The sequence below is a fragment of the Suncus etruscus genome, chromosome 9 (assembly GCF_024139225.1).
Source record: "Suncus etruscus isolate mSunEtr1 chromosome 9, mSunEtr1.pri.cur, whole genome shotgun sequence".
NCBI classification, from domain to species: Eukaryota; Metazoa; Chordata; class Mammalia; order Eulipotyphla; family Soricidae; genus Suncus; species Suncus etruscus.
The window spans coordinates 98,584,619-98,656,707 of NC_064856.1; the positions used below are offsets into that span (position 1 = coordinate 98,584,619).

The 72,089-nt window shown below is 34.6% G+C and overlaps 3 protein-coding genes and 1 pseudogene across 3 annotated transcripts; all 4 read left to right on the top strand.

The window, feature by feature from the left end:
• Positions 1 to 9,220: 9,220 nt before the first annotated feature.
• On the top strand, positions 9,221 to 10,156 carry LOC126017767 (olfactory receptor 4C15-like). Its single transcript, XM_049779820.1, has one exon. The coding sequence runs from the start codon at positions 9,221 to 9,223 to the stop codon at positions 10,154 to 10,156; it is 936 nt and encodes a 311-aa protein (XP_049635777.1).
• Positions 10,157 to 23,064: 12,908 nt separating this feature from the next.
• Positions 23,065 to 23,996, top strand: LOC126018621 (olfactory receptor 4C15-like; annotated as a pseudogene).
• Positions 23,997 to 39,046: 15,050 nt separating this feature from the next.
• On the top strand, positions 39,047 to 39,986 carry LOC126017884 (olfactory receptor 4C15-like). Its single transcript, XM_049779949.1, is given in 2 exon segments — positions 39,047 to 39,280; positions 39,282 to 39,986. Coding segments are annotated over 2 exon segments (936 nt in total). The 5' UTR covers positions 39,047 to 39,049.
• Positions 39,987 to 51,305: 11,319 nt separating this feature from the next.
• Positions 51,306 to 52,244, top strand: LOC126017885 (olfactory receptor 4C15-like). Its single transcript, XM_049779950.1, has one exon. It carries the CDS (start codon positions 51,309 to 51,311, stop codon positions 52,242 to 52,244), a length of 936 nt encoding a protein of 311 aa, XP_049635907.1. The 5' UTR covers positions 51,306 to 51,308.
• The last annotated feature ends 19,845 nt before the right edge of the window (positions 52,245 to 72,089 follow it).

A 72,089-nucleotide genomic window follows, 5' to 3' on the forward strand; every position in this document is an offset into this window, starting at 1 on the left:
CTGTTAAAGATATATAAGCCAATATGATGAAAATAAAAATTATATATAAAAAAGAAAGAGAGAAAGAAAGAAAGAGTGAAAGAAAGAAAGAGTGAAAGAAAGAAAGAAAGAAAGAAAGAAAGAAAGAAAGAAAGAAAGAAAGAAAGAAAGAAAGAAGAAAGAAAGAAAGAAGAAAGAAAGAAGAAAAAAGAAAGAAGAAAAGAAAGAAAGAAAAGAAAAAAAAAGAAAGAAAGAAAAGAAAGAAGAAAGAAAGAAAAAGAAAAAGAAGGAAGGAAGGAAGAAAGAAAGAAAGAAAGGAAAAAAGAAAGGAAGGAAAGAAGAAAGAAAGAAAGAAAGAAAGAAAGAAAGAAAAAGAAAGAGAAAGAAAGAAAGAAAGAAAGAAAGAAAGAAAGAAAGAAAGAAAGAAAGAAAGAAAGAAAGAAAGAAAGAAAGAAAGAAAGAAAGAAAGAAAGAAAGAAAGAAAGAAAGAAAGAAAGAAAGAAAGAAGAGTGTTTCACCTACATGCTGTTCTATATACCTTATAGTCTCAGATCTTATATCAAGGTCTTTAATTCATTTGGATTTTACCTTTGTACATGGTGTTAGCTGGGGGTCTGAGTTCGCTTTTTTGCAAGTGGCTAACCAGATGTGCCAACACCACTTGTTGAATAGGCTTTCCTTGCCCCATTTAGGATTTCTTGCTCCTTTATCAAAAACTAGGTGGTTAAATGTCTGAGGAACATTCTCTGAGTACTCAAGCCTATTCCACTGATCTGAGGGTCTGTCTTTATTCCAATACCATGCTGTTTTTATCACTAAAGCTTTGTAATACAGCTTAAAATTGGGGAAAGTAATGCCTCCCATATTCCTTTTCCCAAGGAGTGCTTTAGCTATTTGAGGTTGTTTATTGTTCCAAATGAAATTCAGAAGTGTTTGATCCACTTCTTTGAAGAATGTCATGGGTATCTTAGAGGAATCATGTTAATCTTTAAGGAGGAGACAGCACTCTCCAAACAAGTGGAAGCAGAGATAAACAGATGGGACTATATTAAGCTGAGAAGCTTCTGCATCTCAAAGGAGATAGTGCCCAGAATACAAAGGCCACCCACTGAGTGGGAGAAATTATTCACCCAATACTCATCAGATAAAGGACTAATAACCAGAATTCACAAGGTACTGACAGAACTATACAAGAAACAAACATCTAACTCCATCAAAAAATGGGGAGAAGAAATAAACACACTTTGAAAAAGAAGAAAGGCAAATGGCCAAAAGGCACATGAAAAGATGCTCAACATCACTAATCATCAGGGAGATGCAAATCAAAACTACTATGAGGTACCACCTCACACCACTGAGATTGGCACACATCACAAAAAAGGAAAACAAGCAGTGCTGGCGGGGATGTGGAGAAAAAGGAACTCTTTTTCACTGCTGGTGGGAATGCTGTCTAGTACAACATTTATGGAAAGCGATATGGAGATTCCTTCACAAACTGGAAATTGAGCTTCCATACAATCCAGCTATACCACTCCTAGGAATATACCCGAGGAACATAAAAATACAATAAAAAATTCCTTCCTTACACCTATATTCATTGCAGTGCTATTTACAATAGCCAGACTCTGGAAACAACCAAGATGCCCTTCAACAGATGAGTGGCTAAAGAGACTGTGGTACATATACACAATGGAATACTATGCAGCCATCAGGAGAGATGAAGTCATGAAATTTTCCTATACATGGTTGTACCTGGAATCTATTATGCTGAGTGAAGTAAGTCAGAAGGAGAGAGAAAGATGCAGAATGGTTTCACTCATCTATGGGCTTTAAAAAAATGAAAGACATTTTTAACAGTATCTCAGAGACAAGAGAGATGAGGGCTGGTAGGTGCAGCTCATGACATGAAGCTCATCACATAAAGTGATGAGTGCAGTTGGAGAGATGACTACACTGAAAACTATCATAACAATGTGAATGAATGAGGGAAGTAGAAAGCCTTTCTTGAGTACAGGTGTGGGGGGATGGGGAGGAGGGAGATCTGGGAAATTGGTGGTGGGAATGTTGCACTGGTGAAGGGGGGTGTTCTTTACATGACTGTAATCATACAACTATAATCTATTTGTAATAATGGTGATTAAATAAGGATAATTATAAAAAGAAAGAAAGAAAGAAAGAGAAAAAGAAAGAGAAAAAGAAAGAAAGAAGAAATAAAAATAAATAAAAATAAAGAAAAGAAAGAACAAATGAAATAAAGAAGAAAGAAAGAAAGAAAGAAAGAAAGAAAGAAAGAAAGAAAGAAAGAAAGAAAAAGAAGGAAAGAAAGAAAGAAAGAGAAAGAAGAAAGAAAGAAGAAAGAGAAAGAGAAAGAAAGAAAGAAAGAGTAAGAAAGAAAGAAAGAGTAAGAAAGAAAGAAAGAAAGAAAAGAAAGAAAAAGAAAGAAAGAAAGAAAGAAGAAAGAAAGAAAGAAAGAGAAGGAAGGAAGGAAGGAAGGAAGGAAGGAAGGAAGGAAGGAAGGAAGGAAGGAAGGAAGGAAGGAAGGAAGGAAGGAAGGAAGGAAGGAAGGAAGGAAGGAAGGAAGGAAGAAAGGCAGGCACAGAGATTGGTTTTGCATTTGTTGACTTAATTATTTTGAGATATTTTCAAAAAGAACTTTATTATCAGACTGGAAGTTTAACTCTTCATCTCATTGAGATTTTGTTTCATCATTGGCATAATAAAAGGGAAATATGATTCACCTAAAACAAAGAATGGTATTGCTCTTGGGGCCAGAAGAATAGTGCAGTAGAAGGACGTTTGCATCGCTTGCAGTCCAGAAAGGGTTGACCGGGGTTCAATTCCTGGCTTCCCATATGGTCCCCCAAGCCCAGAGGGATTACTGAGTGCATAGCCAGGAGTAACCCTTGATTATCACTGGGTATGACCCCAAACAAACAAACAAACAAAAAGAATGCTATTGCTCTTATCCACACGATAAAATGAAAATTTATTTTAAATAATGCAATCAAAATAACTAAAAATAAAAAAATTGATTGGCATATGAATTATAAATCAATTTGTTATCAAAATAGATTTCAATGAATTTCCTCCTATTTTGCAGAAATTATATACTTGAATTAGATGTTCTACGCAAGCTACAAATATTAATAAATGAAAGAATACAGAGTTTAGAATAGATGAAAGATAACAGAGTTTAAAATAAAGTAGAAAATACTTGGTGTGGTTTCCAGTATAAACCAAGATTTAATAATTAACTGCTTGAGATCTACTGAGAAGGCATGTGTAAATTTTTATTCATTTTAGTATGTGGTTTATATCAGATGATTCTCCAGTGATAAGCCAGAAGGAACTTGAAATGAGTTGAAATCACTCATTCCTTATTGTTTAATACACCAAAATTAAGTTTCCTCTGACTTTCAGTGTACAGAATCATTCAACATTTTTTTTATTATTTTGGGAATTAAATAAAGAAGGTGATAATAAAATCCAAGGTATTACAAGCTCCTTACAGTGACCATTTAATTGAGGAAAACTCTTTTCTCTATAAACTATACATTGCATCAGTGTAAACAAAGTAAGTAGAATTTAAAGTCTTAGGATATCATATAGCTGGGAAATTCCCACCCCTGGGGAGAACAGAGAGACAACTCTCTAGGTTCAAGATCTCAAGGAAACATCCTTTAATTCCAGTGGGAAATCAATCACAGAAAAGACTCTTATTTTTTTATCTCCTCCATTATGAACCATATTGAAGACAGAGTTGTACAAGCAGTAGAGAACATTCTCTGCATCAACTAGAGATGCTCTTCCTCTGACGGATGTAAAAAGAGGACTTGAAAACAATCTCCACTCTATCTCCAGTCTCTGATATACATTATTTACTGAAAGTAAGAGATTGCAAGCACCAAACACTTCAATAAACTTCAATAAACTGGTAAGATCCAAAATTTGTACTTTTAAATTTTAAGAAAAAATTCAATTGCAAATTATAATTTAAAGGTTTTAGTGGCATAATCCTGGCTTCAAGTTTAAAGGAATTATAAATCTATTATTTATCTTTGCACACTTGGATGACCACACAATATTTGTTTCAAATTCTTCATATTTCATAGGAGAATTATATCTACCAGGTCAATAAATTTGAAAACTTATATTTGTATACCTAGTGTCAAAACAATATTTGAGAAAGTTTAAGAACTCAGTAAATCTGTTACTAGAGAAATACATTTGGTAGAATGTTTGAAATAATTGTTTTTACAATAGGTAGACCCAGCTTTCTGTAATTATGAACATTTCAAAGTAAGTACAAATAGATAAACTGCAACATATTTATTTACTTGTGTATCCTGTGCAGCATTCTAATTTATCGATAGAGTACCTAAGCTCTTTTCCCACTATGGTGATTTAAATTTCTATCTATACAATAAAATTGCTAATGTAGGCTGAATAATAAAAAATACTAATATAGAAGCATTGTGAATCAGTATTATCTATAATATAGTTTTTATGTAGTTTCAGCATTTAATATTTTTAGAAGAAGACCTAGAATACTGGATCAGAAAAGCCATGAAAGGCAAAACAAAGTAGTAGAAGCAGAGAGAAGATTCTTCCAATAATATTTACCTAAGTGGCCAGAGTAGGTAGGGCAGGTAAGGCATTTCCTTTACATAGGAAAGAACTAGGTTTAATTTCTTGTTTTCCACCAAGACTGATCCCTGAGAAGAAAGTCAGGTGTGATCAAAGAAAAGTAACTTCAGCTATTTTTATTTGAATGCACGTGATACTACAACTAGTTGGATATATATACTTCAGTGTTAGATTTAAATAACAGTTGACTTGGTTATCAATTCAACTTAGCTGAATCTCTGAGTAGTTTTTACATTAACTAACCAATGCCAACTCATTTAAAATGAATTTACTCACTAGAAAAATAAATAATAAGGGCTGTGCATTCTTCAAAAGTATAGAGTTGTGCAAGAGAAGTATTTCTCATATTTTATTTATACTAAGGAATATAATTGTTACAATATTTATGTAAACTGGCAGAGCTTTATTCAGAGCAATTAAAATAATATGAACTCTCAAAAACAACAGAATTCCCAAGTGATAAGGCATAATTCTAACTAAACCTAAAATGAAAAAATAATTTATTGTTAATATAAGTTATAAGGTAGGCTCAAAATATATTAGATTTAAGAAATTTTTGTGGAAAAGATTATCATAATTTTTGGATATGACTTACATAATGTGACTGATGAATGAGTATAAGTACATTTAAATACACTTAAAATATACTGCTGGGGCCGGGCGGTGGCGCAAAGAGGTAAGGTGCCTGCCTTGCCTGCGCTAGCCTTGGACGGACCACAGTTCGATCCCCCGGCGTCCCATATGGTCCCCCAAGCCAGGAGCGACTTCTGAGCGCATAGCCAGGAGTAACCCCTGAGCGTTACCGGGTGTGGCCCAAAAACAAAACAAAAAAAAATATACTGCTAAGTATATAAATGCAAGTAAGTTTGTTACAATAAAGCCATAATATTTTATATAATATTGAATGTTTTCTATTCTTAAAATTTAATACCTTAATTTCTTTTATTTTGAGAATTTATACCTTTAAATCATTTTAATTTTTGATGTGAGAATGAACAAGAGTGACAGGCAACCAAAATTCCAAGTTCAGAACCATAAGAAATAGCTAAGTTCAGAAATCATGGACAAGGGAGTTCTGAGATACCCTTGAAGCACTCCCAGTAAATTGCACAGTGTGGTTTTCAAGCTAGAAAATATTTTAGAATCTTCTAGGGCAAATTTGAGCAGAATTAGTTTCCTTCTCTAGTAGTATATAGAGTTATAGTTGATATAAAAGATGGTATAAGGAATGTTTAAGGCTAGGGTTATAATAAGATTTTGTGGAAAGTTGATAATACTTAAAAATTTTAGCATGAGATTTTATATTAAGGATGTTAGTTTCATCTATGCAAAATAATTTTACTGAATCAACAATTAGATTATTAGTAAACCCCATCACCTTCATCTAAACTTCAGGTGACAGAACATGAGTTATAGGTGAATGTTATAATTAATAACACTTATTCTATGCTTTAAACCACTTTATTATGAATAATTTTATAAAATTGTTTGTCAATAAAAATTCTACAAAGTTAAATTTTTTGATTCATCTTCTATATATCTCTATATATTTATACAGTTTAGGAATAATGCTAACACAATGTTTTGCAATTTCTTATGTTTTCTCTATGTCTATAGAAGTATTATTTGATGTTTGTTAACTGAACAGTTTGATTTATGTTTCCACTTTACAGAACAGAACACTAAGTGATTTCTTCAAGATACATAACTATCACTAAATACAGTAGGACTTAAAGTGTATAATTATAGTAGTTTTATTAATATTTCAATACTAATTTTAGATTAATAGAAAAGTTACTGCATATATAATTTCAGTATTTATTTGTTTCCTAATCAAATACTATCAAGTAATTGATCAAAATTATGACACAAACATTTATAATTTACCTGTGATGAAACAAATGATATTTTCCCAAAATTCATTAAATATTTCACTCCTATCCTTGTCTGTTTGAAACTCAGCCAAAATCATATTGTATTTATGTTAATTGCTTATCATTAGCTGTTACTGCCAATTTTATTTAATTGCCTCTTCTCTTGACACTGGGATAAACTGATTAAATTTAAAAAATCATTCATTTTATTTTACTTATTATTTTTGTGGGGGCACAATCATTTATTCACTGGTTCTATGCTCAAGGAATACTTACAGATTGAGAGAACCATATTAAGTACCAGGAATCAAAGTTAAGCCAACAGTATGCAATGAACGTGACTTGTACACTTCACAATCTCTCCAACCTTTGTTAAAAAAAAGGCATGTTAGTATAGAATAGTTGAGTATTGCAATGGCAATTTATTTTGGTTAAAATCCTGTTGTTTTGGTGAGAGTTTGTAGTTGAACACAGAGATCATTGTGTATGCACTGCTCAGGAATGCTGCCTACTCTGGAAATATTATGGATGTGATGATTAATTCTCTTCTAGTAGGCCAAAAACATATCAGATGATGTTGTATGTTTTAAACACTGCAAATTTTTTGGATAACTTGATGTTAATGAAATATAAATGTTCACTTGTGTGATCTTATATATAATCAAATATTAAATAAATATGAAGCATATATAAGTGTTTATACAAATCTGTTTTTGCTTCCTGTATTAGGTATAGATAAGAATAGAATTATTCTTTGTATCTGTGTCTTAAAATTGGAAGTTGCAATATTTGTCTTGATGATTAAAGGAACAGTTTTCTGTGGGTAAAATGTTTGACTTTTTAGGTGAAAGACAATAGTAACATCTTCTAAGTAAGGGCAAGAAATGAAGGCTACCATTTTATATTTTCTTTGTAAGAAAATTGGAAATTTAGTGTTATAATCCTATGAGACATTTAGGTAAGCTGCATATAAAAAAACTATTTTTCGGGCCGGAGAGATAGCACAGCGGCATTTGCCTTGCAAACAGCCGATCCAGGACCTAAGGTGGTTGGTTCGAATCCCGGCATTCCATATGGTCCCCCATGCCTGCCAGGAGCTATTTCTGAGCAGACAGGCAGGAGTAACCCCTAAGCATAGCCGGGTGTGGCCCAAAAACCAAAAAAAAAAAAAAAAAAAAAAACTACTTTTCAAAGAAGTAAATTTCAATAAATTTGGAATAAATTTCCTCAGAATGTTTTACATAACCAGACTGGAATAATATTATACACCTAATCAGCAAAGAGTCAGTAAAGCATCAGAATCCATCTACATTTAAACACTGTAATGTTTTATTGTATAATTACGACATTTAATGGGTTTAACCTCTATATGTTGAGTACATGCAGAATAAAACCTCTCATTTTCTGAACTGCATGCTTAAAAAGAAGAATTCTTATTCCTTTTTGGGTTAATCCATTGGGAATAACTAAGAGCTAAAACTGAGAATTTGCATTAAATTTCAAATCATCACATGTCATTTGTTTGAAATAATACTTCAAGGGATGAGTTTTCTAAAAATAAATATGGATAATAAGATATAGCATCTGTTAATTTTTTGGCAATAATTCTTAGCAATTATTTTACTGGCATTATTTAGTCATCATGGCAGAACTTTCTAATAGTTTTATCATTAGTAGTATTTTATTATACATTTATATTTTAATATTAAAATTATAATAATACCTAACATACTTCCATGTTATGTGTTCTGTACATATATAGAGTGCATTTAGTTTTGACAGAGATTTTATTTTGTGTGACATAATTTATCTTAAAGGTCTTTGTTGGTTCACAACTTACAACTTGGTTTCACCCCAAACATAGATAAATTCCTGGTTTCTTTGTATCTGTTTGTTTACAACTTGGTTTCTCCCAAAACAGATTTTCTTACTTACAATCTAGTTTTAGATATCTCAAGCATACTTGGGCTAGACTGGCTCAATATAGGTCTTTTGTCCTTACTCCACCACCCAGAGGGTGATCTCTGTACCAAATAAAAACTGCAGTAATGGCAGACAGCTCTCTCTCTACAAGAGGCAGAATACTATCTGACCATGTGTTTCATGGACAGCCTGGTTTTGATTACTTTCTGTCACACTCTTTCTCTAGACCCTTTCCCTGGGGTGGGATTACTGAGTGTAGAGACTTTACGTATCTTATCACTTCAGATTATTCCAGGGGATAGGTAAGATTGTAATTGATTCTAGCATTTATTATCCCTTTCTAGATAAGTGTTCTTTGATTTGGAACATCAAGCATCTGATGCTTGCTGTTATCAGGTGGTGACCACCATGACAAGTAACTTGTGTTTGAGTCCTGGAAGTTAGATATGATTTCAGAATCCCTCTTAATAATAACTTACTCTTTTAAATCATGATTCAATGATCCAGATTTGCAACTGAGCTAAAATTAGTTCTCAACCTTATTACAGGTATACCTGTCTTCCTTGAACTATTAGATGATTCCATAAGAATATTTTCCTGACCTTGCACTGTTGCTTTAGCAAAGTTTTCTATTTGTAATTCTAATGATGACAGAAGTACAACTATAAAGTATCGTATGGATATAAAATGGATATAAAATTGTGAATACTTGTGATAGTAAATTTACTGATGTAACCTTTTCATTCTTATATCTGCAGGTGTGCATTGTGGTAGTTCTGACTGTTTTATGGGAAGACATGCAAAACCAAAGCTTTGTAACTGAATTTATTCTTCTAGGACTTTCCCAGAATCCACAAATTCTGAAAATCATTTTCGTTGTATTTCTGTGTGTCTACATTACAACTGTCTTTGGCAACCTGCTGATTGTGGTGACCATCCTCAGCACTCCAGCACTTCTGGGCTCCCCAATGTACTTTTTTCTGTCTTTCTTGTCCTTCCTGGATGCATGCTACACTTCTGCTATTGCCCCCAAAATGATTATAGACTGTCTTTATGAGAAGAAAACTATCTCCTTTGGAGGGTGTATGACCCAAGTCTTTGCAGTGCACTTCTTATCAGGGGCAGAACTTATTGTCCTCACAGCCATGGCCTATGACAGGTATGTGGCCATCTGCAAGCCCTTGCACTATTCTTCTATCATGAACTCAAGGCTCTGTGGCATTTTGATTGGAGTGGCCTGGGCAGGGGGCTTTCTGCATTCCATTATACAAATTCTCATTACTGTTCATCTACCCTTCTGTGGTCCTAATGTCATTGATAACTTTATGTGTGATTTGTTCCCATTACTGAAACTTGCCTGCACTGATACTTATGCCTTTGGACTTTTTGTGGTTTCCAACAGTGGATCTTTTTGTATTCTCATCTTCTCCATGTTGCTTGTGTCCTATAGTGTCATCTTGTTTTCCCTGAGAAACCACAGCACTGAAGGCCAAAAGAAAGCCCTCTCCACCTGTGGAGCTCACATTACTGTTGTTGTTTCGTTCTTTGTCCCATGTATAATTGAGTATGCAAGACCTCCCTCTGAGTTATCCTTTGTCAACATATTGGAGGTATTCTACACTGTCATAACTCCCCTACTGAATCCCTTGATTTATACTTTCAGGAATAAGGAAGTGAAAACTGCCTTAAGAAGACTTTGGAATAGAATAATGTTTGTTTCTCTTGAAAAATAAGACCTTACATATTAAAAATATAATGCTAAATTTAAAACACTAGTTTTTATTGTATACAAATCTATTTCAAAGGGCTATCTCACTGAAGATCATAGAAATCTAATTAAAACTATTAGGAAGACTTTCATAAAATTGATTTTCTATCTTACATATCCTAGAGATCCTGATAAGCATTTCTTATTCTAAGTTCTGTGAGGAATTATTTTATATTTTTATTTAGAATAAAATAATGTAAAATAATAATAAAATAAATAATTATAAAATATAAATAAAATAATAATATATTAATGATTTTACTTCCTTTATTATGAAAATATGTGTGTTATTTTAGTTTGGCAAAATAATTTAACAGTACTTTAGTAAGAATATACTAGTTCACTCATCTATGGGTTTTAAGAAAAATAAGACATTACTGTAATAATGCCCAGAGACGAGGGCCAGAAAGATTGGCTCACAATATGAAGTTCACCACAAAGATTTGTGAGTGCAGTTAGAGAAGTCATTACATTAACAACTACCATGACAGTGTTAATGAGTGAGAGAAGTAGAATGCCTGTCTTGAATACAGGCAGGAGGTGAGGGAGGAGGAAAATGGGGTCATTGGTGGTAGAAATATTGCCCGGTAAAGGGGGTATTCTTTTTATGACTGAAACCCAACTACAATCATGTTTATAAGCATGGTGTTTAAATAAAGATATTATTTAAAAATAAATACAAAAATAAAAGAGGCACTAGCAATCTTCAGGGCCACACCTCGAGACACCAAATGACTGTATTTTAAAAAAAAAACATTTTGTTTAAGTAAGCCAATATATCTTTACAGTCACAAAAAATCTTCACTGGTAAAGATCTGCTACCAATCAAAGAGTTACAAATCTAGGCCTGTGTTCCTTTCTTTAACCTGCATGTGACTTAGTTGCCTTATCCTCTATGACTACGTGTTGCTTCTAGATTCTCTTGTTCCCCATTCCTTAACTTTTATCTTTCTACTTCTGCCATACTTGAAATCACCATCATTCTTGCCTGAGCTATGATAATCACCTAACCTGCCTCCTTGCCAGTGTTTTCTTCCTAGCTAACCTGTTCTTTCAGCAGCTATAATAACTACAGTGATTATTGCTAGATTATTCCAAAATGATTTCAGAGCTCAAATGTAGTGAAAAATCCCCAAATCCAGAAGACAAAAGAAAAGAAAGAATATGCTAGAAATACTATGTTGCTATCTTTGCCCAATATAAGAATACCAGCTTCCCTTAGCTGCTTTAAGTACCCTCAAATTATCCTTCCCTCTGTTCATCCACTTTGAAAACTCAGTTTGCAAACTCAATTCTAAAGGATCAGATATCATTGATTATTATTTTTCTTAATTTATTTTCCATTTTAACTCAACTATAAGAGATTTGTTCTTATCTTAATCTCATTTTATAGGATTATTTTATTGATGTTTTGTGTCTTGTATAAATATTGTTATATTAGCCTGTCGTGCCATCTATGCAGGGTCTTCATGCAAAGTTTTTCCACAGCATTTGCTATATCTGATTGAACACAGTTCTCAGTGCTGCCATCTAGTGTTCACATCTGCAGGTACAGGCCTACAGTTGCAGTGAATTGACTGCCTAGCCACCAAAGTTGGCCCATTATCTCTGGAGTTGCCTGCCTATCCTTGCTCCTAACTGCCTATGGTATTATGTGACCTGGGAGGTATTAACAGTATAATATTACAGAGTCTGAAAAGACCTGGTGTCTTTTCCAAAGCTAGCTTGCATTGGAATATGCCCATCCCTTATGTGTGCAAATGTTAGGTGATGTTTTCAAATTTGCTGCTATATATTCATTCTCTGCTTTCCTCTGTAATTTTCTTTGCCTTTCTATCATATGGGATAACTGGAATAGATACTGTAGCTAATATTGGGAAGGGGGCAATTTTGGATTTTCTTCACCCTGGGACGCCTGTTGAGAGTCCAAGATTCTTAGTTCTCGTTGTCAGAGAATAGCTATGAAAAATAATAGGATGAAAGGGACTGGGTTGATTCTAGACTTATTCCACATCAGATTCACCAATAATCAATCCTCAGTTTCCCTTTTGTCCCCACAGAGTGGTTGGTACAGACTCTGAAGTGGGTTGTGAGAAAGGAGAAAGGTTGACACTGCATTTTTTTTTTTTTTAGTTTTGGGGCCACACTCAGAGGAACTCAGGGGCACACCTGGCTCTATCATCAGAAATCGCTCCTGGCAGTCTGGGGGACCTATATGAAATGGGGATTTAACCAGAGTCTGTCCTGGGTTGGCAGCTTGCAAGGCAAAAGCTGTACCACTTATGCTATCACTCAGCTTGACACTGCATTTTTGACACTTAAGTAGTACTAAATTGCCTCCTCTTCTTCACTCCCAACTAGGACTGCGACTCCAGCTTTCATTATCTGTCATTTGCAAATGTTTCCCTCCTTTTATATTTTTCGAAGTTCAAACAATTTGCACCTGATATCATATCCTGTGCAAAGCTTGGTCCAACAAAGTTTGAAGTGTTCCACTCTCCTTTCTTCGGAATGTGCACCATAGTGTGTTCATTGGTGAACTCAAAACCACTTTTCACAAACAAGGATGACCACTGGTTTTCCATGTTTAGTGTCTGTCTCAGTGAAGTCACATACAAAATTCTTCGTTCATTTCAATTTTCTTGCTTTACTATGTTTTTTGTGGATGGCAACTTCTTTGTTCTTCACTTTCTGTTCTCTGAGACTGAGAATGCTCCATATGCCATACTTGGAATAGTTATTTTCTAACAGATAATGGGCATTGAAATATCAAAGGAACAAATATAAGGAGTGTGATATCTTGAAAAATCATTTTAGAAGTTAGGGTAGGTTGGTCCTGGAGAGATAGCACAGCCGCGTTTGCCTTGCAAGCAGCCGATCCAGGACCAAAGGTGGTTGGTTCAAATCCCGGTGTCCCATGTGGTCCCCGGTACCTGCCAGGAGCTATTTCTGAGCAGATAGCCAGGAGTAACCCCTGAGCACCACTGGGTGTGGCCCAAAAACCAAAAAAAAAAAAAAAAAAAAAGTTAGGGTAGGTTTAAAAGATTAGAATTGTAAGATTCACAGAAACCTACTTCATTATAAAAACAAAGAAATTAAAAATGAAATGAATTTATTTCTTAAATTGAAAAGTTACATAGAAAATAAAATCAACTTACGACCATGCTATAAAACAACAAATTACCTAGTAAATATTGAACAACAGTGTAATATACTCACTCAGGCAATATATTATGATTCAAAGATATAAGATACAGGACATTTGAAACTGTATCTTGTTCATGCATTGGATGATTTAATTTTATTAAAATGATTATATGGGGCTGGAGCTGTGGCACATGTAGTAGGGCATTTGCCTTGCATGCACTAAGCTAGGACATACTGTGGTTTAATCCCCTGACATCCCATATGGTCCCCCAAGCCAGGAGCAATTCCTGAGTGCATAGCCAGGAGTAACCCTTGAGTATCACCAGTGTTTCCCAAAAATGAAGAAAAAGAAGAAAAAAAAAAGATTATCTTATTCAAGCATGACAGAGATCTGTAGAATGTCCAGAGAAATCTATAGTTTCTTCAACTACATAAAGCAAATATTTCTAAAATTTTATCGAGTCATCAAAGGTGAGATGCATCACATTATTTCAGTTTGAACAGACTATAAAGCTACAGGAAGCAAAACTGTGTGCTATTAGACAAAGACTGACTCTCAGACTTATTCTATAGACCAGATTTAATCCTTAGATGTATGTATAGTTGCTCCTCCTTTCATAACTCTTTTGTTATTTTCTTAGTTGTTATTTTGTTAGAATACTGTTAGCGATCATTTCATATTAGCATCATTGCAGCAACACAGCTATCACCAAAGTATTCACTTTCTAACAAGGTTCAGAAGTCCTCTTCTTCCACTCCACAAACTAAGTTCTGTGGATCAACTGTCCCATTCTGTTGTCTTTGGCTTTCTGTTGTTACTCATATATTTAAGTGCTACATAAGAGACAGATCATATTGTACTATTTTTTCCTCCTTAATTACTTATTATGATGTCTATCATCTATCTATGTTGCAGATAATTGCATGATAGGGCTGCACAGTAACCTACTTGTATGTACAGAAAAACATCTTGAACATTTGACTCATTTCCCTATCTTAGTTATTGGGAATTTACTGTGATAAACACAGCCATGCACAAATATCAATATCATCTAACCATGCATTATGTAAAAACAAGGATTGGATCATTTTTTAAAGCTTCTCTGCCAAACCCACTAATATAGAAAATATTGCAGAAGTTGTAAAAATTATCTGGATAGAAACAGAAATAAGATTTATTCTGATAATTTGACTGGCATGTTCAAGATAGGAAAATAATCTAACAAATCTTCATAATCTTGTGATATATAATCCTGTTATATAAATTATACAAAGAGATATGATAATCCTCTGGGATTTATGAAAACATAACAAAGAACATACTTGCTCTTAATTATTTGCAGAAGAAGAATATTTCCTGGCTAATCCAGAAGGAAGATCTTCAGATTAAACCATACAATTTGTAATTAAATTTCAAATTCAGCATCTTTTATTTGTGTGCCCCTATATTAAGCAATAATTTTTCTAAAGGTAAAACAGAGACATAGACAATTTAGCAGTTGTCCTTAGACAACTATTTTGCCTAATATTTTTGTTAGTTTAGGGCCACACCCAGTTATACTTGGGGTTTATCCTGATTCTGCTCTCAGGAATCACTTCTGGTGATTCTGCCTTGGAATCTCATAAGCACCCAGTAGAAGTTTAATCCAATAACCCAGAGAAACTAGATTCCATATCTCTATACCCAATGTTCTATTCCTGAAGGGAATGAGAATATCTTTAAATAGAAACTCAGGATCCCATGTAAAAATGATTTAAAAAAATCTATTTGGCCAAATACTTAAATTCTTGGAAAAATTTGAGAAAACCAAGGCAAAGTTTACAGTCTTAAAATATTAGACAGCTGGGAAATTCCAACCCTGGAGAGAACTGAGAGTCAATTCTATACATTCATGATGTCTCAAGGAAACATCTTTTAATTCCAGTGGGAAATCAATCAAGGAACAAACTTTGATTTCTTAGTCCCTCTGTCCCCAAACCATGTTCTAGACAGCACTGCTCAAGCAGTAGGGAACATTCTCTGCATCAACTAGAGATGCTCTTCTTCTGTCTGGTAGATGTAGTAATAGGACTTGAAAATTACCTTCACTTCATGTCCAGTCTTTGTTTATACATTATTCATTGAGAATAAGAGATTGCCAGCACCAAACATTTCAATAAACTTCAAAGATCTGGTAAGATTCACTATTTGCATTTTGAATTTTAAGAAAAAAATTAAATTACAAATTAGAATTTAAAACTATTAATGGCATAATTCAGCCCTCAAGTTAAAGTAATCATAAATCTATAACTTTTCTGTGTGCTCTTAGTTAATCACACAATTTTTTTGTTTCAAAATTATTCAGTTTTTATATCTACTTTATACTATATTTTATATATACACTATATTTTATAGTATAATATTACCTGGTTTATGATTTTGAAAACATAAATTTGTATATCTAGTGTCAAAACAACCTTTTGAGATACCATAAGCACTCAATGAATCTAGTTACTAGTGAGAAAACAGTTGGTGGATTGTTTGAAATAATTTTTTCTTTAATAGCAAAACCCAGCTTTCTGTAGTTATGTTCATTTTTAAGTTAAATACAAATATATAAAACTCAGCACATTTATTTACATATTTATCCTTTCTAACATTCTTATTTATCAGGCACTCCTAAAATCACCCCTCACGATGGTAATATAGATTTCTTAGACAGTATAATAAAAATACTAATGTAGGCTGTATGATAAAAATATTAATATCAGAGCATTGTGATCCAGTGTCGTTTATCATTTAGAGTTTTTATATAGTTATTGCACTTAATATTTTCATAATAAGACCTAGTTTATTGGATGGATAAGTCCATGTAAAAGAATAAAATTTTATATAAGCATAGAGAAGATTCCTCAAATAAAAATGAGAACAGTGGTCAGAGTAGGTAGGGAAGCTTGGGTATTTGATTGCATGAGAATGAACTATGTTTGATTCCTGGCTTCCCTAATAATTCCCAAATAGTTAAACCACCAGGACTGCTTCCTTGGCACAAAAACAGGAGTAAACTCTGAGCACTGAAAGTTTGGCCTCAAAGCAAAAACAAACAAAATAAATGTACATAAAATACATTTTTAATGTGTTTGTATTTCAAATAATTTGATATTTATGATTCAGTGTTTACCAGGCAGATTTAATTAACAGGTTATTCAGTTATTGATTTAACTGGGCTGACTCTCTGAGTTGTTTTTGCCTTAATGACTGAATAACAACTCATTCAAAATGAACCAAATCACTAACAAAATGGAATATAATACAAGTTCATTTATCAAAAGAATACAGGTGTATATCAACAAATATATTTTTCACATTTCATTGATATTAACATAAAAATTAAAATATCTATGTAAATTAGCAGAGCTCTATTTGTAGCAAATAAAATAGCATGATCTCTCAAAATAATAGAATACCCAGATGATCAAGTAATTCTCTACATAATTTCTCTACACAACAAAAGAAAAATATTTTATTATTGATATAAATTATAATACTGGCTTTGAATACACTAGATTTAAGAAACTTTTATGAAGAACTATATAGGGCTTTTATTCTTTTCTTTTGGAGGTTAATAATTTAATAGGTCTGATGCACAAATATAGAGAACTCTTAAATACATTTAAAATTAACTGCATGGGGACCGGCGAGGTGGCGCTAGAGGTAAGGTGTCTGCCTTGCAAGCGTTAGCCAAGGAAGGACCACGGTTTGATCACCTGATGTCCCATATGTTCCCCCAAGCTAGGGGCAATTTCTGAGCGCTTAGCCAGGAGTAACCCCTCAGCATCAAACAGATGTGGCCCAAACCCCCGCCCCCCCAAAAATTAACTGCATGGTATTTAATTGCATTAATTGCATATCTAATTTCATTCATTAGTTAAAATGAAGCCATAATATTTTATATCATAATGAATGTTTTCTATACTTAAACCTCATTTTCTATTATTATTTCTATTATATGCATTTCTATTATTTTGGGGATTTAAACCTTTGTATTAGTTATTTTTGAATGTAATAATGATCAAGAATGGCATTTTGAGGCTACAAGGGAAGCAAACATTTCAAATTAATAATCTTAAGATATTACTAAGGGGCCAGAGTGGTAGCACAGTGGTAGGGCAATTTACCTTGCATGGGACATTTGTCTTGCATGCAGGAAGACCAGGATTCTATCCCCAGCATCATATATGGTCCCCCGAGCCAGGAGCAATTTTCTGAGTGCAGAGCCAGGAATAATTCCTAAGCACTGCCCAGTGTAGCCTCCCCAAAAATAAAAAGAAAGATATTACTGGGTTCAGCTATTATGCACAAGGGAGCTCTGAACTACCTTTAAGCACCCCCCTGAAAATTGCAAATTATAATTTTCTTTTTTTTTTTTTTTTGGTTTTTGGGCCACACCCAGCATTGCACAGGGGTTACTCCTGGCTGTCTGCTCAGAAATAGCTCCTGGCAGGCACAGGGGACCACATGGGACACTGGGATTCAAACCAACCACGTTTGGTCCTGGATCGGCTGCTTGCAAGGCAAATGCCGCTGTGCTATCTCTCCGGGCCGGCAAATTATAATTTTCAAGATATTATCTTGAACTTATCTTGATAACCATGGTTTCAGGATTGTAGATGTCTAGGACAAAATTAGCTTTTTCCTCTAGCAGAATATACAGTTACAGGTGATGTCAAAGGATACTTCAGAATGATTAGGTTTAGGGCCATCTTAAGATATTTTTGTGAAAAAGTGATGATATTTAAAAACTTCAGCATGAGATTTTATATTATTTTAAGATATTAGTTTTATATATGCAAAATAATTTTAGTGAATCAACAAGAGTATTCATAAACACCATCTTATTCATCTAAATTTTAGGTGACAAAACATCAGTCATAGGTTAATGATATGATTAAGAACACTTCTATGCCTTAAACCATTCTATTATGAATAACTTTATAAGTCCTATATTTTTGTAAAAATTAAAAGAAAAATCTTTTAATATACTCTAATTCATGACTGGCTAACCACCTTCTTTATATATAAGTATCTATCTATATATATTTATACAACTAATAAATAATGCTGACACCAATATCTGACTATTTTTTGTTTGCACTATGTCCATAGGAATATTATTTGATGCCTGTAAACTGGGCCATTTGATGTATGTTTTCAATTTATAGAACAGAACACTAAGACTAAGTGGTTTCCTCAAGATAAATGAGTAACATAAAATAAACTAGGACATAAAAATGTCTCATTATAATATTTCTATTAATACTTAAATACTAAGTTTAGATTAATAGAAAAGATAGTCTGAGTCAATATACAATTCTTTTATGCTGTTTGATTGTAAAACACTAACATTAATAGAGTTATTAAAATGGTTACATAAATATTTATATTTTACTTATTAAAAAACTGATTTCCCCCCAAAATTAATTAAATATTTTACTAGTATCCCTTGCCTATTTGAAGCTAGGCCAAAGACAACATCTTGAATTTATGTCAGCAGCTTGTTCTTAACTGTTAACACCCATTTCATTCATTCATTCATTCATTCATTCATTCATCCATTCTTTTGACACTGGGATAAACTGATCAAAATAAAACACAAGTCGCTATTATTTTAATATATTTTCCCACAAACAATGATGCTCATGACTTGTTCTTGTATCTATGCTCAAGGACTACTTTTATTATACTTGGAGAACCATATGGGGTACCAGAAACTGAACTTTGGTCAACAGCATGCAATGCATGTGGCTTATCCACTGTACTATCTCTCTAACTTCCCCTCCCCTTTTTTGGTTTTTGGTTTTTGGGCCACACTGGGCGACGCTCAGGGGTTACTCTTGGCTATTTCATATACCGCTCCTGGCTTGAGGGATCATATGGGATGCCGGGGAATCAAACCACGGTCCATCCTGGGTCAGCGGCGTGCAAGACAAAAACACCCTACCACTACACCATCCTCCGGCCCCTCTCCAACCTCCTTTTACAAAATCATTTTAATGTAGAAATATCAAGTAGTGAAATGATTACTTATTTTGTTTATGCTCCTGTTGTTTTAGTGAGAGCTTGTAGCAGAATATTGAGTTCATTGTGCTGGCACTGCTCAGGAATGTTGCCTATTCTGGAAATATTATGGACATGATTATTAATTCTATTTTAGTAATACAAAAATATATCAGGTTTATGTTTATAAAATGCCATTTTTGGATCATTTGGTATAAATAAATATAAATATTCACTTGTGTGGTACATTCATATATTAAATAAATATGGAGCATATGTACGTTCTTACTATCAAACAGTATTTTTTTTTTGCTTTCTGTTTTAGGTACATGTGAAATATAAGTAATTTTTAGTTGTGTTTTAAAATTAATTGACCAGTTGGATTATTTTTATGGATGATTATAGGAATAATATTTTGTGGATAAGATGATTGACTTTTTTAAATATATTTTTATTTAAGTAACATGATCATATTTGGGTTACAGTCATAACCATAACACCCCCCTTCACTAGTGCAACATTACCCCTCCCCCCTTCCCATCCCTGCCTGTATTCGAGACAGGCATTCTACTACATTTGTTTTTACATTTACATTTACATTTTTACATTCTACTAATTTGTTTTTAGTTCAGTAAGTTGTATTTTTTTCCTTAAAGGATAAGTGTAAAAAATATAGTAAAGGTGTGATAGTGGCAATCGCCAATGTTTGCATAGGTCCAGAAAAATGAAGAAAATGGAAAAAAATCCTTGACCTGATTACAAAAAGGCCTCACCTCAGAAGTTTATTGGCATAAGACTGACTCTGGGTTCCAGGCATACGTGTCTATCCAACTCCAGTCATTCTCAAGGTCCCGGTGAAACTTTTTCACACTTTAGCTATTGTTGGTATCAGACTCTTATATTTAAAGACTCTGGATTCTGTGCATTTCTTTTATCGATGTCAGGCTGATGTGGAGCATCCTCTAGTTTCAGCATATCATTAAATGTGAGCGATCTGCCCTGCATGCAGACTGTTGCTGAATCGCCTGGGTGTTGGGAGCACTCTGGAGTAAGTCAATGCCAAAGCAGTGGTAGGTCTTCTCTGGTAGAGGCTTGGATCCTGGCAATGTTAAAGACAATTGTGGTTGTTTCCATAGATGGTATCCATTGTTCAGGTGTGTGTGGGCAATGCCCATTCTTCTGAGGCCTGAGCCAAATCATCATGCCAATGTTCAGGGTAAAAGGCCTAATTACATTACCAAATTTGTGTTCCCATCTCTATTAGATAAGAACTTGTTTGCATATGTATTATTTTCCCATTTTAATGTGCCTATGCAAAAGAGAAGCAATGCCACAAGATATTGTTGGTGCATCTGGGGGCCGAAGAATAAAGTCCAACATTTCCCGTAACTTGATATAAATGTGAAATCTATACAGAGTTACTCTTCTACCAATATTGCTTATAAAACAGATCTCACAAGGGAAAAATCAAACAATCAAATAACTAATCTAGTGGGCAAAATTGTCACTATATGAGGATATTCGAAAAGAGTTATAGATGTTAAGGAAACACATCTGAGATATACAAAAGAGATACATGTGACCCTTTTATGTTTTAAAAAGAAAAAAGAAAGAAAGAAAACAAGACTTTTTAAATAAGAGACAATTCTGTATTAGACAATACTAGTAAGGACAAGTAATGTAATCTGCAATTTTGTTTCTTTTTTAGCATAAAAATTATAAATATTTTATTATATAATCCTGTGAGACATACAGGTAAGCTGTATATTAAAACCTATATTGCAAGAAAATAAATTTCAATATATTTGGGATAGATTTACTTAGGAATACTAGATGAGATTGGTATAAAATTGTGATCTAATTAATTAGTAGTCAGAAAAGCCTGAAAATACAGCTATAATTAATGCATTATTATATGATTTATTATATAATTATGGTATTTTATGCTTGTAAACTGTATATGTAAAGTATAAGCACAATAAAACCGTCTATACTCCACATTTTTTTAAATTTGGGGCCACACCTGATGATGCTCAGGGGTTACTCTTGGCTATGCGCTCAGAAATTGCTCCTCTACTGGGGGACAATATGGGACACCAGAATGTAGGTCCATCCTGGGTCTGCTGCATGAAAGGCAAACGCCCTACTGCTATGCTATCACTCAGGCCCCCACTCTCTGCATTTCTTTTTTTTTTTTGTTTTATAATAGCTTATTTTTATTGAGGATCAGAAGTTAATATACGGTTAACATTATTTCTGCACACATCTTTCCAACAATACCCCCATGGCCTGAGCACTTCTTACCTTCACAGTAGCCCAAGGGCCCCTTTCATAATAGCTCAATCCAGGGCCTATTTTAGTAACATAGGATTGAAACATAAACCAATCAGATTTGTACAAGTACAACAATTTTAACCAATGGGAGCATAAACACATTTTGATGGCGGGAAGGATAAAGAGGAACCTGGCAGGATGGGGTGAGGTGAAGCAAATTCTTAAACAAATAGCTAATTGATATTTATGCAAATACAATTATTTGTTTAGCCTATTTTCCATTTAGATCTATCTTTTGTGCAAGCAATAAGGATCATAATTTAAACTTTACAAAAACATATCTATAACTACATGCTTGAGAGCAGTTACAAAAACAGGTTCCATGGAAAGGTTAAGGCATCTGGTTAAGCCAGATTCTTTGTGCTGAGCTAAATTTATTTGCAGAGTTTTCTGTTGGTTTGGGGCTATGTATTTCTTACTTAGAAAGAAGAGTCCTTATTCCTTTTGGACTGAGCCAGTGGAAAGAAATAGAGCTAAACTGAGAACTTTAAATTTTAACACAAATATACTATTTTCTTTAAATAACACATTAAGTGATGTTTTCTACAAATAAATATGGGTAATTATATATAATATCTACTGTTTATTAGTGAGTAATGCTTCAACTGTTATTTTAATGACATTATTTAACTTAGAAATCATAACAGTACTTTCTCATAGTGATAACAATAGATAATAAATATCATAGAAATTTAGTATAATGTTATATTTTTATAATAAAACAATACAATGCATGCTTGTATGTGTTTTGTACATATTAGAACTCATCAAACTTTTACAGAAATATCCCTATGGATGACATTAATTATGACATCAATTTAAAAAAGGTCTTATTACATAAAATAAGTCTATAACAGATAATATTTGGGGATAAATCTGATTATAATTGCATCTAACACTTTACCCTCCTTTTAGTTAAGTCATTCTCCTGAGGAGGACATCATACATCTGATGCTTGCTGTTACAAAGTGGTGCTCATCATGACAAATATGTTGTGTCCTTGACTCATCAGAACTCGTCAGAACTATATGGACACATGATCACTTTTAATGCCTTAATCTAGTAAATCATGATCTAGTCTGGCAACTGAGATAAAACTATTTCCTAATCATATCACAGGTCTGTTTTTTCCTCTACAGAAGCTCTGTCTTGACAATATATAGAATTGTGTTTATATTTTCCCCTGATCTCAAATTTTCCATTTGTAATTTTAATGATAAAGGATAAGCTATAAAGTATAATGTGGATATAAAAACTTGTGTAGACCTGTCATAATAAATGAATGTAATATTTTCTATTTATAACTGCAGATTTCAATGTGCAGTGTGGTAGCTCTAACTGTTTCCTGTGAAATCATGCAAAACCAAAGTTTTGTAACTGAGTTTGTTCTTCCAGGACTTTCACAGAATCCACATGTTCAGAAAATTGTGTTCATTATATTTCTTTGTGTTTACATTGCAACTCTCTATGGTGCAACTCTCTATGGTAATTTGCTAATCGTGGTGGCCATTCTCACCAATCCAGCACTCCTAGGCTCCCCAATGTGCTTTTTTCTGGTTTTCCTCTCCATACTGGATACATGCTTTACATCTGCTATTGCCTCCAAATTGATTAAGACTGTCTCTATGAGAAGAAAACCATCTCATTTGGAGGTTGTATGACCCAACTCTTCGCTGGACACTTCTTTTCAGGGGCAGAAGTCATTGTGCTTACAGCCATGGCCTATGACAGGTATGTGGCCATCTGCAAGCCCCTGCTCTATTCTTCCATCATGAACTCAAGGCTCTGTGGCATTCTTATTGGAGTAGCCTGGACAAGGGGCTTTCTGCATTCCATCATACAAATCCTCTTTACTTTTCAACTGCCTTTCTGTGGACCCAATATCAGTGATCACTTCATGTGTGACATGTAAAACTTGCCTGCACGGATACTTATATCTTTGGACTTTTGGTGGTGGCCAATAGTGGGTTCATCTGTATTCTCATCTTCTCCTTGTTACTTGTGTCTTATGGGATCATCTTGTTCTCCCTGAGAAACCATTGCACTGAAGGACAGAGGAAAGCCCTCTCCACCTGTATCTCATGTGGCTGTCGTAGTTTTGTTCTTTGTCCCTTGTATATTTGAGTATGCTCGACCTCCAACTTCTTTCTCCTTCGACAAAATATTGGAAATGTTTTACACAGTACTAACTCCTTTACTCAATCCCTTGATTTTCACTTTCAGAAATAAGGAAGTAAAAAATGCTATGAGAAAACTCTGGAATAGGTTTATAGTTTTTTTCTGTTGAAAAATAAAGCGCTAGAATAAGAAAAATATATAATTAAGTAGAAAATTGTCAAATAACAGAAAGAAAACATGTAAGAACTATTTTATACAATATAAAATAACATAATAAAAATATCTGCCAATTTTGCAATGAAATATATAATTTCATCTTTTCTTATGACTTCATAGTATTTTATCATGTGTATACACAAGAACTTCTTATCTATTCCTCTTTTGTTGCACATGTAGGTTATTTTCATTACCTAGATATTGTACTGAGTATAATAATGAACAAAGAAAAACTTTGGGGTCAGATAACTTAGTATGCCCAGAGTCTGTAGTTGGTCTTATGGTAGAATTCTTCATGGGTAAGGTCTACCTGTTTTAGGCCAAAGTTTTTTCCTTTCTGTTTTCCTCAACTTTTACTGCACCTATGCAAAAACAATCAAACAACAATAACAAAACATGCCCCCCACATATACACACACCTTTTATTTCTTTATTTTTTCCCTTCTTTTTTATCTTTTAAATAGGGGCTCCAAGAGCCTATTTTATAGAACCTTGGAACATGGATTATTTTGTTTACTTCATATTTCTGCACTTTTCTATAAAACTAAAAAGAAAGAAAAAAAGAAAAAAAAAGAAAGGATAGGGGCCAATGGTCTTAGATGCATTGATGGAGGAAAAAAAAGAACAGAACTAAATATCCAAGCTTAAGTCAATGACAGTAGAATCAAGAGACCTAAACTTTCACAATCTAAACTTCAATGGGTCTGTTATAGTAGCAGGCCAAGGTGCAAAAAGTGGTGGTATAGGATGCACTCTGGGATCATTGGTAGATGAAGGTCAACACTGGTGCTGGGAATGGCCTTGATTCACTGTATATCTGAAATTCAACTATGAAGAACTTTGTAGATCACAATGGTTTCAATAAGATAAAATTTAAAAAATAAATTGTTTTTGTGTGTTTTGGGAGTATGTCAAAAATGAAATTGCTGGGTCACATTGGAATCCTATTACTTTCTTAGAATAACTTTCTGCATTGTTTTCTTTTTTTTAATTTTTTATTTTTAATTATGAGAACAATGATGCAAAGAGGACAAGGTAAAGTTACAGTGGAAGGACAATCGCCCATAAACAGAGTTCTCAGAAGAAATCCCCTTGATGACGCCTAAATATTGAACGTACAGTCAAAGAACATTAAGAAAAATAAGGCAGAGGGCCCGGAGAGATAGCACAGCGGTGTTTGCCTTGCAAGCAGCTGATCCAGGACCTAAGGTGGTTGGTTCGAATCCGGTTGTCCCATATGGTCTCCCGTGCCTGCCAGGAGCTATTTCTGAGCAGATAGCCAGGAGTAACCCCTGAGCGCCGCCGGTGTGGCCCAAAAACCAAAAAAAAATAAAAAATAAAAAATAAAAGGCAGAACCCATGTACAATTACTTTGTCCACAAGTCCCCAGATTGTAGTACATTATAACATTTCTTAGCAGTACACAAAGCAATTTAAAGCCATGAAATTTATGTGACTTCTTAAACATTGAAGGCATAGTATTTTTTTTATATTTTCATGCACATGCATATTGGTTTATGTTAACATCAAAAGTTTAAGAGGTTAATTTTTTAAAGATTAGATTTGTCTAAGGAGCACAGTAAAAACGGTGTTAGAGTGGCAAATATTAGATGTGAAAGAGATAGCATGACCACCAACAGTGAATGAAGATTTCTTATTTGTTGCATTCCCACCAAAACTATTTCCAGATTTTTCCGTTATGCCACTCTCAATGGTGTAGGTATCTCACTGTTCTTTATATTTGCATTATTACTAGGGAGTATTAAACAACAATGATCACTTTTCTTATGAATTTTAACTATTTTTATATCTTTTGTTGGTATCATTCTTTTTACTATTTTAATTGGTTAATTAAACTTTTGCCATTTATCTTTGTATACTATATATATATTAGCCTTAATCATATATATTTTGTGCAGATATTATCTTCCACTTAAATAGATTTTCTTTTTTTACTGCTAGATTTTTTCCAAATAAATGGATTTTTAAATTTAATGTTGTTCCATATTTATATTGTTAATGATGTATTTATTTATCTCTACCTTGAAAATGCATCTGAGGTTCATTTTCTGCAAACTTATTCCCATATTTCTCTCATGTATTTATGAATTCTGGTCCAATTATGAAGTCTCCCTTCAGGTTTTAGTTAACATTTATGAGTGGTTTTTGATATGATTCTAGTTTCCTTTTTTGTTACTTGTATATCAATTTTCCCCAATATCATAGGTTGAAGACACTTAACCTTGCCCCATTTCATGTACTTAGCTCTTTTGTCTTATTATTTTAATTTGCCTAAAAACCTTTTCTCTGATATAATTATGACCATTCCCCACCTTTTTAGTATTCAATTAACCAGCATGACTATTCTCCATCTTATCATTTTGAGCATATTGTTATCATGTCAAATTAAGTGTGTCTCTTCTAAGCAAAAGAAGGTTGGATTTCTTTCCATGCTCCATAAAATAACTACCATTATGTGTAATTTTTATAGAGAAGTTCAGTGCGTTGACATTTAGAGAAATTATTATGAAGTAATTTGTGGCTATATGGACCTGAGGAGTTTGGTTGCTTATGTTGATTGATCTTTACTTTTTATATGAGACCATTAGCATATTTGCCAGATATAGTTTTTATTCAATAACGTTCTAAGCAGCCATTTTTTCTGACAATATTTTAGCTTGGTCCTCATATCTGACTGGTGATCTTGCTGGGTAGATAATTCTTGGGTGGAAGTTCTTTTTCATAAGGCCTCTAAAAGCACCTACTCTGTGTTCATCAGGTGTTTACTCAGGTTACTGAACTGAGCTGCTGGGAGCATACCAAGTGCTGGTGCAGAATTTGAGAATAATCTGACAAAAGCTGGATATTTCTTTCCTATTCATATCTCCTAATGTTATAGTTATAATTGGGCTCTCAGTTTTACTCTAATTGGTTTAATAGTTTGCCTCTTATCACACATTTTGGATAATCTTTCCTATATAGCATAATTTTAAGTCAGGGAGAGAAACATATCCTATCCTACTTTTTTCAGATATTCTCTGTTTGTTCAGGGAGTTTTATAGTTCTACATACAGTTTAACAGTTTTGGGTTCATTTTGCTAAAAAATATTATGGGGATTTTAATGGGAACTACATTGAATCTGTATGATGCTTTGGATAAAATGGCAATTTTAACTATACAATCCTTCCAATTCATGAACAAGGAAATGTTTTCAACCTTTTATCTCCCTTTATACATGATGCTAATTTATATTATTCATTGTATAACTCTTTCATCTGTTTTACTAAGTTAATTTCCAGTACTTCTTTAGGGTTTTTTTTTGGGGGGGGGATACCTTTATCATTGGAATTAATTTAGTTTTTTTTTAAATTTCTCTGTTGTACCTCATCTTTTTCATAGAAAAAAGCAACACATATTTGCATATTTATTGTATAGATTGCCACCTTTCTATATAGTTTGTTGTTTCATAACATTTTGTTGACATTATACTTTTTTATTGTAGCTTAAGTGACATAGATAAAATTCACAGTTAAAATGGTTAAAATTCACAGTTATGAAAAAAGTTATTGCACTTCTACACCACTATGGTGAAGGCATCCAGGATCCAGGATCCATGGCACCTAGGATCCTCACTATTTCCCACTGTTATTCCTCATTCACTTTTCTTACCTTCTTACCACCAATTCACAGTTCATTTTTGCATTTAAAGGATGAGAGTTTGCTTTTGATAGTATTACAAAAGAGGATTTTTATATTCCCTTATTTTGGTTCTCTGTATAACAGGTATGAGTGAGATGATCTAATATTTAATTTTTCCTCTCTCTTTAACTTATTTTACTTAACATCATGAATTACAGCTCCTTCCAAGTTGTAGTAAAATGCAAAATTTGTTTTTTCTCAGAGCTGTATGGCATTCTGCTATATCTGTATCATGATTTACTTATCTAATCATATGGTGTTGATAAATTACTTAATTTTTTCAGATCCTCACATTAGTCATTAGTACTTAAATGAACACAGGTATGCATACATTCCTTTATGGTGCTATCTTCAGTGTTTTCTATGTATATTGTGGTGTAATTATTATTGCAATTAAGTGATATCTTGACTTCTTTTATAATTTGAATAACTTTGACATCTATTGTTTTATTGTTTTATTTGCTTTCAGTTTGACTTTGAGCATACATTTACTTGTATTTGTGATTAATACACAATATTCTACTTAATACAATGCTGATAGTCTGTTCTGGCACTAGTTTTTAAAGAAATAAATGGATGTTGAATTTTCTTGAGATGCTTTATTGGCATCTGTTAAATGATTATATTATTTTCATTTTCCTTAAATTAATGTAGTATATCATTTTAATTGAATTGTGTATATTGAGTTAACTATGCATCCAGTTGACTGGAACAAAATCAACTAATCATAGAGATTGAATCTTGATGTATGTTGATTTATGAATACTACTATGTTAAATATATTTACATGTATATTAATCATTGATATTAGTTTGTAATTTTTCTGTTTTAGTTAGTCTCTGCTTTTTAATAGGTGTAATATTGTCTTCATAGAAAAATTTTAGTAGGGTTGCTGTTTCTTTGACTTCCTGGAAGAGGATAAATAATAGATATACTTTAAATGTTAGGAAGGACTCATTAGTGAGCTCATCTGAGTATGCAGTTTTGTATTTGTGGAAATTTGATTCCTATTTCAATTTTTGTGTTGTGATAAGAATATTGAAATACGCTTTATTCTTTATTTAACTTTAAATAATTTATATCAAAGTATAGGACTCAAAAAATTATCTATTTTTTAAATGTATTTTTATTTTATTTTTCTAACTTTATTTAAACACTGTAATTTACAAAGTTGATCTTTTTTTGTTTTTGTTTTTGTTTTTTGTTTTTTGTTTGTTTGTTTTTGGGTCACACCCGGCGGTGCTCAGGGGTTACTCCTGGCTATCTGCTCAGAAATAGCTCCTGGCAGGCACAGGGGACCATATGAGACACCGGGATTCGAACCAACCACCTTTGGTCCTGGATCGGCTGCTTGCAAGGCAAATGCCACTGTGCTATCTCTCCGGGCCAAAAATTTTCTATTTTTTTCAACTTCAATATTGTGGCATAAAGTTGTTCATTATAGGCCCATAAACTTTTGAGTTTATATGATATATGTATTAAATTATATTATTTGATTTATGACCTGATTTATAAGAGATTTCTTTTATTTTTTGTTTTTGACAATTCAAATAATTTTTTTATGTTATCATGAAGGTTACTAGTGCCAAAAGTTGGAGAAATAATTTTTCTTAAAGATCAATCAAACCAAATTATTTGAGACCACAAAGACTAGTGGTGCAGTTCAGGAAATAATTCCACTAACAACTATCATGACAATCTTAATGAGTGAGAGAAGTAGAATGCATATCTCAAATATAGGCAAGGGTTGGGAAGGAGAAAGGGGGCATTGATGATAGGAATGTTGCACTGAATAGGGGTGTTCTGTTTATGACTGAAACCCAACTACAATCATACTTGTAATCATGGTGCTTAAAGATTATATAAATAAAAAAAATAAATAAAAAGAATAATTTGTTATCCAAAGAAAGTTATTTCTAGAGTCTACCAAAGTCTTAATATGGATAAAATTTTCCTGACAAATGTTATAAGAATATACAAATACTATTATGTAAAAACCCTGGCAGATAGTACAATCACTTGAGGGATATTTTTTCTCCAAAAACTGTTAGTCCATTCAGAAAATTTTGATTGAATGAATATCCATGTCTAAAGAATGATGTCAGCATTAAAAATAAATTTCCCCGCTGACTGAAATGCATAAAATATATATTGTAATTTTATCTACATTGTAAACATTCAAGTGTTTATACTGAAACTTAGTTACTATTATTGCATATTCACTATGTTACCAACTTTCTTCACATATTATTTATACCATTTATTCTATCTTCACTGTAAATATGAGGATAAATAAAAGTTTGAATATAAAAAGAAAAAAATTTGAATAAATTCATTTTGTTTGGCTTTATAAGAGCTATTATGTTTGTATTTTGCCATCTATATCTTTAAATCTGTAAATCTTTAAATATATAAATTTAATTATGGTGACAATAATATTCTATAATGGACACTTGAAAGCCCCATATATTTCTACTTTTTATTCTTACCTTTATGGATAATTGATTTATAATTGTCAATAAATAGTGCTTCTAGTTTGATTACAAACTCTTTATCTGAGAATAAAGTTTTCTATAGAAGATAACTGTTTATGTCAGCTGTCCCAAAACACTGCATTTTATTCTTTGGTTTTATCTGTAAAAATAGAGAGATTTTTAGTCAACCATATGTGCTTTGTCACATATGTGTAAGCCCCTAGTATGCCACAATATTGAAGTTGAAAAAAATGGATAATTTTTGGAGTCCTATACTTTGATACAAATTATTTAAAGCTAAATAAAGAATAAAGCATATTTCAATATTCTTATCACAACACAAAAATTGAAATAGGAATCAAATTTCCGCAAATACAAAGCTGCATGCTCAGATGAGCTCACTAATGAGTCCTTCCAAATATTTAAATCCTGAATCAGCTTGTCTTTAACAATGAATAGTTCTGTCATGGGTGGGTTCATGTTCCCATTCCTTCTTATAGGTTTTCTTCTTTTTATTCATCTGTAAACTCAGTGCTCTCCTTGTAGAAAGCAAGCTTTTTTAAAACTTTTTTTGGGGAGACCACACCCAGTGACAGTCAGGGGTTACTACTGGATATGGGCTCAGAAATAGTTCGTGGCATGGGATACCATATGGGATGCCGGAGATCTAAACTAAGTCCAACTAAGCCACGTGCAAGGCAAACACCCTACCACTGTGCTATCACTTGGGCCCCTGAAAACGTTTTTGTATGACATTTATATCACTAATCCTCTCAAAGTATATAGCAATGGGAAAAAATGGATAAAATTTTCAGTCTTCCTTTTCTGGTATATCTTCATATTCAATATTCTGAATAATCACAATGCCAACAGAGTTAACTCACTCCATCTCCACCTTTACATTTAAATTTTGATTAAACATCTTTATGTCTTTAAAAAAATGTTATTTATAATGGGGAATTCAACTCCCGTGTCTTAGAAATGAAAATATTTTTCTCACATTTGAGATTTATACCCCAAAGTCTAGAGGACAAATTTAAGATAAATTAAGATAAATTGACAGACTCAGCATGAATCATCACAGGACATAAAGACTTGGATAATACAATTTTGGTAAAATTACTAAAATCTCATACTCTTTTCTGGAAAAATATTTCTGGAAAATGTGAAAGTCTAACATATGAAGACTTGGAAATTTCTTGGTGTTTGATTTTACATCTCTATAAACCAGTTACTGCACTCATGTTCATTCCCTTAGAATACCTATGGAAGCACAGATATAGTATGAGGAGACATGGGGATTTTTCAAGAAGGTGAGGTCCAAGTCAAGCCAAGATTTGAAAGATGAGACAAAAGTATGTTTATTCCATCAGTGATAAGAATATAGCAAGCCAAATAGAAAAATTGGTACAGGGACCAGAGAGATCAAACAAGTGGTAGGGTACTTGGCTTGCACACAGCCAACCCAGGATGGACAGATGGTGATTCGAATCCCAGCGACCCATAAGGTCCCCCATGCCTTCCAGGAGTGATGATCTCTGAGCTCAGAGCCAGAAGTAACCCCTGTGTGCCAACAGGTGTGAGCCTCACCACCAAAGAGAGAGAGAGAGAGAGAGAGAGAGAGAGAGAGAGAGAGAGAGAGAGAGAGAGAGAGAGAGAGAGAGAGAACCAAAAAAAAGGTACATTGAGTGATATGGTCATGATAAGTCTAAAGTGAAAGGGACCATAAGTGCACTGTGGACCAGAGGACACCTAGTGCAAAGAGAGATGTGAAAACAGGGGTCATGACCAAGGAATGTTATTTATTTCTTTAAATCTGTAAAGTAGTAGGCTTGTCTTAACAATTCATTTGACATTATATTCAAAATTAATTCTTGGGAATGAGACAATACAGATGTTAATGCCCTTGCATTGGCTGCACTGACCCTTCTCCAATATTTGGTACCATATTTGGTTCCTAGAGTAGTGCCAGCAAGATTAATGAGCACAAAGTCAGGAGTAAGCCCTGAAAATATATGGACCTAAAAAAAAAACAAACAAATAAAAAACTCCTGCTAAACTAAACTATAAAACAAACTAAACCCCTAATTCCTCATTGATTTTTATATGGTTCATTAATATGGCATTAGAATCTTGTGCATAGTTTCCATTGAATATTTTGTATGTTTTAGTGCAAATAATTTCCTTGTTACACTACTTGTTCTCCACAGCTTTTATTTAACAGTGTTGATATTGTTAAGTGAAGACTATGTTCCTCTAAAGATACAAGTAATAAAGAACTAAGCAACATTGAACTTGGATAAAGAAGACGTCTGATGTGATTTTAAGAAGAAACCGAAGTTCTAGAGAAGATGGTGGAGTCCTTTGGCTGAATCCTATCTGTATAAAATAGTAACTTTTTTAACTTCCCAGAAATGTCCACATCAGGTGGCTCTTCAATCCCAATACATTAATAATTTTATCACACTCATTATAATCAATAATAAACAAAATCATCCCTGTCTCTAATTGTTTAGGCCATAAATGTAAAAGTGCTCTGGCTTTCAATATTCAGAATAATGTCAAATCTGCATCTTTCTGTGAACTTAATAAATTCAAGACAATATGAATAAAAACATAAAAACTAAAGGACCCTTTTATTAAGGGACCTGGTGAGCTAGAATCAAGTTTTCCCATATTTTAATATCACTATACTTCATTTAATAAAAATAAAGAGTCCAAACTTTCTTTCTCAAAAAAAAAAAAAAAAAGAAAGAAAGAAAGAAAGAAAAATTCCTTTTTTGTTTAAAAACTACCATAGCTTTAAGATTTTAAAATAGCAAGATTTGGAACTGAGAGTAACACATAGATATGATAAAAGAAAAGAAAATGCCTTTTATATCTAGATATTATGTCAGCTTCAAAGTTTTGAAAATAGTTTTGATGCATCTATAATCCTTTGCATTTTATGTGTAAAATATGTTATTCTTTAATAACACATATTAATATGCTAATTTTCCTATTTTGAATTGCTTTTGTGCTTAACCTCCCAAATCAATCAGCTCTGACATTTTTATAACGAACAACACAGAAATTTTATCCTTATTTCTAGCAAAGACATATTCCATTTCTGAATGCCCTGTGTTCTGTTCCTGAAGGGAATAACGTAAATTGAAAGCATCTTGAAATAGAAACACAACAGATTTGAACAAATAGAGGAGAAATATAGTTCTAGCTCTGAGGGACATAAAAGTTTTGCAAGCACTTGGAAAAAATAGCAGCATGAACAATCTCAGAAAAGTGTGGAAAATACTGTTGGGAAATTCACAAACCCTGAGAGGAACTAAGTGGCAATTCTTTAAGTTCACGATCTCTTGGGGATCTGTCTTAAATCATGTTGGCAATAAAAAAGAGGTAACTTTGATTTATTTTTCCCCAAAACATGGTCAAGGCTGTACTGTATGAAGCAGTGGGGAACATTCTCTACTTCATCCATCACAGAAGTTCTTATTTATAGAAAGAATCCTTGGAAACAGCCCTTCTCATTTTACTACCAATTTCTGATATGGACACTTATCCCACTGAGAAAAGGAGATTTCCATCATCAGAATTCTCAAGAAACTGACTCATGGTGAGGTCTGTACTTGCACTTTTTCATTTTTAGGAAGAATATTAATTTGTGGTTTAGAGGTGAGATTGTTGATTCCAAGTTTAATAAGATCACAGTTCTTTCCATTTTATATACCTAGACTATAACTTGCTGTTTCCTAGATTCTTCTTTTGATAGAAATATCAAGCCTAAGATTATTAGAATACAATTTATTATATCATAAACCAATGAGACTTTATTTAGAATACAAGAGCACTACAGCTATTAGAATGGATATAACCGGGGTCCTTGGATGCTCATTTAAAGACACTAATCTATATTCATTCAGATCTCTTATTTTTAGGTTAATATAAATGAGTTTAAATGCAATACATACATCATTTAAACTGTCCAGTAACATTATATTTTCTAATACTATAATGTATTGGGCATCTATAAATTTCTCTAATGTGATGCTCTAGATTTCTGATTGTGGGTAAGTATAAAAACATGAAAGCATGTTTATTTCAAGTGCAATTTTAATTTTATATTTCACAATAGATGCTAATTCTAAGAAAACCCCTATCAAATGTCCATTAAATGACTTGATGATTGATAAGTAGCAGAAAGAACAAAACAGTGTCCTAAAAACACACTCCACTTAAATTTTCTAAGTATTTGTTCATCACATGAGCTTTATAATTTGCCCTTAGCATTGATCAGTTATATTTAAATGAAAAGAATTCTCAGAAGTGTTTTTGTAATAGTTTTTGTGGCTGTTTCACCAATAAAATAGACTAACAGAGATAAATATCCTATTGCTATCAAGAAGACTTCAGAATGGGTAAAGAAAATAAGTTCAAAAATAAGTTCAAATTCCATCTAGTATTAAGAATATTGAATGAAATAATGCAATATTTAGGTCAAATAACCTGAACTACATTGTAAGTAAATAAGAATATCTGCGAGCTGAAGAAAATTATAATGCACATAAAGGCGTATGCTTAACAAGAAATGCACAGATTACATGTTATAAATAATAATAGTGGATTGAAATTAATTAGAATGAAGGCAATTACTTGAGAATATAAATAGTAATGGGTTTCTAATCTACTATTTGAGAGTTGACTTACCTAATATAATCAACATACAATTATATTTTCACTAAATGTTTATTTTTTGTCTATAACCATTAATAAGGATTTACACTTTACTAGGATAAGTTGCTAAGCTACTATATGGATTCACGTATGTCCTTAGTTTGTTTTATGGTTATCATGAATATGTTTATTAAATTAATGAAGTATACATTGATATTTTATTCTTTTTTTTTTTTGGTTTTTGGGCCACACCCGGCGGTGCTCAGGGGTTACTCCTCGGATGTCTGCTCAGAAATAGCTCCTGGCAGGCACGGGGACCATATGGGACACCGGGATTCGAACCAACCACCTTTGGTCCCTGATCGGATGCTTGCAAGGCAAACGCCTGCCGCTGTGCTATCTCTCCGGCGCCCGATATTTTATTCTTTAATGAAAACCATTGTGATTAGGGGCACCTATACACTAGATTCTCAAATGCTGTTCACACTTAATATTAGAAATCAGTTTCTTCTGAAAAAGGGGGCTGTCCATTTTGTTTGTGACTAAGTGACATTCTAATGACAAAATAGCATAACTCCTAGGAATTCCCAGATACATAAAAATAAATTTAATTCATTCCTAAATTAATTAATTACTAAATTAATAAGGAGCTTTAGCCTTCTCTCAACTCCTCACCCAGCCACATTGTTTATACACTTTTTACACTGAAGCTGACCAAAATATAAGTGAGTCATGCAGGTCAGAGAGCTCTGGTAATTTATTTTGGGATTATTGAGGGCATGTTATTAAAAAATACATGTAACTGTGCTATGCAAAAGATACCTTATATTTGCAAATAAATAAATTAGATAAAGTATTCATGCAGTTAGTTATGATCAAGCATAATTATATATAAATGCATTGTGATTCTTTCTGTATCATTAGTCTGTGACTTATTCTTTTAAGATATTTCTCCTTTTCTTCTAGTAGTACATATTGTAATATGGAGTTCATTATCTGATTCTCACAAGAAGTATAACAGTAGACATCCTTGTTATATCCAGTTACAGAAGTAGAATTTGTGTTTTGCTGTCTTTGAGTAGTTCATTATGTTAAGTAATAAAGCTGAGCACAAAAAATTAAGTTATAATCTAAATTTTTCTGGATGTGAAGTTATTTTATCGTTTATTTTATTTAATTGTTTCTCCCATATAGATGCTGAGATAAGGTTAAACTCTTGAGTAATAAAATGCTGACTGTTAATGTTTAAGAAATGGTTGACTACTGCAATAAATAGCTTGTTTATATTTCTGTGAATTTTTGTACTACCTTTTAATTGATTTGTAATAAATCAATTAAGTTAAAGCTGGCAATTAGCACACAATTCTTTACTTATTAAATATATATGAATATACTTGTGCACATGCTAACATCATCTAATCCCTTTGCGTTATATATGGTACAGACAAAATCATCCCCCTTTGACTCTGTATCTGCTTATGGAAAATGAAGACAAAAGTTGCAACAGTTATCTGGATGATTACAAGAAAATCTTTCTGTGTGTAAGTTGACATTTTTATTTTGTTTTGGTGGCCCACATCCAGGGGGTGCTCAGCATTTACCCCCAACTCTATCTTTACTCAGGGATCCCTCCTGGTGGTTGTAGGAAATCAAATGGGAAAGCAGGGACTGAAACTGGTGAATGCATGCAAGGTTAAGTCTCTACCCACTGCATGATTACTCTGGTCCATGATTAATTTTTCTTAAGAATAAATGGTAACTTTTATTGGTAAGAACATTTTAAAAATATGTTGTATGTGCTTTAAAATTATGAAGATATTGAAAATTATTCCATCTCAATCCTCTGATATAGATACATGTCAGCTATTTATGAACATTTTAAACTTTACATAAATAATTAGCAATGATAAATAAAGCTTCTAGACTCAATTTTGGTTAACATATTTTTCTATTCTTATATGTGTTTTCTTTCCAAAAATTTTTATAATTGACAAGACCACAATATTTCCTAATTCTGCATTCTAGCTACTTAACACTTTTTGGTGAGATCATAAGATCTTTTGAAATAAGTAAAAAAAAAGTAAGCATCAATCACTGACTGTGTTTGGGTCATAACAAAAATCACCTTGGTGTTGAACTTTGGCTCATAAAATTGTCATTTATTTCTGGGGTGAACAAATTTTTTTTATTTTTGGCCACACCCGGTGATGCTCAAGGGTTAGTTCTGGCTATGTGCTCAGAAATCGCTCCTGGTTTGGGGGACCATATGAGACACTGAGGATAGAATTGAGGTCTGTCCTAGGTCAGCCGCATGTAAGGCAAATGACCAAAGATAATGTTTTCAAATTCAGATCCACCATATCCTTTATGGTTGATCTTATTTTTAATTATCATTTATCTATCTATCTATCTATCTATCATCTATCTATCTATCATCTGTCTCTATCTATTTATCTATCATCTATATATCTATCTATCATCTATATATCTGTCTATCTGTCTATCTGTCTGTCTGTCTGTCTGTATATCTATTTGAAGTCACATTTGGATATGCTTAGAAGTTACTCCTGGATTTGCACTCAGAAATTATTCCTGACTGTAATAGGGGAACATATAGGATGCTAAGAATTTAGCCAGGATCAGTCCTGTCAAGGCAAGTGTACTTTGTGTCCATACCAATTGACTTTATTATTTAAAGAAAGATTTTTCTACAAGGTGTAGTAAAACATAACATAGACTTTCTTTTATACAATACTCATTGAAAAACTAATTTACTGACTAATTTAACTTAGAGATCATAACAATACTCACCAGTATATATATGAGAACCTACAGAATATTTTAGTATTTTAAAGTATAATATATTAATTTATTTTGTTTAGTTTAGACCATCCTTGGCTGTGCTAGGGGCTTATTCTTTTCTCTGTGTTCAGGGATCATTCATGGAGGGCTAAGGGAATAATATTTGGTAAAGGAAATCAAACGTAGGTCAGTCATGTGCAGGTCAACTGCCCTACTCACCATACTATTGGTCTTTTCCCTAAAGGAAAATAGTTTAACTCTAGTAAGTGTATATAGAAAAATATTTGGTGATAAAAAGAGAGATATATGTTTAAGACGGAGTTACTATTCTTATTTTAGAATGACAAATAAAATAAAAACGTGATACTCAAAATACATTTACTTGTTATGCATTTTTATAGATTTTTCTCATTTTATAAGGCTTAAACTGCATCCTTGAAAGCAATCAGCTTATAGTTAAAGAAAATATTAAGACAACTGTATTTTTATGTGCCTCTAATGGTAGGTTACGTTTTTTTTTTTTTCTTTTTGGTTTTTGGGTCACACCTGGCAGTGCTTAAGGGTTACTCCTGGCTCTATGCTCAGAAATTATTCCTGGCAGGCTTGGGGACCATATAGGATGCCGGGATTCTAACCACAGTCCTTCTGCATCTAAGGCAAATGTCTTACCACTGTGCTATCTCTCAGGCCCTGGTTAAATTTATATTTAATAGAGAGAGAAATTTTTCTAATCAGGGATGTCATGTTTTTATTATAAGATAATGCCTTCCTGAACAAATTTGTTGTTGTTCTTTATTACTCACACAATTTATTCTAACTGACCGGGATGGCATTAGGGAAATAGAAATTTTTCTCAGTCCTTGCACCTATGAATATGCCTTTAGAAAGTTCCCAATATCTTATACTATTTAATAACTTACCTCTATTCCATTATCAAGTATTATACCTATTATACTTGTAACAAAATTTTAATTTTAGATCCAAAATTTAAAACTTGATAATAAAATTTCTGTGGGTTGGTTTTTTTTTGGGGGGGGGGTCACACCCAGCAGCGCTCAGGGGTTACTACTGGCTTTACACTCAGAAATTGCTCCTGGCAGGCTCGGGGGACCATATGGGATGCCGGGATTCAAACCACTGTCTTCTGCATGGAAGACAAATGCCTTACCTCCATGCTATCTCTCCAGTCCCAATTTCTGTGTTTCTGATACAGAAGCTCAAAAGTTAATTTTCAGGATAGATGAAGAATCTCATCATTGTCCATTTTTTCTGGTGGTCTTTGATTTGATGTTCGTTTTCCATTCTTGTAATTACAGATTCTCTATGCTCACTTTGATCACTTTGAGTGGTTCCTTGAAAATCATGCAAAACCAAAGTTTTGTAACTGAATTTGTCCTCCTGGGACTTTCACAAAATCCACATGTCCAGAAAATTGTATTTGTCATATTTCTGTTCATCTACATTGCGACTGTTTGTGGTAATCTGTTGATTGTGGTAACCATCGTCAGTAGTCCAGCACTAATGGGCTCCCCAATGTACTTCTTCCTGGCTTTCTTGTCATTCCTGGATGCATGTTTCTCATCTGTTATTGCCCCCCAAAATGATTGTTGATGCTCTCTATGAGAAGAAAACCATCTCCTTTGGAGGCTGTATGACCCAGCTTTTTGCTGAACACTTCTTTGCTGGAGTGGAGGTGATTGTGCTCACAGCCATGGCTTTTGACAGATATGTGGCCATCTGCAAACCTTTGCACTATACTTCCATCATGAACTCAAGGCTCTGTGGCATTCTGATAGGGGTAGCTTGGGCAGGGGGATTTCTGCATTCCATTATTCAAATTTTCTTTACCTCCCACCTACCCTTTTGTGGTCCCAATATCATTGATCACTTCATGTGTGACTTGTACCCATTACTGAAACTTGCCTGCACGGATACTTATATCTTTGGCCTTTTGGTGGTGGCCAACAGTGGGTTCATCTGCATCCTCATCTTCTCTATGTTACTTGTATCTTATGGGGTCATCTTGTTCTCCCTGAGAAACCACAGCTCTGAAGGACAGAAGAAAGCCCTCTCGACTTGTGGAGCTCACATTGCTGTTGTGATTTTGTTCTTTGTTCCATGTATTTTTGAGTATGCTCGGCCTCCATCTGCTTTCTCTTTTGACAAAACAGTAGCAATATTCTATACTATCTTAACTCCTTTTATCAATCCTTTGATTTACACTTTCAGGAATAAGGAAGTGAAAAATGCCATGAGGAAACTATGGAACAGATTATTTGTAGTTTCAAGTGAAAAATAAAAAGTTGCCTTTTAAAGACAATGTATGAGTAAATATTCTTTTTCTAGAAGTTTCCTTTGAAAACTGAACTTTCTTTTTTTATTTTATTGTAAGAATTTATTCAAGAGACAAAATTGATTAACATAATGAGGTAAACTAATATAACATACTATAGTGACATACCATAACATATAATATAGTTGATATAATAATAATAATACATGTAAGTCAAAGAAAGTTTCTGAACTTTCTTAAGAGTAGCTTATTAAAATAAATACAAATTATAATCTTGAAAATAAAGCAAATCAATTTTGACTCTATGACATATTAGCTCTGCTTTTCTGTTTTAGATCTTTATTCATAATTTTAAATATATTTTTCTTTTTTATAATTTCAAAACTAATAAATTACTTTTACTGGAATTATATATTATCCTGCAAGTCTAATGAAACTTTTGAAAAACCAGATGAAACTATTTAGATATTAGATATAAATGATCATTTCTTGTTGAAAATAAATCTTTTTACATTGCTTGAGTGACTAAAGAAAACAATTAGGATTTAGTAAAGATGGAGGATAGAGTTTGTTGAAATATTAGAGATTTTTGTGTCATATGACTTTCATTATTTAGTAAGTCAATTAGAATTTGGTCACATTGTAAATTTATTAGAGATAAAAATCTAATAATAGGGAGAAAATATAATAGTAAGAGAAATAGGCCTGGGAATAGACAGGATTCTTAAAAGAAGTCAGCACTAAATACCTTTACTCTGGTGCAAACTGACATTGTCAATTTAGGTTTAAATTATTCCATTTGAACAGTAATTAGTAAGGAGATATTTTTCAGATTTAAATATAGCATATGTTATTCCCATGACTGAAGTTGGATATAGATTTTTTTAAATGAATCTTTATTTAAACACCTTGATAACAATTATGATTGTAGTTGGGTTTCAGTCATGTAAAGAATACCCCCCTTCACTAGTGCAACATTCCCATCACCAATGTCCCAATTTTCCATCCTCCCCACACCACCACCCCCAGCCTGTACTTGAGACAGGCTTTAAACTTTCCTCATTTACTCACATTGTTATGAAAGTTCTCAATGTAATTATTTCTCTAATGCACTCATCACTCTGTGGAGAGCTTCATGTCATGAGCTGGACCTTCCAGCACTCTCTCTCTGAGAATTATTGCAAAAATATTTTTCTTTTTTCTTAAAACCCATAGATGAGTGAGACTATTTTGTGTCTATCTCTCTCCCTCTGACATATTTTACTCAGCATAGTAGATTCCATGTATATCCATGTATAGGGAAATTTCATGATTTCATCCCTTCTGACAGCTGCATAATATTCCATTGTATATATGTACCACAGTTTCTTTAGCCATTCATCTCTTGAAGGGCATCTTGGTTGATTCCAGAGTCTGGCTATTATAAATTGTGCTGAAATGAATATAGGTATGAGAAAGGAAATTTTGTATTGGATAGATTTTTTAATGCCCTCTCTATTGTAATATTTATAAAAAATATTTTAATTTTCTTAAGCATAACACTCAAAAGCACCTATCAACTCATTATAATATACAAAAATATAATTTTATTTATTTATTCTTCATGCAAGGCCCAATGCAGAACCATATGTTTTCTATTTTAAAATGAACATGGAAAAATGATATTGTTTTATTATATTTCACAATGAAGTCAATGAAGGATTAAGGCGAGATCTAAAAATTTGAACACAACGATTGAGTTGCAGAAAACTAGGTGCATATTAAAGGATTGAACATATTAACTCTTTCCCCACTCTATTTAATTCTCTAATAATTTGCTTATTTTTCTAACATGAGTAGCTATTAATTGCTTATTTCCCCTTTTCTAAGGGAGTTTCTTACTTTTAAGTGCTTAATTTATTTTTTAGATTAAGCTATCGAAGTGAATATTAGTGTCATGGTCTTAACTATTTTACTATTCAAAATGTTAAAAAAAATGGGGCTGGAGAGATAGCACAGCGGTAGGGTATTTTACTTGCACTGTGACCAACCCAGGATGAACCTGGGTTCTATTCCCAGCATCACATATAGTCCCCTGTGCCTGCCAGGAGAGATTTCTGAGGGCAGAGCCAGGAGTAACCCCAGAACACCACCAGGTGTGGCCCCAAAACCAACCAACAAACAACAGTATTCAAATTTTTAATTTGGGGCCAGAGTGATAGTACAGTGGTAGGGCGTTGGCCTTGTAAGTGGCCAATCTAGGATGGACCCGGGTTCAATCTCGGGAATCTCATATGATCCCCAAAGCCTACTAGGAGTGATTTCTAAGAAAAAAAAAGCATGAATAATACCTGAGCACTGCCGATTGTGGCCCCTCTAAAAACAATTGGCAAATAACACAATTTAGGATGCAAAAATGAATAATTATTAGGAGATAAATGACTAAGTAATAAATTTTAATCTTGATTTTAACCTTTCAGAGTGGTTTCTGAATTTAAATTCTGATTGAACAACTTCATGTCTTTAAAGAAAATTTTATTTATAAAGAGAAAGTCAACTCCTGTGTCTTAGAAATAAAGAATATTTTCTCACATTTGAGATTAATACCCCAAACTCTGGAGGATAAATTTAAGCAGTACCACATTGACAGACTCAGCATGAGCATGCATAGTGAGGATAAATCACTACAGGACATAAAGACTTGGATAATACAACTTTGGTTAAATAACTGAAATCTCATACTCTTTTCTGGAAAAGTCTTTAATATGAAAGTCTAACATATGAAGATTCAGAAATTTCTTGCTGTTTGATTTAACATCTCTATAAACCAGTTGGCTGGAAATTATATAAAGTGTATTGAATTTATGAGGGAATATTAAGGATGAAATAAAAATGAATTCTGTAATAGAGAATTGATTTGGTTTGGTTTGGTTTGGGAAGGGTCATCACACTGGCAGCATTCAGGGTTACTCCTGGTTCTGAGCTCAGAAGTCAATCCTGGCAGGCTTGGGAGAGCATATTGGATGCCAAGATTCAAACCGAGGTCCATTTTGTGTTGGCTGCATGCAAGGCAAATGCCTAGCCGCTATGCCATTGCTCTGAGCCTGTATTAGAGAATTGGTAATTGAAATGATATGACAGAGTGACAGAGTTCATTTCTTCTTATAGAGAAGACCTGGCTATATCTTTAACATTACTACACTCATGTTCATTCCCTTAGAATACCTATGGATGGACAGTTGTATAGTATAGCATGAGGAAACATGAGGATTTTTCAAGAAGGTGAGATCCAAGTCAAGACAAGATTTGAAAGATGAGACAGAAGTATGTTTATTCCATCAGTGATAAGAATACAGCAATCTAAGTAGAAAAACTGGTCTGGGGCTGAAGAGATAGAACAGTGGTAGGGCATTTGTCTTGCACGCAACCGACCCAGGACAGATAGTGGTTCAAATTCCTGCATTCCATGCGGTCCCCCGAACCTGCCAGGAGTAATTTCTGAGCACAGAGCCAGGGATGAACCTCCGAGAACCACCAGGTGTGATCCTCTCCACCCAAAAAAAGAAGAAAAAAGAAAAATTGGTACATTGAGTGATATGGTCATAATAAATCTAAAGTGAAAAGGATCTTGTAATTAGGGCACTGTGGACCAAGGATGCCTAGTGCAAAGAAAGATGTGAAAACAGGGGTCATGACCAAGGAATATTATTTCTTTAAATCTGTAGAGTAGTAGACTTGTCTTAATTCGGTTGACATTATATTCAAAAGTTAATCCTTGGGAATGAGATAGTATAGATAATACCCTTGCATTTGTTGCACTGACATTTATTCAATCTTTGGTACCATATTTGGTCCATAGAATAGTGCCAGGAAGATTAATGAACACAAAGCCAGGAATAGGACCTGAAAAAAGCTAGATATGGATCCTAAAAAAAACTAACAAATAAACAAAAAAACTCCTGCTAAATTAAACTATAAAACAAAACAAACCCCAAATTCCTCGTTAATTACTATATGGTTCATTATTTGGCATAACAACTTTGTGCATAGCTTTTATTGAATATTTTTTACATTTTAGAGCAAATATTTGCTTATTTTGCAGTGTTGATATTGTTAAATGAAAACTATGTTCCTCTAAGGGGACAAATAATAAAGAACTAAGAAACATTGTACTTGGATGAAGAAGATGGCTGGTGTGATTTTAAGTAGGAACCGAGGTTCTAGAAGATAGTGGAGTCCTTTGGCTGAATCCTATATGTATAAAATATTACCTTTCTTAACTTTCCAGAAATGTCCATATCAGGTGGGTCTTCAATCCCAATACATGAATACTTTTATTGCACACATATCAATAATAAATAAAAATTAGCCTTATCCCTAATTGTTTAGGCCATAAATGTGAAAGTGCTCTGGCTTTCAATATTCTGAATAATGTCAAATCTGCATCTTTCTGTGGACTTAATAAATTCAAAACAGTATGAATAAAAACATAGAAACTAAAGGACTCTTTTATTAAGAGACCTGATAAAGTAAGTCAAGTTTTCTTATAAGTTTTAATATCACTATACTTCATTTAATCAGAATAAAGAGTCCAAACTTTCTTTTCTCAGAACAAAGAAAGAAAGAAATATTTCTTAATGTTTAGAAACTGCCTTAGCTTTAAGATTTTGAAATAGTTAGATTTGGAAATGAGAATAACACATATATTTGATAAAAGAAAAAAATGCCTTTTATATCTAGAAACTATATCTTAGCTTAAAAATTGGCATAGTAGTTTTGATGCATCTATAATCTTTAGCATTTTATATGTAAAATATGTTATTCTTTAAAAAGCACATATTACTATGCTAGTTTTCCTATTTTTCCCTTTAGATGGCTGTTGTGCTTAACTTCCCAAATCAATCAGCTCTGACATTTTTATAAAGACACAGAAATTTTATCCTTATTTTGCAAAGACATTCCATTTCTGAATGCCCTGTGTTCTCTTCATTAGGGGAGTAACATGAACTGAAAACATCTTGAAAATAGAAACACAAGAACAGTTTTGAATAAAGAGAAAAATAACTCTAACTTTGAGGGACATAAAAGTTTTGCAAACACTTGGAAAAAATAGCAGCATGAACAATCTTACAAAAGTGTGGAAAATACTGCTGGGAAATTTACAAACCCTGAGAGGCACTAAGTGTCAATTCTGTAAGTTCACAATCTCTAGGGTAATGTGTCTTACATTCCTGTTGGCTATAAAAAAGGTAACTTCGATTTATTTTCCCCCCAAAACCATGTTCAAGACTGTACTGCATAAGCAGTGGGGAACATTCTCTCCTTCATCCATCACAGATGCTCTTATATATAGAAAGAAAACTGGGAAACAGCCTTCTCATTTTGCTCAGTCTCTGAATGGACACTTATCCAGTGAGAAAAGGAGATTTTCATCATCAAAATTCTTTAAAAAATTGACACATGGTGAGATCTGTACATTGCACTTATCATTTTTAGGAAGAATATTAGGGATGGAATTGTTGATTCCAAGTTTAATAAGATGACAGTTCTTTCAATTTTGTATACTTGACCAAAACTTGCTGTTTCTATGTTCTTCTTTTGATAGAAATTTCTAATGTTTATAAGCCTAAAATTATTTAAAAATACAATAATGCATTTTTATCAAAAATCAATGAGACTTTAGAATACAACGAGCACCCAGCTATTAAAATAAAAATAATTAGGGCCGGAGAGAGAGCATGGAGGTAATGTTTGCCTTTCATGCAGAAGGTCATTGGTTTGAATTCCGGCATCCCATATGCCCTGTGCCTGCCAGGAGCGATTTCTGAGCATGAAACCAGGAGTAACCCCTGAGCACTGTCAGGTGTGACCCCCCCCCCCAAAAGAAAAGAAAAGAAAAGAATTAGTGTTTTGGAATGTTTATTTAAAGAGCTAAATTATTCAGGTATCTTTTATTTTTAGGTTAAATGTAAATTAGTTTAAATGCAATACATAGATCAATTTGTCTTAGCTGTCCAGTAACATTATATTTTCTAATACTACAACATAATGGGCCTCTATAAAATCTCTATTCTGATGCTCTAGATTTTTGATTGTGGGTAAATATGATAACATGAAAGCATTTTGATCCACATGTCGTTTTAATTTTATATACACAATACATAAATTATGAAGAAAACCCTATTAAATGTCCATTAAATGACTTGAAGATTGATAAGTAGCAGAAATAGCAAAACAGTGTTCTAAAAACAATTCACTTAATTTTTCTAAGTATTTGTTATCTCATAGAGCTTTATAATTTGCCCTTAGCATTGATCAGTTATATTTAAATGACTGAAATTCTGAGAAATGTTTTGTATTAGTTTTTGTGGCTTTGTCTCACCAATAAAATAAACTAACTAACTGAGAACAGAAAATAACTGTCCTGTTGTCATCAATAAGATTCAGGTGGGTAAAAAAAATAAGTTCAAATTCCATCAATACTAAGAATATGAAATCTGCACTATTTAGGTCAACTAACAGAACTACATTGTAAGTAAATAAAAATATCTTAGAGCTGAAAAAAATGCACATAAAGGATTTGCTTAATAGAAATGCTCAGATTCTCATGTTATAAATAAAAATAGTGGGTCAAAATTAATTAGAATGAAGGCAATTACTTAGGAATATAAGTAGTAATGGGTTTCTAATCTATTATTTGAGAGGTAACTTTCTTTTTTTTTTTTTTTTTGGTTTTTGGGCCACACCCTGTGACGCTCAGGGGTTACTCCTGGCTATGCGCTCAGAAGTTGCTCCTGGCTTCTTGGGGGACCATATGGGATGCTGGGGGATCGAACTGAGGTCCGTCCTAGGCTAGCGCAGGCAAGGCAGGCACCTTACCTCCAGCGCCACCGCCCGGCCCGAGAGGTAACTTTCTAATAAAATCAACATACAATTATATTTTCACTAAGTGTTTATTTTTCTATTTTTATTTTATTTTATTTTTTTGGTTTTAGGGTCATACCCGGCAGCGCTCAGTTACTCTTGGCTCTATGCTCAGAAATTAATCCTGGCAGGTTCTGGGGACCATATGGGATGCCGGGATTCAAACCACTGACCTTTTGCATGCAAGACAAATGCCTTACCTCGATGCTATCTCTGTGATCCCACTATGTGTTTTTTATATCATATAACCATTAATAAAGATTTATACTTTACTAGGATAAGTCGCTAAGCTACCGTATAGATTCATGTATGGACGTCCTTAGTTTGCCTTATGGTTATCATGAATATATTTATTAAATTAATGATGTGTACATTGATATTTTATTTTTAATGAAAACCATTGTGATTAGGACACTATACACTAGATTCTCAAATACCGTTCACACTAATATTAGAAATTGTTTCTTCTGAAAATGGGTTTGTCCATTTTGTTTGTATCTAAGTGACATTCTAATTTCAAAATAGCATAACTCCTAGGAATAACCAGAGGAATAAAAATATATCATATATATAAATATAAATAAAATAAATTTAATTCATTGCTAAATTAATTAATTACTACATTAATATGGAGTCTTCGCCTTCTCTCATCTCCTCACTCAGCCACATTGTTCTTAAACTTTTTACACTGAAGCTGACCAAAATAAATTTAGTCATGCAGGTCTGAGAGTCCTGGTAATTTATTCTAGGAATATTGAGGGTATGTTATTAAAAATATATATGTGTGTTATGCAAAAAATACCTTATATTTGCAAAAAATAAATTAGATAAAGTATTCATGCAGTCAGTTATGATCAAGCATAAGTTATAAGTAAATGCACTGTGATTTTTTTCTGTATCATTAGCCTGTGACTTATTATTTTTAAGATATTTTTCCTTCCTTCTACTAGTACTATTTTAATATGGAGTTCATTATCTGAATCTCACAAGAAGTATAACAGTAGGCATTTTTATAATATCGTTACAGAAGTAGAATCTGAGTATTGCTGTCTTTATGTTCATTATGTTAAGTAATAAAACTGAGTACAAAAAATTAAGTTATCTAATTTCTTCTGAATGTGAAATTATTTTCTTGTTCATTTTATTTAATTGTCTCTTCTGTTTAGATGCTGGGATATGGTTAAACTCTTGAATAATAAAATGTTGATAGTTACTGTTTAACAAATTGTTGACTGCTGCAATGAATAAGTAGTTTGTTTATATCTCTGTGAATTTTTGTACTACCTTTTAGTTGATTTTTCATAAATCAATTAAGTTAAAGCTGGCAATGGATACACAATTCTTTAAATATTTAATTTAAATTTAATATTTAATTATTAAATATATAGTAATATACTTGTGCACATGCTAACATCATCTAATCCCTTTGCTTTATATATGGTACAGACAAAATCATTCCCCTTTGACTCTGTATCTGTCTATGGAAAATAAAGACGAAAGTTGCAACAGTTATCTGGATGATTACAAGAAAATCTTTCTGTGTGTAAGTTGACCATTATATTTTGTTTTGGTGGCCACATCCATGGGTGTTCAGCATTTACCAACATCTCATTACTCAGGGATCCCTCCTGGTGGTTGTAGGTGATCAAATGGGAAAGCATGGACTGAAACTGGTGAATTGCATACAAGGTTAAGTCCATACCCACTGCTTGATTACTCTGGTCCATGATTAATTTTTCTTAAGAATGAATGGTAACTTTTATTGGTAAGAAAATTTTAAAAATATATTATAAATTCTTTAAATTTATGAAGTTATTGAAAATTATTCCATCTCAATCCTCTGATATAGATACATGTAAGCTATTTATGAACAGTTTATGCTTTAAATAAATAATTAGCAATGATAAATAAAGCTTCTAGACTCAATTTTGGTTAGCATTTTTTTTATTCTTATATATGTGGGTTTTTTTTCCGAAAAATTTCTATAATTGACAAGACCACAATATTTTCTATTTCTGCATTATAGCTACTTAACACTTTCTGGTTGAGATCATAAGGTCTTTTGAAGTAAGCAACAAAAAAGCAAGCATCAATCACTGACTGTGTTTGGATCATAACAAAGGTCACCCTGGTTTTGAACTTATGCTCAAAAATTGTCATTTATTTCTGGGGTGAACTTTTTTTGTTTTGGTTTTTAGGCCACATCTGGTGATGCTCAAAGGTTACTTCTGGTCAGAAATTGCTCCTGGCTTGGGGGGCCATATGAGACACCAGGGATAGAATTGAAATCCATCCTATGTCAGCCGCATGCAAGGCAAACGTGCTACTGTTGTGCTATTGCTCTGGCCCCTGGGGTGAACAAATTTAAGGATTTGGCTGCAATGACCAAAGATAAAGTATTCAAATTCAGATTCACCATATCTTTTATGGTTGACCTTATTTTTATCTCTCTCTCTTTTTCTGTCTAACGATCCATCATCTATCATCCATCTATTTATCTATCATCTATCTACCTATCTTATTTTTATCTCTCTATCGATCATCAATCGATCATCTATCATCTATTTATCTATCATCTATTTATCTAGCTAGCTATTATATATATATATATATATATGTCTATTTGAAGTCACATTTGGATATGCTCTGAAGTCATTCCTGAATCTGCATTCAGGCATTATTTCTGACTGTACTATGGTACCATCTATGATGCTAGGAATTTAGCCAGGGTCAGTTCTGTTCAATGCAAGTGCCCTACCACTGTACTATGTGTCCATACCAATTGACTTTATTATTTAAAAAAAGATTTTTCTATGCGGGGTAGAAAAAGAGAACATAGACTTTCTTTTAGACAATACTCATTGGAAAACTAATTTACTGGTTAATTTAACTTAAAGATCATAACAATACTCATCAGTATATATTAGAACATATTGAATATTTTAGTATTTTAAAGTGTAATATTTTAATTTATTTTGTTTATTTTTGGACCACCCTGGCTGTGCTAGGGGCTTACTTTTCTCTGAGTTTGGTTATCATTCATGGAGGGCTAGGGGGATGATATTTGGTGAAGGAAATTAAACCTAGGTCAGTCATATGCAAGGTAACTGCCCTACCTACTGTACTATTGGTCTTTTCCCTATATCAAAATTGTTTAACTTAAATAAATATATAGAGAATAAATTAAATAAATATATAGAGAAAAATTTGTTGATAAAAAGGGGCCGGGCGGTGGCGCTGGAGGTAAGGTGCCTGCCTTACCTGCGCTAGCCTTGGACAGGACCGCGGTTCGATCCCCCGGCGTCCCATATGGTCCCCCAAGCCAGGAGCGACTTCTGAGCGCATAGCCAGGAGTAACCCCTGAGCGTTACCGGGTGTGGCCCAAAAACCAAAAAAAAAAAAAAAAAAAAAAAGATGTATATGTTTAAGACAGTGTTTCGAAGCTTCTTTTAGAATGATAAATGAAATAAAAAGTAATATTAAAAACACATGTATTTGTTATGCATTTTCCTATAGATTGTTCTCAATTTATAAGGCATGATCAGTATCATGAAAAGCAGTAAGCTTGTAGTTAAAGAAATTATTAAGACAACCGTATTTTTTATGTGCTTCAAATGGTAGGTTCTATTTATTTTTTCACTGACTTTTTTTTTTTTTTTGGTCACACCCAGCAGCACTCAGGGGTTACTCCTGGCTCTACGCTCAAAAATCACTTCTGGCTGGCTCAGGGGACCATATGGGATGCCAGGATTCAAACCACAGACCTTCTGCATGCAAGGCAAATGCCTTACCTTCATGCTATTTCTCCAGCCCCTGAGATTCTATTTATTTTTTTATTTTATATTAATATCTTTATTTAAATATGTTGATTAAAAATGTGATTGTAGTTGGGTTTCAGTCATGTAAAGTATAACCCGCTTCACCAGTGCAACGTTCCCACCAAAATGTTTATTTTTAATTTGGAGAGAAAATTTCCTGATCAGGGATGTCATGCTTGTTATTATAAGGTAATGCCTTCCTGAACAAATTTGTTGTTGTTCTTTATACTCACACAATTTACTCTAATTGACCAGGGAAAGCATTAGGGAAAAAGAATTTTTTTTCAGTCTTAGTACCTATGAATATGACTTATATAAAGTTCTCAATATCTTATACTATTTAATAACTTATTTCTATCCCATTATCAAATACTATACTTATACTACTTGTAACAATTTTTCAATTTTAGATCCAAAATTTAAAATTTGATAATGAAATTTCTGTGTTTCTAATACAGAAACTCAAACGTTAATTTTCAGGATAGATGAAGAAACTCATCATTGTCCATTTTTTCTGGTGGTCTATGATCTGATGTTCATTTTCCATTCTTATAATTACAGATTCTCTATGCTCACTTTGATCACTTTGAGTGGTTCTTTGAAAATCATGCAAAATCAAAGTTTTGTAACTGAATTTGTCCTCCTGGGACTTTCACAAAATCCACATGTCCAGAAAATTGTATTTGTCGTATTTCTGCTCATCTACATTGCAACTCTTTGTGGCAACCTGCTGATTGTGGTAACCATCGTCAGCAGTCCAGAGCTTCTGGGCTCCCCAATGTACTTCTTCCTGGCTTTCTTATCTTTCCTGGATGCATGTTTCTCATCTGTTATTGCCCCCAAAATGATTGTTGATGCTCTCTATGAAAAGAAAACCATCTCCTTTGGAGGCTGTATGACCCAGCTTTTTGCTGAACACTTCTTTGCTGGAGTGGAGGTGATTGTGCTCACAGCCATGGCTTTTGACAGATATGTGGCCATCTGCAAACCTTTGCACTATACTTCCATCATGAACTCAAGGCTCTGTGGCATTCTGATTGGGGTAGCATGGGCAGGGGGACTTCTGCACTCCACTATACAAATGATCTTTACCTCCTATCTACCCTTTTGTGGTCCCAATATCATAGATCATTTCATGTGTGACTTGTACCCATTACTGAAACTTGCCTGCACGGATACTTATATCTTTGGCCTTTTGGTGGTGGCCAACAGTGGGTTCATCTGCATCCTCATCTTCTCTATGTTACTTGTATCTTATGGGGTCATCTTGTTCTCCCTGAGAAACCACAGCTCTGAAGGACAGAAGAAAGCCCTCTCGACTTGTGGAGCTCACATTGCTGTTGTGATTTTGTTCTTTGTCCCATGTATGTTCGAGTATGCTCGGCCTCCAGATGCTTTGTCTTTTGACAAAATGGTAGCAATATTTTGCACTCTCTTAACTCCCTTTATCAACCCTTTGATTTACACTTTCAGGAATAAGGAAGTGAAAAATGCCATAAGGAAACTATGGAACAGATTATATGTAGTTTCAAGTGAAAAATAAAATGTCCTTTAAAATCAATGTATGAGTAAATATTCTTTTTCTAGGAGTATCCTATGAAAACTGAACTTTCTTAATAGTATTTTATTAAAATAAATAAAAACTATAATCTTGAAAATAAACAAATCAAGTTGGACTTTATATCACTTATTAGGTCTGCTTTTCTATTTAATATCCTTATTCATAATTTTAAAAATATTGTTTTTATAATTTTAAAACAAATAATTAATGTTCTTTTACTGAAATTATATTAGGCTGCAAGCCATCCATTACATATCTAAGGAACTTTTGAAAAAACAAATGAAATAATTTAGATAATCATTTATAAGTGAAAATATATGTTTTTATACACTTCTTAGTGATTAAGGAAAGCAATGAGGATTTAGTAAGGATAGAGTCCATAGTGTGTTGAAAGATCTCAATATTAGAGATTTCTGTATCATATGACTTCCATTATTTAGTAAAGTCGATTAGAAACTGGTCACTTTGTAAATTTATTAGAAATAAAATCTAATAATAGGGGGAAAATCTAATAGAAGGGAAAATAGGCCTGGTGATAGATAGGATTCCTAAAAGAAATCAGCAATAGATACCCTTTACTCTGGTGCAAACTGACATGGTCAATTCATATTTAAATAATTATATTTCAACAGTAACAGTAAAAAGATTTTTTCAGATTTAAATATAGCATATGTCTTTCCCATGACTGAGGTTAGTTATAGATTTTATAATGCCCTCTCTATTGTAATATTTATAATAATAGTTTGATTTCCTCAAGCATAATACTCAAAAGCACCTATCAACTCATATTTATATACAATATAATTTTATTTAGTTATTTTCCATGCAAGACCAATGTAGAAGCTATGTTTTATATTTTACAATGAATATGGCAAAAATAATACATCATTTTATTGGTATTTCATGATGAAGTAAATAAAGGATTAAGGTGAGATCTAAAAATTTGAACACAACCATTTAGTTGTTGAAAATGGTGTACATTAAAGGATTGAGCATATTAACTTTCCCCACTCTATTTAATTCTCTAATAATTTGCTTATTTTTCTAACATGAGTAGTTATTTATTATTATTTACCCTTTTCTCAGGGAAGTTCTTACTTTTAAGTTATTTATTTATTTTTTAGATTAAGCTATAGAAGTAAATATTAGTGTCATGGTCTTAACTACTTTACTATTCAAAAATGTTAAAAAACCTATAAAATAAATAATCCTGATCAGATTTTATAAATAATACAAATCCACATGTGATATTTAAATATTCATATTTTAAGATACTTTATCACATTATCTTTCATTCTATCTGTGTGACTCTGACTATAATTTTTAAGGATAAACAATATATTATTTTTCATAGCTAAATAATACCAAAAGGAAGCCAATAAATGGTTGCCATTCCAAAGACATTGATAATATTATCAAAATGTTTCCAAGATCATTTCTTGCTTCCTATTTTGTTTTCTATTTGTGAGATGTGATAGATTTGATTGTGGTAGAATGGTTAAATCCACTTTAATTTAACTTCTTTTATAATTAAAACTTTTGTTATTTAAAGAATGTTCAAAATTTCTCATCAATTTAAAAAAGATATGACTTTCCTCTGATAATTGGAATATAATAATGGAGAGATTATTTCTAATTAAATACAACCAAATCAAGGGCCAGAGTATAGATCTATGGAAAAGTGTTTGCCTCGCATGTGACTGACCTGGGTTCAAACTTCTGTACCACAGCTGATACCCCCTTTTGGAGCCCCTTCAAGAGTGATCCTTGAGAACCAAACCAGAAAGAAGTTCTAAATAGTAGGTGTAGTTCAAAAAGCGACAAATAATCAAATAACTCACATATAAAATTGTGTAAGCCCTAAACCAAATGAAATCATGACTTCCTTTTTTTTTTTTTAATCCACTTTTGCTTTGGGGTCACACCCGGAGGCGCTCAGGGGTTATTCCTGACTGAGCTCAGAAATCACTTCTGGCAGGCTCCAGAGACGGAATGAGATGCCAGGATTCAAACCATAGTCGGTTGTGGGTTGGCTGTGTGCAAGGCAAAGCACTACTCTGTGCCTTCTCTCCGACCCTTGAAATCATGCCTTTTTTCAAAAGCTTGCATTTGTTCTCTGTTTTTATATTTTTCCTAGCAAAAATATATAAAATCCTGATAATATTTTTTTGATCTTCTGGTTGGCTTACAATTTAAGATTTCTGTTTAGCTGATCCTTTTATATTGATGTCATCACCTTCTGAGATAGCAGCAAGATAATTTTAGGCTCAAGACCACACATTTCCCTTGGTTGAGATTTTTCTCTCACAGAATAGAAAGTCACAGCTACTAAGAGGGAAGGGATTAATTTTTCTCTTTACTCCACTGAATGTTGTCACCTAGACCAATAGGATGACTTCCTATAAACACTTTTAAATCTACCTTTTTTATTTTTATTTTTTTGGCAGGGAACATGACCTGGCAAAGAGCAGGGATTATTCCTATCTCTATATTCAAGAATCATTGCTGAAGGTGATCAATGAGTCCATCTGGGATGCTGGGAATCAAACTCAGGATGGTGACATGCAAAGCAAGTGCCTTACCTACTGTACTCTTTCAGGTTCCTTAAAACTATATTTAACATTAATAAACTAAAATGTCAACTTTAAACATAAATAAAGGTATTATTGGCATTAACTTCTAGGTTTTGATGACAATAATACATTTTTCTCAAATATAACAGAATATTTACCAGAAGAAAAATTTTCTAATTATTTTTCTTTTAGTTTTTGGGCCACAACTTGCCTTATTCAGGGCTTATTTATGGCTCTAAGCTCAAGTATCCCTCCTTGTATTGCTTGAGAAACCATATGAGGTGCCAGGATTGCACTCAGGTTGACCACATGCAAGACAAGCTCTCTACTCACAGGACTATCTCCGCACTTCCCATCTAGACACTATTATAATAGATAAAATATAAATAAAAATTGAAATGATAATATAATCATGTTCTTAATTCTTTCCATTAATATTTCTTTCTTTTTTTTCTTTTTTTTTTTTTTTTTTTTTTGGTTTTTGGGCCACAGCCAATAACACTCAGGGGTTACTCCTGCTCTGCACTCAGAAATTGCTTCTGGTTTGTGGGACCATATGGGATGCTGGGGGATAGAACCACAGTCCATCCAAGGTCGGCAGCATGCAAGGCAAGTGCCCTACTGCTGCGCCACCACTCCAGGCCCTCTTTACATTAATATGTCTTCTAGTTCATGTATTCTCAAGTCTTTTCGCTATATCTAATTCTCTTCCTTTTATTCCTTACAGTGTATACAAATAAGATATACAGAAGATCACCTGGGCATCTCCAGGAGTGACTCTAAGCACAGTTTTGAGAGTTAACTCCAAAACAATACCAAATAAAACCAAAAAAGCTTAAAGACAAATATCCTTTGTAAACGTAGATTCAAAGTTACTTAATAAAGTCTTAGAAAACTGCTTGCCAATTCAATACAAGAACATTCAAATAACAATCAAAAGTTTCCCCACCTAAATGATAGCTTGTCTGAATTTCTGTGAAAACTCAAAATTATTAGTTACTAAATACTGTAAAACTGAGAAAAATTACAGAATTTCTGCAAATTTCAAAATCCTTGCAAAATTATGGGCCAGTTTTCATCCAAAGAGGTGGCAAATCATTCTTCCAATAAAAAATTCCAAGGTCAAAAAATTCCATTTCTGGGTAAAACAAAGTTGGTTTAATTTGACAAGTAAACTTTCCAGACTCCCCAGGATAGTATTCTACCTGGATATTCTACTAAGTCTGATTCATTTTTTACAATGAATCCTGTGGTACTCTACCAAGATTAAAGTTATCGAACAGGAGGGATAAAACCATCTATAAAAATATACTACTGTCTACCTGTCTCAAGGTTTTATAAATAAATAAATAAATAAATAAATTCATCCATTCATCCTGGGCCAGAGCACTAGCACAGCAATAGGGAGTTTGCCTTGCACACGGCTGACCCAGGTTGGACCTGGGTTTGATAGCTGGCATCCCATAAGGTTCTCCAAGCCAGGAGCAATTTCTGAGCACATAGCCAGAAGTAACCCCTGAGCATCACCCATCACCAGGTGTGGCCCAAAAACCGAAAAAAAAATTTTTCCAAAACAGTATTTGAGGTCTATAATGAAAATTTAATTAACATGTAGGGTCAACCTACTTAGAGTTTGAAGGGATTTCCAAGAGCTCATTTACCGTATTTGCCGGTGTATAAGACGACCATTCAATCCATGAAAAACTTCCTAAAAGTCGGGAGTCATATTATATGCTGTTATACGGCATGCTGAAACTTGTTCCAATTCAGGGACGAGTGATCCGCACCCCTCTTACTTTTAAGAAGTAACTTATTTTTAAGACTTTTAAGAAGTTTTTCACAGGTTGAAGGGTCGTCTTATACGCCGGCTAATACGGGTACTCAAATTTGAGCATTAGTAATTATCAAAGTTACCCTTTGCAATATATTTTCTTTAGAACTGAAAAGTTTTATCACAGTTTCATAGATAAGGAGTTAGTTTAAAGTTTTTTAACTAATGAAATAATTCAGCAGAAATTCTTTTTTTCTAGTCTAGAAAATGTCAAAGCCCAACTACACATCTCATTGAATTAAAAGACTCACATTTGTAACTTTGTAAGGCAGGAAGATAGTTGAAGGGGTGGTTAGAAATGTACAATGGGGAACCGGCTAAGCTTTGCAAAAGCCGGCTCCCTGTGTGTGACACCAGGCGGGGAAAATCCGCGAAAGTACACCGGCCCAGTGGGGCCCAACTGTGAAAAACTGTGAGTGTGACCTGTCTATGTCTGTCTACTGTCCTCTTGCGTGAAACTCTTGCGAGTGGGGCAAAAAGAGCCTCCAGAAACCTTGCTCGCCCAGATGCCATTATCAGGGAGGGACTACAGAGCATGAAAACCGGCTAAGCTTTGCAAAAGCCGGCTCCCTGTGTGTGACACCAGGCGGGGAAAATCTGCGAAAGTACACCAGCCCAGTGGGGCCCAACTGTGAAAAACTGTGAGTGTGACCTGTCTATGTCTGTCTACTGTCCTCTTGCATGAAACTCTTGCGAGTGGGGCAAAAAGAGGCTCCAGCAGAGCATGGCAGCTCCGCTTCACTATGCGGCCGTGCACTCTTTCTAAGGAAAGAAGACCATTGCAACAAGAAGGAAAAATCACACTAAGAACGGCGCTACATCACAGAAGCAAACATTTCTCTCCGGACTGTCTTCTCTGTTGCATGCTAGGGCCTAAGATTTGACCCAGTGTGAGGCTTCATCCATGGAGGACTCCCCTCCCTTAGAGGCAAGTCAGCCCATCCAGAAAGGGAGGAGCCAGAGGAGTGTGCTGCCTGCATCATATAGACAATGAATACCACCACAACACGTAGAAAAACCCACAATACAAGTGTGACAATGGGGAAACAACGCAGGCCAGCATCAGACATAGAGAATGAAGATGACAATTCTGAGGAGCAGATAATGACCAACCAACTAATCAACCTCTCAGATAAGGACTTTAGACTAGCAATATGGAAGATGCTCAACGGACTCCAAGAAACCATGGATCGAGATGAACAGAACACTAATAAGAACCAAGAAAATATGAAGACAGAAATCACAAAACTCCAAACTGAAATAACATGTCAACTAACAGGACTGAAAAAGTCAGTAAACGAAGTGAATGACAAAATGGATAAGCTCTGGGACAGGGTATCAGAAGCTGAGAATAGACTTGGTGCTGTGGAAGATGAGATACATAACAATTCCATACAGCAGGAGAGATTGGACAAAAAACTTAAAGCAAATGAGCAGACAATGGAAAAATTAGTCAAAGAATGGGAACAGATGAAAATAGAAGTCTATGATAAGATCAACAGAAACAACTTAAGAATCATTGGAGTCCCAGAGACCCAGGAAGAAAATTTCCAGGAAGAATCAACGGTCAAGAACATCATTAAAGAGAAACTTCCAGAGCTAAAGAATATATGTGATCAAATCCTGCATGCCCGAAGAGTACCAACCAAAAGAGACCCCAGAAAAACCACCCCAAGACACATCCTAGTCACAATGACAAATCCCACAGATAGAGACAGAATTCTGAAAACAGCAAGATCAAAAGGGGAAATCACGTTCAAGCAAGCTTCCCTGAGATTTACAGCAGACCTGTTACCAGAAACACTCAATGCCAGAAAGCAGTGGTGGGATATTGTGACAAGACTGAATGAAATGAATGCTTCACCCAGAATACTATACCCAGCAAAACTCACTTTCCGGTTTGACGAAAGAATACATGGCTTCACAGACAAAAAACAGCTCAGAAACTTCACAGACACAAAACCAGTCTTAAGAGAAAAACTGAAGGACCTAATCTAACACAAGACTACCCAAAAGACACACCAAATTTTGAAATAAAGATGGCGTTAAATCCCAGGACAATTCTTTCTCTCAACGTCAATGGACTAAATGCACCAGTTAAGAGACACAGAGTGGCTAAATGGATCAAAAAACTCAATCCAACCTTCTGCTGCCTACAAGAAACGCAACTGAATAGTCAGAACAAACATAGACTCAAAATAAAAGGCTGGAGAAAAGTTATCCAAGCAAACAACACCCATAAAAAAGCTGGCGTGGCCATACTAATATCAGATAATGCAAACTTTATACTCAGGAAGGTTGTAAGGGAAAAAGATGGACATTTTATATTAATCAAGGGGTACGTAGAGCAGGAAGAATTCACTCTCCTAAACATATATGCACCGAATGAGGGGCCAGCAAAATATTTAATACAACTGTTGAAAATCTGAAAAATAATATCAACAACACAATAATTGTGGGGAACCTTAACACGGCTTTGTCAACACTGGATAGGTCAAGCAGACTGAAACCCAACAAGAATATACTAGACCTGAGGAGAGAAATGGAAGAAAGAGGCCTAGTGGATATATATAGGACACTCCATCCCCAGAAACCTGGATACACATTCTTCTCCAATGTACATGGGACATTTGACAGGATAGACTACATGCTGGCACATAAAACATACCTCCATAAGATCAAGAGGATAGAAATTTTACAGACTACCTTCGCTGACCACAAGGCTCTGAAATTATTTGTGAACTCCAAAGGGACTCAGAAGAAACAATTTAACACCTGGAAGTTAAACAGCCTCATGCTCAATAACCAGTGGGTCCGAGATAAAATCAAGGAGGAAATCAAAAGGTTCCTGGAAACAAATGACAATAAAGACACAAACTATCAGAACTTATGGACACAGCAAAAGCAGTATTGAGAGGAAAATTTATAGCTTTGCAAGCACACATCAGGAAGGAAGAAGGAGCTTACCTGAGTAGCTTAATGACACAGCTAATAGAACTAGAAAATGCTCAACAAAAGGACCCAAGAATAGGAAGACAGAAGGAAATAACAAAGCTGAGAGCAGAAATCAAGGAAGTGGAAACTCAAAAAACAATCCGAAAGATCAACGAAAGCAGAAGTTGGTTCTTTGAAAAAATAAACAAGATTGAGAGACGACTGGCAAACCTAACAAAGAAAAAGAGAGAGAGAAACTTGATAACTCGTATCAGGAATGAAAAAGGAGAGATCACTACTGATATGACAGAGATTCAAAGGGTAATCAGAAACTACTTTGAAAAACTCTACGCCACTAAAAATGAGAACCTGGAAGAAATGGATAAATTCTTGGACTCTTATAATCTTCCACGGTTGAAGGAAGAGGATGTAGCATATCTAAACACCCCCATCACCATTGATGAAATTAAAACAGTAATCAAATGTCTGCCGAAAAACAAAAGCCCAGGTCCAGATGGATTCACTAATGAATTCTATCAAACTTTCCAAGAGGAACTACTGCCAATCTTGGCAAGACTCTTTCATGAAATTGAACAAACAAAAACACTTCCAAATAGCTTTTATGAAGCCAACATCACCTTGATACCTAAACCAGACAGAGACGCTACCAAAAAAGAAAATTACAGACCAATATCACTGATGAATGCAGATGCAAAGATCCTTAACAAAATTCTGGCAAATAGGATTCAATGCCTCGTTAAAAAGATCATCCACTACGATCAAGTAGGTTTCATCCCAGGAATGCAAGGCTGGTTTAACATCCATAAATCTAACAACATAATACACAACATCAATAACAAGAAAAATAAAAACCACATGATCATATCAGTAGATGCAGAGAAAGCATTTGATAAGGTCCAACACCCATTCTTGATCAAAACTCTCAGCAAGATGGGAATGGAGGGAACCTTTCTCAGTATAGTGAAGGCCATCTACCACAAGCCAGTGGCAAATATTATCCTCAATGGAGAAAAACTGAAAGCCTTCCCTCTAAATTCTGGCACAAGACAAGGCTGTCCTCTCTCAACCACTCCTATTCAACATAGCACTGGAAATACTTGCTATAGCGATTAGGCAAGAAAAGGATATCAAGGGAATCCAGATAGGAAAGGAAGAAGTCAAGCTCTCACTGTTTGCAGATGACATGATACTCTACTTAGAAAACCCTAAAGACTCTATCAAAAAGCTTCTAGAAACAATAGACTCATATTGCAAGGTGGCAGGCTACAAAATTAACACAAAAAAATCAATGGCCTTTCTATACACCAATAGTAATAAGGATGAAATGGACATTAAGAAACAACCCCATTCACAATAGTGCCACACAAACTCAAATATCTTGGAATCAACTTGACTAAATATGTGAAGGATCTATACAAAGAAAACTATAAAACTCTGCTCCAAGAAATAAGAGAGGACACACGGAAATGGAAGCACATACCCTGCTCATGGATTGGCAGGATTAACATCATCAAAATGGCAATACTCCCCCAAGGCATTATACAGATTTAATGCCATCCCTCTAAAGATACCCATGACATTCTTCAAAGAAGTGGATCAGACACTTTTGAAATTCATTTGGAACAATAAACACCCTCGAATAGCTAAAGCAATCATTGGGAAAAAGAATATGGGAGGAATTACTTTTCCCAACTTTAAACTGTACTACAAAGCAACAGTTATCAAAACAGCATGGTATTGGAATAAGGATAGGTCCTCAGATCAGTGGAATAGGCTTGAATACTCAGAAAATGTTCCCCAGACATACAACCACCTAATTTTTGATAAAGGAGCAGGAAATCCTAAATGGAGCAGGGAAAGCCTCTTCAACAAGTGGTGTTGGCACAATTGGATAGCCACTTGCAAAAAATTTACTTAGACCCCCAGCTAACATCATGTACGAAGGTAAAATCCAAATGGATTAAAGACCTCAATATCAGCCCCAAAACCATAAGTTATATAGAACAGCACATAGGCAAAACACTCCAGGACATTACAGGCATCTTCAAGGAGGAAACTGCACTCTCCAAGCAAGTGAAAGCAGAGATTAACAGATGGGAATATATTAAGCTGAGAAGCTTCTGCACCTCAAAGGAAATAGTGCCCAGGATACAAGAGCCACCCACTGAGTGGGAGAAACTATTCACCCAATACCCATCAGATAAGGGGCTAATCTCCAAAATATACAAGGCACTGACAGAACTTTACAAGAAAAAACATCTAACCCCATCAAAAAAATGGGGAGAAGAAATGAACAGACACTTTGACAAAGAAGAAATACACATGGCCAAAAGACACATGAAAAAATGTTCCACATCACTAATCATCAGGGAAATGCAAATCAAAACAACGATGAGATACCACCTCACACCCCAGAGAATGGCACACATCACAAAGAATGAGAATAAACAGTGTTGGCGGGGATGTGGAGAGAAAGGAACTCTTATCCACTGCTGGTGGGAATGCCATCTAGTTCAACCTTTATGGAAAGCAATATGGAGATTCCTCCAAAAAACTGGAAATCGAGCTCCCATATGATCCAGCTATACCACTCCTAGGAATATACCCTAGGAACACATAAATACAATACAAAAACCCCTTCCTTACACCTATATTCATTGCAGCACTATTTACCATAGCAAGACTCTGGAAACAACCAAGATGCCCTTCAACAGACGAATGGCTAAAGAAACTGTGGTACATATACACAATGGAATATTATGCAGCTGTCAGGCGAGATGAAGTCATGAAATTTTCCTATACATGGATGCACACGGAATCTATTATGCTGAGTGAAATAAGTCAGAGAGAGAGAAAAACGCAGAATTGTCTCACTCATCTATGGGTTTTAAGAAAAATGAAAGACACCCTTGTAATAATAATTTTCAGACACAAAAGAGAAAAGAGCTGTAAGTTCCAGCTCACCTCAGGAAGCTCACCACAAAGAGTGATGAGTTTAGTTAGGGAAATAACTACATTTTGAACTGTCCTAATAATGAGAATGTATGAGGAAAATGGAGAGCCTGTCTAGAGTACAGGCGGGGGTCGGGTGGGGCGAAGTGAGACTTGGGACATTGGTGCTGGGAATGTTGCACTGGTGATGGGTGGTGTTCTTTACATGACTGAAACCCAAACACAATCATGTATGTAATTAAGGTGTTTAAAGAAATTTAAAAAAATGAAAAAAAAAGAAATGTACAATGGGAGAAATAGTTTGAAATATAAAACAGCACGAAGACTGTGAGGCCTTCGACACAAGGAACCCATATCAGAAAACTGGAAAGTTATAGAGATGAAGAATTCCAGGCCAGCACATTATTGATTCCTGAGTGTAGAGATGGCTGGACCCCTTTGGAGAGGAGGTTGAAACAAAGACCATGAGGATAGCAAAGGACCCTCAACTGCTTCAAAATCCCCCTTCGTAACCACCTTAGCAAGGTACTGAGGGGAGATTGCTTGTGTAAGTTACCTCGTCTTTCTAGAGTGAGCACTTTTATACTTTCTGTCATGTATGTTATGCACTCTAGCTCTCTCTGAATATACATCTCTATATGTAAGGTCATATACATATAAAACAAATGCTACACTATACTATCTCTCCAGGAATTTTTATATTTTCCATAGGTATGTTTCAGATTCTAATGTTGAATTATGATTAACAGTGTGGACTTCATATTCTTAGTAGTAAAACTTGTACATGTTGAGTTAGAAAATTTATTTGCATTTGAAAAATTCCAATTAGATCTGAAATGTACCTTCCCAGAAATCTTTTTTTTTTTTTTTTTTTTTTTAAATTTTTTTTTTATTTAAACACCTTGATTACATACATGATTGTGTTTGGGTTTCAGTCATAAAAGGAACACCACCCATCACCAGTGCAACATTCCCATCACCCAAGTCCCAAATCACCCTCCTCCCCACCCCACCCCCGCCTGTACCCTAAACAGGCTCTACATTTCCCTCATACATTCTCAATATTAGGACAGTTCAAAATGTAGTTATTTCTCTAACTAAACTCATCACTCTTTGTGGTGAGCTTCCTGAGGTGAGCTGGAACTTCCAGCTCTTTTCTCTTTTGTGTCTGAAAATTATTATTACAAGGGTGTCTTTCATTTTTCTTAAAACCCATAGATGAGTGAGACCATTCTGCGTTTTTCTCTCTCTCTCTGACTTATTTCACTCAGCATAATAGATTCCATGTACATCCATGTATAGGAAAATTTCATGACTTCATCTCTCCTGACAGCTGCATAATATTCCATTGTGTATATGTACCACAGTTTCTTTAGCCATTCATCTGTTGAAGGGCATCTTGGTTGTTTCCAGAGTCTTGCTATGGTAAATAGAGCTGCAATGAATATAGGTGTAAGGAAGGGTTTTTTGTATTGTATTTTTGTGTTCCTAGGGTATATTCCTAGGAGTGGTATAGCTGGATCGTATGGGAGCTCGATTTCCAGTTTTTGGAGGAATCTCCATATCGCTTTCCATAAAGGTTGAACTAGACAGCATTCCCACCAGCAGTGGATAAGAGTTCCGTTCTCTCCACATCCCCGCCAACACTGTTTATTCTCATTCTTTGTGATGTGTGCCATTCTCTGGGGTGTGAGGTGGTATCTCATCGTTGTTTTGATTTGCATCTCCCTGATGATTAGTGATGTGGAACATTTTTTCATGTGTCTTTTGGCCATGCGTATTTCTTCTTTGTCAAAAGTGTCTGTTCATTTCTTCTCCCCATTTTTTGATGGGGGTTAGATGTTTTTTTCTTGTAAAGTTCTGTCAGTGCCTTGTATATTTTGGAGATTAGCCCCTTATCTGATGGGTATTGGGTGAATAGTTTCTCCCACTCAGTGGGTGGCTCTTGTATCCTGGGCACTATTTCCTTTGAGGTGCAGAAGCTTCTCAGCTTAATATATTCCCATCTGTTAATCTCTGCTTTCACTTGCTTGGAGAGTGCAGTTTCCTCCTTGAAGATGCCTGTAATGTCCTGTAGTGTTTTGCCTATGTGCTGTTCTATATATCTTATGGTTTTGGGGCTGATATCGAGGTCTTTAATCCATTTGGATTTTACCTTTGTACATGATGTTAGCTGGGGGTCTAAGTTTAATTTTTTGCAAGTGGCTATCCAATTGTGCCAACACCACTTGTTGAAGAGGCTTTCCCTGCCCATTTAGGATTTCCTGCTCCTTTATCAAAAATTAGATGGTTGTATCTCTGGGGAACATTTTCTGAGTATTCAAGCCTATTCCACTGATCTGAGGACCTATCCTTATTCCAATACCATGCTGTTTTGATAACTGTTGCTTTGTAGTACAGTTTAAAGTTGGGAAAAGTAATTCCTCCCATATTCTTTTTCCCAATGATTGCTTTAGCTATCGAGGGTGTTTATTGTTCCAAATGAATTTCAAAAGTGTCTGATCCACTTCTTTGAAGAATGTCATGGGTATCTTTAGAGGGATGGCATTAAATCTGTATAATGCCTTGGGGAGTATTGACATTTTGATGATGTTAATCCTGCCAATCCATGAGCAGGGGTATGTGTTTCCATTTCCGTGTGTCCTCTCTTATTTCTTGGAGCGAGTTTTATAGTTTTCTTTGTATAGGTCCTTCACATATTTAGTCAAGTTGATTCCAAGATATTTGAGTTTGTGTGGTACTATTGTGAATGGGGTTGTTTTCTTAATGTCCATTTCTTCTTTATTACTGTTGGTGTATAGAAAGGCCATTGATTTTTGTGTGTTAATTTTGTAGCCTGCCACCTTGCTATATGAGTCTATTGTTTCTAGAAGCTTTTTGATAGAGTCTTTAGGGTTTTCTAAGTAGAGTATCATGTCATCTGCAAACAGTGAGAGCTTGACTTCTTCCTTTCCTATCTGGATTCCCTTGATATCCTTTTCTTGCCTAATCGCTATAGCAAGTACTTCCAGTGCTATGTTGAATAGGAGTGGTGAGAGAGGACAGCCTTGTCTTGTGCCAGAATTTAGAGGGAAGGCTTTCAGTTTTCTCCATTGAGGATAATATTTGCCACTGGCTTGTGGTAGATGGCCTTCACTATATTGAGAAAGGTTCCCTCCATTCCCATCTTGCTGAGAGTTTTGATCAAGAATGGGTGTTGGACCTTATCAAAATGCTTTCTCTGCATCTATTGATATGATCATGTGGTTTTTATTTTTCTTGTTATTGATGTTGTGTATTATGTTGATAGATTTACGGATGTTAAACCAGCCTTGCATTCCTGGGATGAAACCTACTTGATCGTAGTGGATGATCTTCTTAACGAGGCATTGAATCCTATTTGCCAGGATTTTGTTGAGGATCTTTGCATCTGCATTCATCAGTGATATTGGTCTGTAATTTTCTTTTTTGGTAGCGTCCTGTCTGGTTTAGGTATCAAGGTGATGTTGGCTTCATAAAAGCTATTTGGAAGTGTTTCTGTTTGTTCAATTTCATGAAAGAGTCTTGCCAAGATTGGCAGTAGTTCCTCTTGGAAAGTTTGATAGAATTCATTAGTGAATCCATCTGGACCTGGGCTTTTGTTTTTCGGCAGACATTTGATTACTGTTTTAATTTCATCAATGGTGATGGGGGTGTTTAGATATGCTACATCCTCTTCCTTCAACCGTGGAAGATTATAAGAGTCCAAGAATTTATCCATTTCTTCCAGGTTCTCATTTTTAGTGGCGTAGAGTTTTTCAAAGTAGTTTCTGATTACCCTTTGAATCTCTGTCATATCAGTAGTGATCTCTCCTTTTTCATTCCTGATACGAGTTATCAAGTTTCTCTCTCTCTCTTTCTTTGTTAGGTTTGCCAGTGGTCTATCAATCTTGTTTATTTTTTCAAAGAACCAACTTCTGCTTTCGTTGATCTTTCGGATTGTTTTTTTGAGTTTCCACTTCGTTGATTTCTGCTCTCAGCTTTGTTATTTCCTTCTGTCTTCCTGTTCTTGGGTCCTTTTGTTGAGCATTTTCTAGTTCTATTAGCTGTGTCATTAAGCTACTCAGGTAAGCTCCTCTTCCTTCCTGATGTGTGCTTGCAAAGCTATAAATTTTCCTCTCAGTACTGCTTTTGCTGTGTCCCATAAGTTCTGAGAGTTTGTGTCTTTATGTCATTTGTTTCCAGGAACCTTTTTATTTCCTCCTTGATTTCATCTCGACCCACTGGTTATTGAGCATGAGGCTGTTTAACTTCCAGGTGTTAAAGTGTTTCTTCTGAGTCCCTTTGGAGTTCACAAATAATTTCAGAGCCTTGTGGTCAGCGAAGGTAGTCTGCAAAATTTCTATCCTCTTGATCTTATGGAGGTATGTTTTATGTGCCAGCATGTAGTCTATCCTGGAGAATGTCCCATGTACATTGGAGAAGAATGTGTATCCAGGTTTCTGGGGATGGAGTGTCCTATATATATCCACTAGGCCTCTTTCTTCCATTTCTCTCCTCAGGTCTAGTATATTCTTGTTGGGTTTCAGTCTGGTTGACCTGTCCAGTGTTGACAAAGCCGTGTTTAGGTCCCCCACAATTATTGTGTTGTTGTTGATATTATTTTTCAGATTTGTCAGCAGTTGTATTAAATATTTTGCTGGCCCCTCATTCGGTGCATATATGTTTAGGAGAGTGAATTCTTCCTGCTCTACGTACCCCTTGATTAATATAAAATGTCCGTCTTTGTCCCTACAACCTTCCTGAGTATAAAGTTTGCATTATCTGATATTAGTATGGCCACGCCAGCTTTTTTATGGGTGTTGTTTGCTTGGATAACTTTTCTCCAGCCTTTTATTTTGAGTCTATGTTTGTTCTGACTATTCAGGTGCGTTTCTTGTAGGCAGCAGAAGGTTGGATTGAGTTTTTTGATCCATGTAGCCACTCTGTGTCTCTTAACTGGTGCATTTAGTCCATTGACGTTGAGAGAGAAAGAATTGTCCTGGGATTTAACGCCATCTTTATTTCAAAATTTGGTGTGTCTTTTGGGTAGTCTTGTCTTAGATTAGGTCTTTCAGTTTTTCTCTTAAGACTGGTTTTGTGTCTGTGAAGTTTCTGAGCTGTTTTTTGTCTGTGAAACCATGTATTCTTCCATCAAACCGGAAGTGAGTTTTGCTGGGTATAGTATTCTGGGTGAAGCATTCATTTCATTCAGTCTTGTCACAATATCCCACCACTGCTTTCTGGCTTTGAGCGTTTCTGGTGACAGGTCTGCTGTAAATCTCAGGGAAGCTTGCTTGAACATGATTTCCCCTTTTGATCTTGCTGTTTTCAGAATTCTGTCTCTATCTGTGGGATTTGTCATTGTGACTAGGATGTGTCTTGGGGTGGTTTTTCTGGGGGTCTCTTTTGGTTGGTACTCTTCGGGCATGCAGGATTTGATCACATATATTCTTTAGCTCTGGAAGTTTCTCTTTAATGATGTTCTTGACCATTGATTCTTCCTGGAAATTTTCTTCCTGGGTCTCTGGGACTCCAATGATTCTTAAGTTGTTTCTGTTGATCTTATCATAGACTTCTATTTCGTCTGTTCCCATTCTTTGACTAATTTTTCCATTGTCTGCTCATTTGCTTTAAGTTTTTTTGTCCAATCTCTCCTGCTGTATGGAATTGTTATGTATCTCATCTTCCACAGCACCAAGTCTATTCTCAGCTTCTGATACCCTGTCCCAGAGCTTATCCATTTTGTCATTCACTTCGTTTACTGAGTTTTTCAGGCCTGTTAGTTGACATGTTATTTCAGTTTGGAGTTTTGTCATTTCTGCCTTCATATTTTCTTGGTTCTTATTAGTGTTCTGTCAACTCGATCCATGGTTTCTTGGAGTCTGTTGAGCACCTTCCATATTGCTAGTCTAAAGTCCTTATCTGAGAGGTTGATTAGTTGTTCAGTCATTATCTGGTCCTCAGAATTGTCATCTTCATTCTCTATGTCTGATGCTGGCCTGCGCTATTTCCCCATTGTCACATTTGTATTGTGGGTTTTTCTACGTGTTGTAGTGGTATTCATTGTCTATATGATGTAGGCAGCACACTCCTCTGGCTCCTCCCTTTCTGGATGGGCTGACTTGCCTCTAAGGGAGGGGAGTCCTCCGTGGATGAAGCCTCACACTGGGTCAAATCTTAGGCCCGAGCATGTAACAGAGAAGACAGTCCAGAGAGAAATGTTTGCTTCTGTGATATAGCGCCGTTCTTAGTGTGATTTTTTCCTTCTTGTTGCAATGGAGTTCTTTCCTTAGAAAGAGTGCACGGCGCGTAGCGAAGCGGAGCGGCCGTGCTCTGCTGGAGCCTCTTTTTGCCCCACTCGCAAGAGTTTCACGCAAGAGGACAGTAGACAGACATAGACAGGTCACACTCACAGTCTTTCACAGCTGAGCCCCACTGGGCCGGTGTACTTTCGCGGATTTTCCCCGCCTGGTGTCACACACAGGGAGCCAGCTTTTGCAAAGGATAGCCGGTTTTTATGCTCTGAAGTCCCTCCCTGAAAATGGCGTCTGGGCGAGCGAGGTTTCTGGAGGCTCTTTTTGCCCCACTCGCAAGAGTTTCACGCAAGAGGACAGTAGACAGACATAGACAGGTCACACTCACAGTCTTCACAGCTGAGCCCCACTGGGCCGGTGTACTTTCGCGGATTTTCCCCGCCTGGTGTCACACACAGGGAGCCAGCTTTTGCAAAGGATAGCCGGTTTTTATGCTCTGAAGTCCCTCCCTGAAAATGGCGTCTGGGCGAGCGAGGTTCTGGAGGCTCTTTTTGCCCCACTCGCAAGAGTTTCACGCAAGAGGACAGTAGACAGACATAGACAGGTCACACTCACAGTCTTTCACAGCTGAGCCCCACTGGGCCGGTGTACTTTCGCGGATTTTCCCCGCCTGGTGTCACACACAGGGAGCCAGCTTTTGCAAAGGATAGCCGGCTTTTATGATCTGAAGTCCCTCCCTGAAAATGGCGTCTGGGCAAGCGAGGTTTCTGGAGGCTCATTTTGCCCCACTCGCAAGAGTTTCACGCAAGAGGACAGTAGACAGACATAGACAGGTCACACTCACAGTCTTTCACAGCTGAGCCCCACTGGGCCGGTGTACTTTCGCGGATTTTCCCCGCCTGGTGTCACACACAGGGAGCCAGCTTTTGCAAAGGATAGCCGGTTTTTTGCTTCCCAGAAATCTTACATTATTATCTTTAAGAAATATTTAGAAGAAAAAAGATAATATATAAAAGATAAAATGTTTTGTGCTTTTTGCCTTCGAAAAGGAATGAACCCAATATTTACTGTGCCAGTGCAGGAGGGGAAAAAAAGGCAAAAAAACATTTTTTATCTTTCATATATTTTTTCTTCATTTATTATTATTATTATTATTATTATTATTATTATTATTATTATTATTATTATTATTTACCTATCTACTTTTTGTCGATTTCTTTGTTTTGGTGTGGTTATTGAAGTTGTTGTCCCAATTTATATTTATATTGTTTGTTTGTTTTTTTTCTTTTCTTTTCTTTCTTTAGGTGCACTGCCATGTTTTTTAACTTAAGACCATGGCTTTTTTGTGGTGCCTATCGTAAACACTGGAGTGCTCATTGGATATTTGACACTTCTTTTTGTACTGTTGGGATGTTTCACCTTCTTTTTCTCCATCTCTCAAACCAACAATGAGAGCCTCTAGAAGGATTCCGCCCATGTTTGGCATATTAGACTTTTACCCACAGTTTATTACTTTTCTCTTCTTCAAATAAAACCACATAACTTGAACTATGTAGTCCCTCCTCCAAGTTAGAGGGGGAAATAAGGGAGGCATTAAGACCAAGACTACTAAGTAGTAAGCTAGGTACAGAGGGGACCACATATTCTAGGTGTCCTGGGGGTGAGGGAGGAGGATATGGGAGGTAGGACGAACACGGAGGTGTAGGGAGGACAAATCGGTGATGGGAATCCCCCCGATTTTATGTACATATGTACAGATAATATTATTGTCAACAATATGTAAACCACTACAATCAAAATAAAAATAATATTATTAAAAATAAATATTTTAATTATAAATATTTAATTACTTAAATTTTGAGTAAGACTAGATATCTATAAAAGAAAGGCCATTATTTATTGTGGTTTTCTTGTGGATTGGTCACACAGTGATTCTAAGGACTTTATTTTTTCTTTTGGTTTTTGGGTGACACCTGTGATGATCAGGGGTTACTCCTGGCTATGTGACCAGAAATCACTCCTGACTCAGAAATCGCTCCTGGCTTGGGGGACCATATTGGATGCAGGTATCAAACTGTTGTCCATCCTAGGCTAGCACTGGCAAGCACAAATTTACCATTTGGCCCACAAATCTGGCCCCACTCATAGAATACTTCTAAGAGCAACACAGAGCACAGAGCTGTGAGTAGCACCTGAACACCAACCTACATACATGCTCCAACCCTCTTCCCTGAAAGAAAGAAAATTCAGAAATATCCTTCCCTATTTGCAATATTTTGTCTGTTATATTGCAGCTTTACTATGATATAATTATATAATATCATGTAAATTTAAGAAATACAATGAACCTGTCTGATACACTTATATGTTGTGAATTATTAATCACAATAGAGTTATTGATTTGGAGGAAAGTCTATGGGTATAGACAGCTATTAACAGTTATTCAACACTGGAATTAATACACTTCATATTATGTGTTTTATGCCTAAAGGCATCAATTAAATGCTAAAATATGTGACACTTTTTCTTATGATTGGATGCTCTATTTTCCTTTCCTTACTGTTTTATAAATACTGTAAAAATTATAAAACTTATAATTATGCAGTCTATAAAGTATTTTAAAATAAAATTTATATTTAAAATATTTAAATATTTATTGCTTAAAAGTAGAATTTTTCAAAATATAAAAGAGAAGTGAAGGAAGTTTAGATGTAGTGGTTGGAACTATAGTACAGTAGACAGGTGTGTTTTCCTGTCTATAGTAACCTGGCTTCAATCCTCAGCATTCTATATTGTCCCTAAACACCTCTAAAAGTGAGTTGTGAGTGCAGAAGCAGGAGTAACCCAGGAGCATCCCTGGGTATTGCCCCCAAACCAAAAGTCCAATAAAAATAAGACCAAAAACTTTAGATATAGAAGTATAAATAATATACCCCAAATTCAGTTATAGCACAGCTTGGTGTGATATTTTGCCTGGACTCAACATATTTGAAAGGAGAACTTTGGTTAGCCTTCAGTAGTGTGCAACTCACCTTGACACTATGAATGGAGGGCCAGTTGAAACAGAAATGAAGGCATTCTCTAAGGGACTTGGTGGTAAGGAGGGCTCTGAGGGCAGAATCTGCCTGCTGACAGCTTTGTCCGGAGTTAATTGGCCCCAAAGCTTGCTGTTCTTCTAGATTTACTGAGTTAAGTAGCTCATTGAGTAAACCCTGAGGGTTGAATGTGAAGGGAGAATTCCCCTCCCTCCCTCTCTCTAGAA

Bases quoted from the DNA above. Each gene is read 5' to 3' on its own strand.
- LOC126017767 (XM_049779820.1), top strand. From the start codon at position 9,221: ATGCAAAACCAAAGCTTTGTAACTGAATTTATTCTTCTAGGACTTTCC.
- LOC126017885 (XM_049779950.1), top strand. From the start codon at position 51,309: ATGCAAAATCAAAGTTTTGTAACTGAATTTGTCCTCCTGGGACTTTCA.